This window comes from Glycine soja, chromosome 11 (genome assembly GCF_004193775.1).
Source record: "Glycine soja cultivar W05 chromosome 11, ASM419377v2, whole genome shotgun sequence".
NCBI classification, from domain to species: domain Eukaryota; kingdom Viridiplantae; phylum Streptophyta; class Magnoliopsida; order Fabales; family Fabaceae; genus Glycine; species Glycine soja.
The window spans coordinates 27,889,195-27,961,283 of record NC_041012.1 but is presented as its reverse complement, the minus strand read 5'-3'; the positions used below and the strand labels follow the sequence as shown (position 1 = coordinate 27,961,283).

The 72,089-nt window shown below is 36.5% G+C and overlaps 2 protein-coding genes and 1 non-coding gene across 3 annotated transcripts; 2 read left to right on the top strand and 1 right to left on the bottom strand.

The window, feature by feature from the left end:
• The first annotated feature begins 4,461 nt into the window (after positions 1-4,461).
• LOC114374425 (histone H4) lies at positions 4,462-5,000 on the top strand. Its single transcript, XM_028332060.1, has one exon. The coding sequence runs from the start codon at positions 4,511-4,513 to the stop codon at positions 4,820-4,822; it is 312 nt and encodes a 103-aa protein (XP_028187861.1). The 5' UTR covers positions 4,462-4,510; the 3' UTR covers positions 4,823-5,000.
• Positions 5,001-27,112: 22,112 nt separating this feature from the next.
• On the top strand, positions 27,113-31,464 carry LOC114377235 (calmodulin-binding receptor-like cytoplasmic kinase 2). The gene is made up of 6 exons (XM_028335666.1): positions 27,113-27,491; positions 27,659-27,900; positions 28,078-28,243; positions 28,401-28,490; positions 29,050-29,348; positions 30,906-31,464. Exons 1-6 carry the CDS (start codon positions 27,245-27,247, stop codon positions 31,218-31,220), a joined length of 1,359 nt encoding a protein of 452 aa, XP_028191467.1. The 5' UTR covers positions 27,113-27,244; the 3' UTR covers positions 31,221-31,464.
• A 26,220-nt stretch (positions 31,465-57,684) lies between these two features.
• LOC114377757 lies at positions 57,685-57,791 on the bottom strand. Its single transcript, XR_003659193.1, has one exon. It is a non-coding gene; the product is annotated as a small nucleolar RNA R71 (small nucleolar RNA).
• Positions 57,792-72,089: the final 14,298 nt, after the last annotated feature.

Genomic DNA, 72,089 nt, shown 5'->3' with positions numbered 1-72,089 from the left:
AATTAAATACCTGATTGTAAAGCTCCTAGAGAGCTGGCCTTGACCAAAGGTGGTCATGAGGTCGACGTAGCCTCTGGTCTCTACTCTTTCTCTTGTGAAGGCAAGGAGTGGAAAAGTGTGAGGTTGGATGGTGTCAGATGTAACTTCAAGTCTTTGGAATGTCTTCTAGTATAAGACGTCGGTGGAACTGCCCTGGTCGATGAGGACCTTAGACACCATGAAGTTGGCGATTACGATGGAGACAACCATGGGGTCATCTTGGTTGATGAGGTCGATACCCTTGAAGTCTCTATTAAAGAAAGTGATAGGAGGGAGACCTCATGGTGATGGTGCATTGACATAGTTGATGTCGATGTCCCGGATGGCATGAAGGTGACATTTGCCAGACTGGATGGATTGCCCTCTGTAGGAGAATCTATTCGAAATGATGTTGATTACACCTCTTATGTGTTGGGCGGGGTCCTATTCTTGTGGAGGTTATCGATCGCGTCTCTCCTAGTGGTGTCTCTATCTTACTCATTCTTTTGTTCTATCTCTTCTTCTGTCTGTGTTGTGATTCCTATGTTGATCCTCTTGGTGTCCTCCGGGTCTCGCTCCTACTTGGTGGTTGTCCGACCTTTCAATAAATTGGACTAGGTACCAAGTTTATATGAGCTCTTCTACTTTGTCCTTCAAGGTTCAACAATCTTCTGTGTTGTGACCGATACTATGATGGTACTTGCAGTTTTTGGTCGTGTCTAACCAATGATGCAATCCTAACCCCCAAGGGCATTGGATAGAAGACTCCAAGAAGATTGGGCCAGAGATGCAAGAGAAGGCCCTAGGGTTCTCATGAGCCTTAGGGTAGATTTCGGGCCCATGGGCTAAGTATGAACCCACTTATCTTTGTACATATTAGATTAATGTTTCATTATTTTTGGGCTTTGTATTTAGGGCTCCATAATATAGGTAGGATACCCTAGAAATGTAGGATTTTTCAGCCCTTGTATTTTAGGGCACATAGACTAGTTTTTGTATTAAGGGTAGTTTTGTAATTTCACATGCATTAAGTGAATATTTGATGTGTGTGTTCGGAAATAAATTTAATTGAATTGGGAGAAGCCTAATCTAATAAAATTTTAGAGGGGGAGGTGAGCATTTGCTTGTTACACCCCATTGTCACATCATATAGTCACACTTTGTACATGTCCTTCATGCTTTACATGCCTCATGACACCTAAGCACACTTAGTGGAGAATCTTGGACTTGATCTTGGATTAGTCAGCTGAATCATAGCTAAAATTCATTAATCATAATTAGTGAAAATTTGACTCCACAAATTCAATTTCAAATTCAAGTGAAATTTGAATAGAAATTCAAATTTCTCTCCAACTTTGTGTGACACTTAGGCTTATATAAAGGCCATGTGTGTGTATTTTTTCAACTTTCATCATTTGAGAATTATACTTCAAAGTTCAGATCTCATTTGAGGCATAAAATTTCATGCTCCTTCTCTCCTTCTCCCTCCACTCATCTTCTCTTATCTTCAAGCTCTTATCCATGGCTTCCTATGGTGGTGAGCTTGTTCTTGATTCATCTTCTTCTTGAAGTGGTGTCTATATATATGTGTGTTTGACTTCGAAAAGCAAGAGAGAGATATTATAAGAGAACTTCATTGCCAAATTTTCTCTCAACAACTCTTGGAAAAACACTTGTAAATCTATTGAGAGTTCATCCAGGAATTTCAAATTGTATTATCATCTCTAAAAGAGAGAAATTCCTTTAGGAACTTTAACTTGTATCATCCACTCTAAAGGAGAGAAATCTTTATGTTCATCTCAGAAAGTCAGTTGTAATCAAGAGACTGGTTGTCTCTTGAATTGTGAGTTTCCTAAACACAAGGGAAAGAGATTCCTCGGGTGTTCAGAAGTTGTAAAAAGGATTTTTTTACAAAGTTAGTAAAAGTCTCAAGTGGGTTGCTTGAGGACTGGACGTAGGCACAAAAAGTGGCTGAACCAGTATAAATTGAGTTTGCATTTCTCTCTTCCCTTATCTTATTTATGTTATTGCAATCAATTTTGTCTTGCATGTTTAAAGAACATTATTAAATTAATTGATGTTTCTTCTTTTGCATTATGAGCCTATCATTTAGAAGGGGGTTAAAAGTTTGTTAGTGAAAATTTGTGAAACTTAATTCACCTCCCTCTTAAGTTATTGAGGCCTCTTGTTTAACAACAACTCGTCCATGCTACTAGGGTTTTTTTTTTTTTTTTGCATAAACTATCCGCAAACTTACTAGGCCTTGGAGCGAGGAGGATGGAGTGTAATGCTACCTCTGGGTTGAGATTATGGATTTGGACAACAATGCATCCAAACTTATCCATGAATTTTTGGAGAGATTCATCATCTGTTTGTCACAGGCTGGCCAGTGCGACATATTTCATATGATGTGACCGGTTGGTTGCATATTGCTCACAGAAGTGCTTGACAAGAGTGTCGAAGCTATTGATGGACCTTGGAGGGAGTCTACTGTACCAGGTCAATGCCGCCCTTTTGAGGGACATGGGGAAGACATGACATAGGATTGCATCGTCATTGGTGTACATATTTTTCCTAGGTCAAGAAAGTATCCAAATGATCATCTGGATTGGTGGTCCCATCATACCACTTCAGGTTGAGTGGCTTCCAACCTAAGGGTATGTCAGCTTCCATGATGCGGTCGTCAAAGGGTTGTCGACGAGTAGTCCGTCCTGTAGGTTGGTGCATGTGGGAGAGACTTGGATCTTCTTAACTATTGATTGTGCGTTCAGGGTGTAATTCCCTTTGAGTGCGCTCAGGCAATGTATGAGCAGAGTGCTCGTCACCCTAGGGGCGTCAGAAATGAGCCTCCCGCTGATCGTGGTCAGCCTTTAGCTTTCTTAGCTCCTCCTCATGGCGTCACTCCGCCTCCATAATGAGGTTTTGGAGTTGTTGGAGGGTGTCAGTATTTGGCATGGTTGTTGGAGGAGGATTCGAGCCTTCGAAAAGGATCTCGCGCCTGAGACTAGATCGAGTGCTAACCATGGGTGAAAGAGAGAGAGGTCGTAGGGTATGTTTCACCACGACCCCATGATGGGCACCAAATGTACTTACCAAAATCCAGAGCTGGCACACGTCTGAGTGGACGTGGCTAAGGTGGACTCTTGTACTTCACACGTTGCACTAAAAGTTCCCTTTGTTAAAAGGACAAAAGGGGGGAACTTGCAAAACAAAAAACTCTAACGCTCAAGTAAGTATGTGAGTTAGGAGAGTAAGTGAGAAAGTATGCGTATGTAAGTAGGTGTGTGTTCATCTCAAGTGAGTATGAATGAATGTGTGTCAAAAGGATGAGGGAGCCTAGTACTTATAGTGTAGAGTGGGAGCTGCGGGTCCTTGTTGATATAGGTTGTTACGATGACGTAACAACCCTTGTAGATAATCACCGACTTGTAGATAATAGCCAGTAGATAAAGGTAGCTTATAGATAATGTTACAGATAAAGAGATAATTGCTAGTAGATAATTGTACTTTACAGATAATGTGTAGTTTTGTAGATAATTGAATACTTGCCAAGCGATAAAGAGATGACAATATATTCAAATAATAAAAGATTAGAGATAACCTGACGGTTGAGAGCCCAATTGCTAAGGGCTGGACGTCCATGCTCTTGTGTCAGGGTTGACGTGGATGGTTCACGGTGTCTCGAAATGCCACATAGCATGACATGTATATTTTGTAGACCCTGAACAATACATAATTTATCGTAATAAACACAATTTCATTAAAAAGTTTCATTTTTACTTTTTAATTAATGACAATTGCGAAATAATTTTATGAATTACAAACAATTAAGTAATAATAATTGTTTAAAAAGATGTTAAAAAAGTATCTATAAAATAAAGATTTAGAATATGTTTTTGATTCATATAAGTTAACATTTTTTCACTTTTGATTTCTTTAAGCTCATTTTCCTAATTTTATTCTTTGTAAATTTATGTCTTTTTAATTTTGATTTCTGTAAAATATTTTACTTATTTTTAATTCTGTAAGTTTGTGTTTTTTTAATTTTGATTCCTATAAGTATAGTGTGAGCTTACATAAGCTATAAATAAAAAAATAGTTTATAAGGATTAAAATTGAAAAAATACCAACTTAAAAGAACTAAAATTAAAAAATATACACTTAACTTACGTGTACAAAAATGTATGTAAGAAAAAAAATATTAAAAAAGTGCAGCCACAAAGGCTCCAAAGCCGGAAAAAGTAGCCAAAGTCCCAATCCGCAGATGCGCAACAAAACGATATCTGGCCGTTAAAACTTTCTTATCGACGTTCCTTAATTGTCCAATTACAAATCCACGGATCGCGAAGATAGGCCGTCGATTAATCGAAAGCCCAACGGCAGAGATCAAACTTCAAAACCCGGAAGCTTCCTCTTCCCGCTCTAATAAATACCCCAATCTTCTTCGCCGCAATTATCCAAATTCAAGTTCGCACCAAATTTTCCTCCCAAAATGTCAGGCCGTGGAAAAGGTGGGAAGGGTTTGGGAAAGGGAGGAGCTAAGAGGCACAGAAAGGTTCTTCGTGACAACATTCAAGGAATCACGAAACCTGCGATTCGTAGGTTAGCGAGAAGAGGTGGCGTGAAGAGGATCAGTGGTTTGATTTACGAGGAAACCAGAGGAGTTCTGAAGATATTCTTGGAGAACGTGATTCGCGATGCTGTAACCTACACTGAGCACGCTAGGAGGAAAACTGTTACTGCTATGGATGTCGTTTATGCTCTCAAGAGACAGGGAAGGACCCTCTATGGCTTTGGAGGCTAAAGAATAGAATCTTTAGGTTTAATGACTGTGTTGCAGGATAAAACATTGGTTCTTTTGAATTTGCGTGAAGTTTAGTTTAGGTTTGGTTTGTTCTGTAACATACGAAGCTATGTTTGCTCAGAAAATGTAAAACTTCAATTGAAATCTAAATGAAGGAGTGTTGTTTTCGTGGCGCATATTTTCTCACGATGATTTGTTCTATTCATTGTTAATATGTCGTCAAGGTTTTTGCATTTGAATATTTTCCTAAGGAAATCGCTCTATTAAGTTAGAATTGATTTTTTTGTTTTTGGGTACGGTTGTTTCTTGTAACAGCCAATTCTTCTTAGTTGTAGATGATATGTGGCAATTTAAATTGAGGGATTGAATTAAGTGTTTTTTTTTTCGACGGTGGGTAAGCTGGACCACCTCTTACAAGTGTTTTAAGATGGTCAAGTAAAGTAGATATTATTAGTTAGATTTAATCAATCATGTTGTATAGCCTTTTTATTTAATCATGTTGAAGTCTATTTTGTTGTATCTTGTTTTCGGCATTTGTTGATCTAGTTGCTAAAGGAATATGTTTCAAATAAGCCACGGACGAATATAAGTTATACAATCTACTAAAGAGTTTATTTTTTCTGAGGTCCTTGTGCTTTTGAATTCTATCATCAGAAAACAAGTATTATTATGTGATTTCCGTAAATATTGAAAAATGTTCTTCGTGGGTCCAAATGGGGAAAACCACGTGCTTTGTGGTAGAAAAGTGCAATGGTGGTCATGGACATTTCAACAATAGTAGGCATTCAAGTGCAAGGATTTGGTTGTTTTAGGCTGCTATAAGTTTGCGTCTCAATCCAATTAATTAGAAGTGAACTGAGTATCAGAATTCTCAGATGAAATGATTTGAGAAGATATGCAATTTACAAGAGTAAAGTGCTCTATATGTATAGAGCTTTATTTTTAACGAATTACTTTTTTCGGTCTTGTTTATAAGAAAAAATATTAAAAATTAGTTAATTTTATTAAATTATATCATATCATTTTCAATAAAAAAATAAACATTTTTTAAACTATCATTTATTGAAATATGATATTAAACATAAAAGTCTTTGACCTTAATCGAAAAATATTTTGAAAGAAATCTCATTAATTAAGATATAAGTAATTTGAGATTTATTTATATTTTTATTTCTTATATTTGAGTTTAGAGAGAATAATATTGCTCTTAACATTGAACCAAGTTTTAAATATTGGTTGTGATTTTGTTGCATTTGTTGATATTGTGATAAATCATGGACAATTGTGATTGATGTTGTCCTAATTGTAGTTATGAATAGTTAGAAAACCCCTTGATGTTGTTACCTAAACCATGGTCGCATACCATTTTTATAAAACTTTGCACGGGCTTAACTAGACTAAACAAAGCTCATTAACATGGTGTGATATAGTTGGTAAATAATCTTATTTCTTAAGCATGTGGTTAGGACTTCAATTCATGACTTATGCATATGAAAAAATATATATTAAGAAATATTAACTTTTTAAATGAATCTCAGTAATTCAAAGAATTAGTCCTTAACTTTCAGCAAAGAAATTCCATTGTTCACCCAAAAAAATTAAACGAAGCTCAAGCTTGGTTCATATAGAAAAGTGCTTTGGGTCAAATTGAAGAAAAAATATATCAACAATGTGTCAATTTGTTTAAATAAATGCTTATTTTAATAAAAATATGCAAATTTTTGTTTTTTTAGTGTGTTTATTTAAATTGCTTATGCTTAAAAATAATAATTTTCTACTTATTTTAAAAACTAAATGCTATATGCTTATTAAAAACACTTAGTTTAAAATTATTTTTTTTAAGTTTAAACAAACTCACCCAATATCTTTTAGAGAAAGCTAAAAACAAGTAGTTAGTATTCAATATAAATGAAAATAAAAAAGATTAAGTTAAGAATGAAGAAAAAAAATTAGAAACACTTGTAGAAAAATACCCAATTAAAATTCTTAGTTATACAAGATTTTGTTATGTACAAAAATCCAGAAAAAAAAATCTTATTATAGCTTTTGTTTAAACCACAATAATTATTAGGATTTTTGGCTTCTCAATAGGATTCCAAATATCCTCAAAAGCTTTGGTCTTTTAGACCAGTTATGAAACTAATAATTAGTTTGAAATTTAGTTACCTTTAAAACTCGTTTTCCCTCTCCAAGGATGTATTTTATGAGAATTAAACTCATTCTCTTTTACAAACTCAACGTGTATTATCAAGTAAGTTATGTCCATTGTGAATGCCATAATCAGTTTTTGTTTTGTTTTTTAACTTTAGAAAGATAAAAACGAAAAACAACCTTAAGGAACAAAGTGCCTACTGCCTACAACATCTGCTAAGCGGAGCTGGGCAAAAATCATAAATGAGGGGTTGTTGAGAAGAAGCCCCTAGCTTTGCAAGCCAGTCAACACATGCATTGCCTTGTCTTAAGGTGTGTTGAAGTCTCAGTTGCCATTGCTTGTTAATGAGAATGCATATGCTGTTTATGCTTTGACAGACTCCTTTGAAACTAAATTTGAATTCTACAAGTCTTTACACCAACAACTTCTCCGCTAGAATGCCCAAATGATTGGCCATTAGTCCCTTTTATTCATGTAACTTGCATTGGTCCAAAAAAATAAAAAATTGAGAGATTTTTTTACTTTTAAAAAAAGAGTGACATGTGAGATCTTTTAATTAACGTGTGATCTTTTTTATTTTATTAAACTAGAGAGAAAGAGGTAGAAATGAATCTTATTTTCTGATTTTATGAATTGAAAACTATGACAATGGGTTGGTTATATAACTAATCACTCAGTTAGTTACATGACAATTAAGAATCTAACTAACTAATAGCTAAGCAATTACTTTAACAAACTAACAACTAATGGAGGGTTCTAATACCCCTCAAGTTGGAAGATATATATATATATATATATATATATATATATATATATATATATATATATATATTTATTTATTTGGAGGTGAGGCTTACAAATAAGGACTTAGGAAATGCCTTTGTCAAAAGGTTTGCTAGTTGATGCTTGGAAGGAACATGGAAAAGATTGATGAATTTGTTGCTGACATATTCTCTGATGAAGTGAACATCAATGTCAATGTGTTTTGATCTTTCATTCATAGTAGGATTGCTTGCTAATTGAATAGCAGATTTACTGTCACAGAAAACTTTGCATGAGGGAACCTAGACCTGAAAGGTTCTTAATAATTGCCTTATTTGAATGCATGGTGTAGAGACCATTGTTTAGGTCACCCTTGCCAATCTCCCTCGATTGTCGGGTTCCTTGGATGAAAAAATTGTTGGCAAAAAAGGTTAGTGACATTTTAGTATTTTGTAATAGTTGACTTACAGAAACTAAATTGACACTATAAGAAGGTATATATAAGACATTATAGCTTGAGTGTTGGTGACAAGGTAATTGAACCTATTGCACTAAGAAAAACTTGCGTCTTATTTGGAAATGTAACATGCTTATCATGTAAGTATGTGAAAGAATTGAACATGGATAGATCACAACAAATGTGTGAAGAAGCACCAGAATCAAATATCCAAGTGCTGCGATTGGATGACTAGAAAGTGGAAAAAACCATACCTAGGCAAAAGTTACTTGATTGATCAGAATCTACTGAGGCAACCTTAGCCATTTGAGCTTGAATAAATTGCATCATCATTTGATATTGTTGACTGGATAATGAAGAAGAACCATTTGCATCATGTGCACCAGTATTTTGTTGATCGACAACATGATTTACAACAACAACATGCTTAGTTCTTGGACCTTTCTTGCTATATGATGGTGGATAACTATGAATCTTGTAACATTTCTCCTTAATGTGACCTAAAACTCCACAGTGTGAGCAAGTAGGTATTTCCTTCTTAGTGAACTTCCCTTTGGCAGCTTGAACCGCACAAGCCATTTGAGATTCAGTAGGCAATGAAGAATTATCTACTTGCCTGTTCTACTCATCTTGAAAAACAAGAGCAAAAACCTGATTAATGGATGGCAATGGACCCATTAATAGGATTTGGCCTCTCACATTTAGGAAATTCTCATTAAGCCCCATCAAGAACGTATAGACACCTTCACTTTGAAGGTGATCCAATATAGGTTGTACTCCACCACAAGCACTGGTGAAACGGGCGATATTCACCAAGTTGCTCCCATATAGCCTTGAATTTGGTGTAGTATGAACCAATTGGAGATGAACCTTGTACAAGGTACCAACAACATATGGATTCTGTCAAGTGGTATGGTACCAACAACATATCTAGATAACTCAGATGCTCATGGAAGACCGTAAGTAGTTCTCATGACACATCCACAATGAGAAGGGCTTTTGCCAGCATAATGTACACGCTCAAACTTAGCAACAATTTGATTTAAAGCATACCTTGATACCATGCCAAGTAGTCTCTTGTATCAGGTAACTTTAAAAACATGTGCAACCACATGTGTACTTGTCTCAAAAGATGCCTTAATTTCAGTGTGTTGCAACATGATCATGTTGTTCATGGCTTCCCAAACACTACATAGGTCTGCAAGGCTATTTTGTAGTAGTCTTTTTAAGACCCAATGAGCAGACTCAACTCTGCATATGAAATACACAACCAAGTAAACAAACACAATTTTTTTAATCCATTAAATTGTAAACCCTGACAACAAAAATTTAGAATTTTCGCACCTGTTAGTTGTTGTGTTTCCTAAGTGCATCACCTTATTTGTCTAGGCTTTAACAAATCTTTCTTTACGAGGAATCAACTATGTTTGGTTGACATAGTCAACAAACATTGGCCATGGTGAGCAAACAATTTCAAACTATTAAGGCACTCATCAAACTATTGCTCAAAAGGACAATCAACCAAACTCCCCCAGGCTTCCATGACATAATTCCATGTATTTTTTTGACCAACCAGGGTTTTACACTTTGCCTTCACATTCTTATCAATGTGAAACCGACACAACAAATTGGTTGCATCAGGGAATACAGTTTTCACTACATTCATCAATGCTAGATGTCTGTCAGTAACAATAACTCCAGGGAGCGCATCGCGTTTGAGGAAAAGACCTTGAAACCATTGTAAAGCCCAAACAATATTATTCAGACGTTCTCCCTCCAAATAGGCAAAAACAGCAGAGAATGTCATCCCTGTTAGTATCACACCAACAATATCAAGTAATGACATCCTATACCTGTTTGTTTTGTAGGTATTGTCTATCAAAAATATCAAATTACAGGCATTAGTTAATTTGGCTGCATCAGGATGACTCCAAAATATGTCACGTACAACATCTTCATCCTTCAATCTATGCCAATGAATATACTGATCCCGTTCAAGAAGCTTCATTAGTTGTTGCATTTCATTATTATTGCTTTTTATGGAAGAACGGTAACTATTTCATACATTGTATATTTGCTTGATTGTTATATAACTATTGGCATTGTGCTCTTTCAACGTTAGAAGAATATCTCTTGATTTCACCATTGACTTTGTCATATCAACAACAATGATCTTCTCATCCTTAGTAAGTCGACTAACATATGGATCTCCAACTAATGACTTTGCTAATTCATGATTGTGACTCCCACAAATCAAATTCACCATCCATCGTTCGCCTCCCACAACTAGTTTCACACGCAGCTTTAAAGGACACCCACATTTTCTACTGTGAGTACATGTTTTTACCAAATCATTCTTCTTGGCCCTATACTGACCACTTCTTTCACAACCAATTAAAACAAATGAGGTCCTTCCTCTAATACCATTATTTGTGTCTAACCTCATAATCATCGCTATAAATCCAATTTCGTAAGCAACAGATCGAGCCAAATGCAGAACATCATCACGGGTAGCAAACACTTACAATGCAATCCATACAAATTTAGTCTTCAAGGGACATTCATTTAATTACTTTAATAACAATAAATCATATTAATACCTGAGAAGTATTGAATGCATCAAAACAATCAACATGTTCTTCATTCACACTAGCTTCGCCTTCATTTTGGTCATTCATATCAACTTCTTCAGACATTACACTATCATACATCCACTGATCTTCGTCCATCCTAAGAAAACATTCAAAAATTTCAATGACAAACAAAAAATCCCTAACCACACCATAATTATACTATCATATAATTTTTGCATTTTTATAGCATTTATTAATATGATACATTAAATTAAATTAAAAATGAAAAAAAATTTATGTACAAATTATTTTCACATTAATATCACTTTCAAACTATACAAACTATAACTATCAAATGAATATTCTAACTATATTTCTTTTAAAGTTTTTTAATTATCAATTCTAATTTTTTCTAATTAAACAATAAAATAAATTTATAAAAATAACAAATAAATTTTTTAAAAAATTACAGATTGACAATCCGTAAGATTCATACGGATTACCAATCCATAAGAAGCATACGGATTGCCAATCCGAAAGTTATATAAAACTTATGGATTATCAATCCATAAATTTAATATAACTTATGGATTATCAATCCGTAAGTATTATGAAAAAAAAATTAAATCAACAACTTATCTCTGCCATTAATGTCCAAACCAACCACCGTCACAATCACTACTTGTCGATAAACCACTGTAAACAATGCACATCGACCAAAGAAGACACAAGAACGAATGTCAAACTCTCATGGAACACCTCTCACGGAACGAATGACGGCGAAGGAAAAATTAAAACAAGCTCAGAAGAAAACTAAAGAAGAAAAGCACTACTTATAACACAGGGGTATAATGGACATTTTAAAAAAATTACTGGGTGTACCCGCAAAGCTGCTGGTGCCTAAGCAAATCCCTAAAGTTAAATATCTAACTAGATTCAAATCCTCACTCATTTTCTCATTGTAAGGTAAATACAAGTTCTCAGGTGATTGAATCAAAGACTTTCCAATTTTGGATTCAAACACCATCTTTTTTCTAGCAAGTATTATGATTATAATATTAATTAAAAAAAACCTGTTAGGGGTTACTTTTGTTGAATGACATTTTTTGTATAAAAATGTTGTGATACACATTCTAATACAAATTTAATGGATAAAAACAAAAATAAATCTAAAAGTAGGAGTTTGAATTTTGATTCATTGATAAAATTATTTTTACCTTGAAATTAATTTTATAACCGGAAAAGAAACTCGGTCTATTTAATTTTGCAACTTGGCGTGTCTCATTTTTTGGAGGGAGTTGCTACGTGCACCCAGTATTATTGCTGGGGCACCCAGCAAACAGTGAAGTGGCGAAAATGCCCTTCCGCGAAGACCATTTTTGGAAGAATCTTCTTCCGGAAAAAGATTTCGTGATTCCGGAAGAACTCAGGAACACTTTCTGGAAGAACGTCATCCGGAATGTTTCTGGAAGAAGGTTCTTCCGCAAGATAACCTTCTACTTCCAGAAGATAACCTTCTACTTCCGGAAGAAGGGTCTTCCAGAAATTTGTTTTTTTTAAAAAAAATGATATTTTTTGTAATAATTTAATTTTAATGAATAAACTAAGTTATAAAATAATTCATATTATTATACATAAATAATTAGTGAACATAATTATGACTAATATTTATAATTTCTTTTTTACGCGCATGTAAATGTAAATATTAATTTGTGTGACAATTTAGTATAATTTAAACCATAAAAATTAAGTAATTCGTATATTTTATTAAAAATATAAAATATTTATTATGATAACATTTAATTTGTATTACAAAAGTTAATATATAATAAAAAATGATTATTATTTTATAACAATGTCAAGAAAAAATAATTTTCATTTTGTAATAATAAGTAAAAATAAAATAATATTTAATGCATATGTAATGACGATTTTGCCCCTGTATAATTTTCTTTAAATTTACTGCTTCACGGCTTCCATTTCACGCTTCCATTTCTTACTGTGCCTTCTTCCTTCGTTGCCTTCTTTCCTTTTCTTGCTGTTGCTTTCCACGCTGTGTAGCTTTGAAGATTTGGTGGTCCCGTGAAGTATTTGAAGTTTTGGTGGTCCCCGTGAAGCAGGTGTTTCGTATTTGAAGTTTTGTTAGTCGTTGTTCTTCCTATTTCGTCGGAGGTACGCATTTATGGTTATTTTTTGCGTTTTCTGGCTAGTTTTTAGAGAAGAAAAACAGTAAAAAGCTGTATCCGGAAGAAATTTTAAGTACTGGAGGAAGAAGTTCCGGAATGAGAATGTTGAATTTCCGGAAGAACTTCTTCCGGAAGTTACTAAGGCTCATTCTGGAAGAAGTACTTCCGGAAGTACTTCTTCCGGAATGAGCCGTAGTAACTTTCGGAAGCACTTCTTCCGGAAGTAACTATGGCCCATTCCGGAAGAAGTAGTTCCGGAAGTTTCTCCCGGAAGTACTTCTTCCGGAATGAGCCTTAGTAACTTCCGGAAGTTTACATTATTAACAAATTTTTTTATTTCTGTTTTAAAATATATATATATATATATATATATTGTGGATTATTGGTTTAATCAGGTATAATGATTTGGTATAATATTAAATGATTTAGGTAAGTTAATTGTATTTTGTTGTAGTAGAAAAATGTTTTATTAGTTGTTTATTATAGTGATAAGTTTAGTTTAAGTAAATAATGTAGTTATAAATTTAGAATATATTTGTATTAGTTGTTAGTATGTTTGTTAGTTAATAAGTAGTCAATTTGTGGATGTGGTTATATGATAATTTGAATATACTTGTGTATGATGCATATGTCCTGTTAATATGTTTGTTATTTAATGTGTAGTAAATTTTTGGATGTGGTTATATGATAATTTGAATGTACTTGTGTATGATGCATATGTCCTTAAGATGGACGAAGATCAATGGAGGTATGACTATGCGATGTCACAAGAAGTTCATATGGATTATGATTATGATAATGAAGAAGAATGTGGGGTGAATGAACCACATGTGGATTGTTCAAATGCTTTTAATACGTCTCAGGTAATCATAGATAATTTGAGTCATTTGGTTGAATTGATGTTTTGTATAAAATTTAATATGTTTGGGTTGCGTTGTAGGTATTCGGTACTCGAGATGATGTTTTGCAATGGGCTCGAACAGTTGTCCATGAAAATGGATTTGTTGCAGTGATTATGAGGTCTGACACAGAGACCGGTAGCAGAGGAAGAAGTTCATTTGTCTTAATTGGGTGTGAAAGAAGTGGTACGTACAAGTGTAGGAATAAAGAATTCGTTAGAAAAGACACTGGGAGTAGGAAATGTGGTTGTCCCTTCAGGCTTCGTGGGAAACCAGTGCATGGAGGGGAAGGTTGGATGATGAAGTTGATCTGTGGGATTCACAATCATGAATTGGCCAAGTCCTTAGTTGGACATCCATACGTCGGGAGATTGACTAAGGAAGAAAAGAAAATTATTGCTGATATGACAAAGTCGATGGTGAAACCAAAAAACATCTTGCTAACGTTGAAGGAACACAATGCCAACAGTTGCACCACGATAAAGCAAATTTACAATGCAAGAAGTGCATATCGTTCTTCAATAAGAGGAGCTGATACCGAAATGCAGCATCTGATGAAGCTTCTCGAACGTGATCAATACATTCATTGGCATAGATTGAAGGATGAAGTTGTGGTGCATGATCTGTTTTGGTGTCACTCAGATGCAGTAAAGTTATGCAATGCATGTCATCTGGTGTTTTTTATAGACAATACCTACAAAACAAACAGGTACAGACTCCCACTACTTGACTTTGTTGGAGTGACACCAACGGCGATGACATTCTCTGCTGGGTTTGCATATCTGGAGGCTGAGCGTATTAATAATATTGTATGGGCTTTAGAACGATTTCGAGGCCTATTTTTAAGAAACGATCGCCTTCCTGTTGTTATTGTCACTAATAGAGACCTAGCACTGATGAATGCAGTGAAAACTATGTTCCCCTGTGCATGTGAGCTTTCTAGGTATACTGCTGGCAGCATCCCATTGGAGTCAGTCCATCTTTTCTGGAGGAGACTTTGCTTTTCAGACCAAGGGTTATGTGAGACGGAAGTCAACATCAAGGAAGAGATAGAGATCATATCTAAAAGGTTTGATGAACTGGATGTGTCTGGCAAAGTAACTCTGAAGAGTAAACTTCGAGAAATTGCATACCCTGATCATAACTCTATGTGCCCTCCTCCGTCAAAGGTCAACACTAAAGGTGCACCGAAGAAACCGATGAAAAGAACTCAAAGATCCACAAAGCGTGATCTGTCTTACTAGGAGTATGTTGATGCTTTTCATTCTGTTCAAAGCAGCAACTCTCCCGTCAAACGAAGTGCATCATGTTCTGAACTACCTCAGCCAACAAGGATCATCCCGATGTTGGATCAATTTGCGTCATTCATTCAAGGTTTCATTCGTGACGTTGTGGATGTGAAAGCGGACGGTAACTGTGGATATTGGTCCATTGCCGCTTTATTAGGTATGGGGGAAGATTCGTGGCCGTTAGTGCGTAATGAATTGATTAAAGAACTTGACAGGTGGTTGCATGAGTACATGAACCTCTTCGGTGGCATAGAGAGATTTGAACAATTAAAATTGTCCCTACTTGTTGATGGGTTTTCGAAGGTATGTTTTTAGGTTAATTTTTTTAATAACAATCTTTAAATTACTTACATGTGTATGTTTGGTTCATTCAGGTTAGCGTGGACAAGTGGATAAATATAACGGAGATGGGATATGTGATTGCATCACGGTATAACGTAATCCTTGTATCGTTGTCTTGACAACAAAGCATGCCATTTTTTCCTCTTAGAAGTCAACCACCACCTGATTCTTCTGGGCACCGCATGATATGTGTCGGTCACGTGTTTGGGAATCATTTTGTTCAGGTACATTGAATATAGTTAGTATAACAATTATGCAATGACTTCGCTGGTTCATTTAACACAGTCACCGCATGATATAATCTTTGTTCATGTACAACAGGTTTATTTGAAAGACCATTTTCCCTTACCGCCTCCAGCGTTGTTGTGGTCAAGCAATTGTTATTCTCAGGCAAAGCAGTGGACAATTCCATATATTAGTAGAATGCAGCAATACACAAGCTTGATGTCATTCAAAACACACTATGTCGACCTAAATGAAGACTAAACATGCATTGTTTATGTAATTGTATTCATTATGCGATATAATTTGTTGTAACCCATTACTAACCAATTAATATTATTAAGTACTCGTTTGGTTAAGCAAGAAAATTGTTGGTCCAACAAAAATCATTTACGCGTGCAACATACATCATTGTCATAACTGAAAACACATAATGACATGCATGCGTATTAAAGTTTGAGCGCGACAACACATTGGCTGACTTGACTACACATTCTGAAGGAAACAAAAACACGAAACATGTTCACGCGTGTCTATTTTATTGTAAACAAACTTAAGCAATCGCTCAGTCACAACCATCTATATATATGGCAGACACGGCTAATAAATCACACATTATCTTGCTTTCAAATAGTCTCCCAATTGATACACAAAGTATGACATTTTTAGGAGAAACTAGCAGTCAGACGATTGTCAACTCAAGGTTGGCTTTCATTTTTCCAAATGGATCAATTATTCACAATGATACTGGCGTTTACTTCCAAACTTCAACTCCGGTGCCCATTCGAGTACCAAATAACTGTGATTTTGCAAGCCTAAAAACCAGAATACACAATACCCTTCAGCTATCCGACAAACAATTTTTGGATGAAATTCACTACCGGAAGCCATTCATCGATACAGGTAACCAAATTCGATTTCAGTGTATGAAATTGATAAATAATGACGATGTCAACACAATGTTAATGTGTAATGATCAATTTTCTTGTGTTGGTCCGATTGAGTTATTATGCACCGTTGGAAGAACACCAGATGGAATAATAAACTTACTTGAACGCACTATGCCCCGTACTCATGACGTGATCCTGTATTACAACGGGAAATGGAACATGCCACCGCAGAACAAATTTGTTGGATGCGCGTTCACAGGAAAAAATCCTAAGAAATTTCAAATTCCTTCAACATGTACCATTGATGAACTGAAGAATTTAATAAAGCAAGTTGCACCTAAAGGGATTCCCCCTCTTGGAATTCACGAATCACAAATGGTAAGACGATTGTTTTTCCGCCAACCAGCTCGCTTTGAGTATTCAGATACGCTTATAAAATATGAAATAAATGAGCTGAGGGCCAACGAAGAACTGCTGAAGGTGTTAGTACAATCTAACTACTGGAAAAAATATGGACCAATAGAAATTTTAGCTGTCTTTACTAAATATGTTGTGAAAATCGAAGACGAGGTCACTGGGACATCGCCAAACAACTGAATGTGATGTTTATTTTTTTGCTTTTTCGTTGATGTAACCTTTATCTGTTTACGGCGTGTTTAATTCCCATAATAAAGTTGAATGTGTTGTTTCAATGGTTCAAAAAATTAATTGTTAGAAGGGTCGAATTCCTATTTTTTAGGATTTTCTGGCTTTGTTTTTAGGTGTTATTTGACGGAATCGGGGTACATGACTAATTTTTTTGGGTTCTTTGACGTCCAAACATGAGAAATGGCCGCCCTCCATTGTCTCACGGCACTGGCACACCCACGGAAAAAAATCCCAAACATGGGTACTTGAACATGAAAAAGGGTCCATTTCCTATTTTTGTGGATTTTCCGGCTTTGTTTTTAGGTGTTATTTGACGGAACCGGGGAACGAGACTAATTTTTTTGGGTTCTTTGACGTCCAAACATGAGAAATAGCCACCCTCCATTGTCTCACGGCACTGGCACACCCACGGAAAAAAATCCCAAACATGGGTACTTGAACATGAAAAAAGGCCCATTTCCTATTTTTTTGGATTTTCTGGCTTTGTTTTTAGGTGTTATTTGACGGAACCGGGAAACGAGACTAATGTTTTTGGGTTCTTTGACGTCCAACATGAGAAATGGCTGCCCTCCATTGTCTCACGGCACTGGCACACCCACGAAAAAAAATCCCAAACATGGGTACTTGAATATGAAAAAGGGCCCATTTTCTATTTTTTTTGGATTTTTTGGCTTTGTTTTTAGGTGTTATTTAATGGAACCGGGGAACGAGACTAATTTTTTTGGGTTCTTTGACGTCCAAACATGAGAAATGGCTGCCCTCCATTGTCTCACAGCACTGGCACACCCACGGAAAAAAATCCCAAACATGGGTACTTGAACATGAAAAAGGGCCCATTTCCTATTTTTTTTGGATTTTCTGGCTTTGTTTTTAGGTGTTATTTGACGGAACCGAGGAACGAGACTAATTTTTTTGGGTTCTTTGATGTCCAAACATGAGAAATGGCCACCCTCCATTGTCTCACGGCACTGGCACACCCACGGAAAAAAATCCCAAACATGGGTACTTGAACATGAAAAAGGGCCCATTTCCTATTTTTTTTGGATTTTCTGGCTTTGTTTTTAGGTGTTATTTGACGGAACCGAGGAACGAGACTAATTTTTTTTGGGTTCTTTGACGTCCAAACATGAGAAATGGCCGCCCTCCATTGTCTCACGGCACTGAGACACCCACGGAAAATAATCCCAAAAATGGGTACTTAAACATGAATTTTTTTTAAAGTGATCTTTGTATTATCTTATATGGCGATTTCATTGTCATGTAATTTTTTTTTAATATTTTTTTTTGGTACGAGCTTATATATTAATAGTGTAAATTATGATCGAATCATAATTTATTATATATGATAATTACTTTAAAAATCTTACTAACACATAATTATGAATTATGAATTATGAATGATTTTGAAAACATTTATTTTTTATGTAATTCTTACAAACAAAACTCATGATTTTCGGTTCACTTTTTTTAAAAATAAATTTAAAACACTCGCAAACTTCACTTAAGGACCACAATCGGAATAATAAACTATATTATAAAATAATAAACTGTGCAAAACAAGTCAACTATATTAAACAAAAAACTGTAATAATTACAAATATTCATGTCAACTACAAGACAAAAAATAAGTACAATGATCAATGGTCCGTGCGGCGTCTCTGACGAGCCCTGACAATTTCATCAGCACTGGGTCCCCTCTCACGATCGTCAGACAATCTTGCATAATGTCATATAACTATGTGCCTGCAGTGACTATCCTAAGGTTGAGCACACGCTCCAACCTCTGTGCAATCGCCTCATATCCATCGTAATCATCCTGTCAAAGTCATTAAAAACATTTATTATGAAATTTAAAATAAATAACAACTCATGAAACATTAAACGTGCAAAGAATCTTACCACATGTGGAGGGGGGTCAAATGCCACTGGAACCTAGGGGCTGGGCGGCTGTATGTAGTCCTTAGGGTCTGCAGCTGGTGCATCTCTTGGCTGGTCACTTGCCTGGGTCGGTATCATGAATGAGTGAGATATGCGGAAAAACCACTCCACGTAATCCGCAGATACCTGCCCAGGCACTAGACAAAGCTGACCCGTAGGTAGTAAGTGATCCGCAAACTGCATCCACCTGTCATCTATCTCATCGTGTGACAATCGAGCACTAACAGGCGGTGGAGGGATGCTCTGGATGTAACCAAACTAGCGTACCACCCTCTCCGGTCGAGCTGTGACCACCATAGGACCCCATCTAAGCTGACCCTGGAATGATGAAATCTCCTGAAAGGCCCTAACCCCCCGATTCTCCATGTACGGCAACCAGGACACATCTGTGATGGTCAAACCATCACAACGTGCCCTGTAAGGTGCTCCTGTGATTCCCTTCATGTGCGCCTTCGACGTCAACCACCGGGAAGCACGTGGGGACGTCTCCTGGTATGTATCATCTGTCACGCACTGGTGCACACTAGGGAAGTGCTCATAGATCCAGCACTACACAATAAATGAGGTTAACATAACATAAAAACATGTTTAAATGATAATTGAACGTAACATATTAAAAAACACAAAATTTACCTGTAGTAGCATCAAGTACCCCGCAAGCTGTCGGGTAGTGGTCCTACAAGCATCATCTAACTGGTCATACATATGAACCAGCGCGACAACTCCACAAGCATAACCACCACTCTGAGCGAGGTCTCGGAAAGCGTCAAGGTGAACCACATGTGTGACACCCTCTACCCCTCATATATATTAATAAAGGAATAAAAATTTAAATATTAATTAAAAGTATTTTTTAAACATTTTTAAATACAAGCCTTTCAAATGGGTAAAAGGCTCACATTCACTTTCTTCTACATCATATTCAAACTTGTCCAAATAAATAATAAAGTCATTTTGGCTCAAAGAAGGCCATCTAAGTTTCATACAATTAATATAGAACCTATATCCTAATGTCACATCCTATCAGAGCGTGGTGTTCCCGTGTCCTCTAGCATGAGGTTCTTCATAGTCATCCACCTATTCATCTGCTCCCCCGAACACAAAGTTCAAGATCATCACAGGATCCAAACACAAACAACAAACCGGGAGTGAGTTATCACATTTCTAACTACTAGAGAGAAACAACACAACATATAGTAGCCAAATACAATTTACTTAGCATATCTCACACTATTTCATCACTTTGTCATTCATCAATCACACTTTTCAATCATCAATCACAATACACAGGAATCACACACTCCGATCAAGACATAATAACACATCAATTTCATAATAAACAATTAGCAAGCGTATGCAACAGTTATGCTAAGACTCAAGCCTATATGCAATGTGGTACCATGTCAGTGAAAAACCTCGTCGGGCGCCTAGGAGTACATGACAAGACAAACCACGCAACAGTAAGTCAAGTCACTCTCACTAGGTAATATCTTAGGGAGACCAGACAGGGTCACAGTGTTTTGCGAGAATGCTCCAACCATATGGGATCAACATAGGCTTAAAGGAGCACTCAAACTGTGTGACCCCCAAGGCCTACACTCTGAAGAGTCCGTCAGGGCCTCTCCCTCCTGATTCAGGTCCAACCCAGAAAATATTTTAGCACACAGACTCTATCTATGAACTGTACAAAACACACGACTCCTCAATTGTTCTCAAAATAATTTTAACTCGTCGCCCTTTAAGGGTCTTATCATTAACTCGTCGCCCTTAAAGGGACTTAACATTAACTCGCCGCCCAAAAAGGGACTTAGCATCAACTCGTCGCCCTAAAAGGGACTTAACATCAACTCGTCGCCCTAAAAGGGACTTAGCATTAACTCGTCGCCCTTGAAGGGACTTATGATTGTGTGATTGTACAATTCATAATTCACAACTCAATGCACATATATATCTCAATCATATACATACTCAATTTATCACGTACACTTAATCCCAATCACAATGGTATAATCTCAATTTAACATGTTATCACGCCTCATGAATCATATCATTTTACCTATGAACTATGTAATACACACATCTACTCAATTGTTTTCAAAATCATTTTAACTCGTCGGGTTCCCACAGTGGATCCCATCACAATACTCGTCGCCCTTAAAGGGTCTTACAATTGTGTGATTGCATAGTTCATAGTTCACAACTCAATACACACATCTCATCTCAATACACATGTATTTCATCATCCGTCACATGTTCAATTTATCACATACTCACAGTTTGAATCATCATTTCATAACCTCAACATAACAATTTATACAAAAGATTTTATTACAACATGGAATGTAAAACCTTTGAAATAGTTCCTCACACTTGTATCAAAATCAATTAATCAAAATCATGAGTTAACACAAAGACATCAAGAGCACTCAAGTTTATCAATCAATTCTCATAAGGACATCAATTGGTACATAGAACACAATAATATTGTATTCATAATCATAAAGAAAAATTATAATTCAATAAACATCCCAAAATAAACCCAAATTTAGTTCTCTAAGGATCCCTACACATGTTCATTCAAACCCCCAATTGCGATAAACTCATCCCTTACCTCTGAGCGGACTCACGAGTCTTCAGCTAGCGATAGTAACATCTCTAGCGGTTCCCTGAGATTCCTTCAGTTATTCCTCCGACTACTCCGATAGAATTCCCAAACGTCAGAGAGACGGAGAAGAGATTGAAACCTCCACTTGTACTGTCTTCATGCGATTCCTTTTTCTCTCTCCAAGAATATTATCTCAAAAATCCCAACGGTGAAAGTGTGCGCAATTGAATTTCGAACAACATATCCAAATTTCATGAAAATTCAACGGTTAACGAAACCGGGATCGTAGTTTTACCGGGACAGTTTTGGGTTTCTGCGGGAAAATAAAAGGCTACAATGCGAAGGGTTTTCCTCTAAGCTCAAACATAATATCCAAATTCCCAACGGTGAGAATGCTCAGAATTGGGTTGCGAACGTGGTACTCAAATTTCATGACGATCCAACGGTGAATGAGCCCGAGATCATCATTTTTCTGAGATAGGTTTGGTGGGCTGCGGGAAAAAAGAAAGGGTTTTGAGAGGAGAAGGGGAAAAACGAAAATGAGGCTAAAAAGAAACACTTGACTTAACATAACTATTTATACCTAGGGTACTCAGCCTATTATTTGCTCTATATTTATTTATTTATTTATTTTATAAAAACAAACTCTATTTTATTTTCTATCAAACAAATAAATGAAATACCCTTTTTATTTTCTCTCAAATCATTATTTTAATTAATAATTATATCTCCTTATTTATTTATTTATAAAATCTCATCATTTTTCTAAAACTTTATTTATTTATAAATAACAATCCTTTTTAATCTAGATTACAAAAATTGGGATGTTACAACATGCACGTATGTTGCACTCTTATTAGCAAAAAGAGTGCAACCGACAAGGTGCAGCAGATAAGCGCGAGCTGCGACAATCCACCGCCGGGCCTGACATCTTGTCTCATAAATGTCTTGAACCCATCCTAGTCGTACATATGCCCCACGTGTCAGTGCTATCTCGACTCTGGCCTCCTCGGCAGACACCTCGAGCAACTCTGTCAGCAAAAATCTAGCCTCCTCCGTAGAAAGAGCATGGAAACTGTGCAAGGCGCCAGTGATGGGCAAATGAAGGAGTGATGACACATCATCCAATGTGATTGTCAGCTCTCCTACCGAAAGGTGGAAGGTGCTGGTCTCACCGTGCCACCTCTCCACGAATGTGGATATCAGTCCAAGATCGCCAGTAATAACTGAACAATCGATCAGTGGACTTAATCCTATGGCAGCCACCAGGTCTTCAATCTCAGGCACTAGCATCCCAATCAGTGTCACCTTCCTCCCATGTGACACTAACTTCAAATCAGGACGTTCCTGATTCGAAGTACAAATTATACAAGTATTAAAAAAAATTAATGACAAACAAATAAATCAACAATGATAAATAATTAACAAATTAAAATACCTGTCCACTCCAAACAGCATGTACAACATGCTCGGCAAATGATGTCAGCACTGACGGGTCACGTGGCCCACCAAGGAATCCCTCAGCAGCATCATCAACATCTGACCCCTCAGCACCATCAACACCCTCTACATCCGCACGCATCTTAGGTGCCTCCGCAGCCAGCTCAGGGACATCGTCAGTCATGTCAGCAACGCCCTCAGCCATATCACATCCCTCCGCAGTCATTTGATGAACCTGTAGCCTACGGGCTGAGGCAGTAGGCCTACGCCTCTCGGGAACATCAGCTACATCATGGTCATCATGTCTATCTTTGCCTACAAGTCTACCTATGGCACGACCTAAACCTCGTGTTCTAGCCATGATCTACAAATCATGTCGAACACGTATTTTTTTCGGTCAAAATATACACAACTTTCTTTATAAAAATAAAACAAGTTTATTTGTAAACAAATAAAACTAATATAAATCAAATTATTTGAAAACATACACAGCATAATTTTTTTTAAAAATTAAACAACTTCATTTATAAAAAAAACACAACTAATGTAAAAAAAATTAATTAGTAAACATGCACAACTTAATTTAATTTTTTTTTTAAAAAAACTTCATTTATAAAAAAAACACAACTAAATTATTTAGTAAAGAGAAAGCAACTTATTTTTTTTAAAAATAAACAACTTCATTTATAAAAAAAAACACAACTAATATAAAAATAATTAATTACTAAACATCCACAACTTAATTTAAAAAAAACTTCATTTATAAAAAACCACAACTAATGTAAAAAAAATTAATTAGTAAACATCCACAACTTAATTTAAAAAAAAATTTAAAAAAATTCATTTATAAAAAAAACACAACTCAATTATTTAGTAAACACCCACAACTTAATTTTTTAAAAAATAAACAACTTCATTTATAAAAAAAACACAACTAATATAAAAATAATTAATGACTAAACATCCACAACTTAATTTAAAAAAAAATAAACAACTTCAATTATAAAAAAAACATAACTAATATAAACATAATTAATTACTAAACATCCACAACTTAATTTTTTTAAAAAATAAACAACTTCATTTATAAAAAAAACACAACTAATATAAAAATAATTAATTACTAAACATCCACAACTTAATTTTTTAAAAAAATAAACAACTTCATTTATAAAAAAAAACACAACTAATATAAAAATAATTAATTACTAAACATCCACAACTTAATTTAAAAAAAAAAACTTCATTTCTAAAAAACCACAACTAATATACAAATAATTAATTATTAAACATACACAACTTAATTTTAAAAAAAATTAAACAACTTCATTTATAAAAAAAATACTTCATTTATAATAAAATAAACAACTTTATTTATAATAAAATAAAAAAGTTTATTTATAGACAAAAAAAACACAACTAATTTCAAAATATATAATTAGTAAACATACACAACTTTAATTATATATAACAATAAAACAAAAATGGGAAATTTTTTTTCCAAACATACACAACTTTATTTATAAAAATTAACTACTTCATTTATAAAAAAAATACATAAGTAATTTAAAATTAAATAATTAGTAAAATACTCAACTAAAATGATATAAAAAATAAACTAAAAAAATTAACAAAAATAACCAACCTATTTAACAAAAACAATATTTTAAAAAAAATCTAAATTCCGGAAGAAGTAGTTCTTTCGGAAACTTTCCGGAAGAAGGGGTCTTCTGGAAAGTGCTTCCGGAACCGCTGAAAGGTCATCCGGAAGAACCCTTCTTCCGAAATGTTTTCGGAAAAACTACTTCTTCCGGAAACTTTCCGGAAGAGGTGTTCCGGGAGTTTTCCGGAAGACCAGTTCTTTCGGAATACGTTTTATTACTTCCGGAAGAACCCTTCTTCCAGAAATCTTTCGGAAGACCTTCTTCCGGAATTTCCGGAAGAACCCCAAACGGGTCTTCCGGAAGGCGCCACCGTAAGCTCCCCTTCCCCATTTTTTCCGGCGTCTTCTATCCTAAGGTTCCGCTAACCTAAGGTTCTTCTAACCTACCATAAATGCTACAACTATGGTGCATAATAAAAGCAAAGGGAAGGTTAGGGACACCTACCTCGAACGGAAATGGAATCCAAGCGAAACAAGCAGCAGCCCGAGGAGGAGAAAACGCAGCTCGCGGAAGAGGGAAGCAAAGGAACAAAAGCAGAAGCAAGAAGGAGACGCGTGAGTGATTCCGGGAGAGGAGAGTTTTAAATGTTTTAAATTTTTTTAATGAAGGGCAAAATGATCCATTCAATAAATTGCTGGGTGCAATATTGCTGGATGCACCTAGCATTTCCCTTTTTTGGATCGTCTTAATAATTTCCGTGAATATCTCTTCTCCTTCTGTTTGCACCTCGAAATTGTGTGACAACTGACAATTTCCTGGAATCGTCAAGCATGTCTTTCTGCCATTACAAGACAGAAGAAATCAAGGAGTGTTCAAATTGCCTTTCAAAGAAAAGGTAGTGTTCAAATTGCCTTTCAAAAAAAAAAAAAAACGGTAGTGTTCTAATTGCCTGATTGTGGCGGACAGCTAGCAAACTCCTTTTGTGGTCCATCTATATTTTCTTGGGTCGCGCAATTTCGTTTTAAATACAGATTGCTTTTTGAAAGAATAAATCGTAGTCAACACCAATCTTTTCATTAAAGTAATTATCAAATAACAACAATAACAATAACACAAACAAACCCAAAAAGTTGTTGTAAGGAAAATCAACAACTACAAGCGAATTAATCTTTGAGGCAGTTGAGAGATATCCATAATTTATGACCCAAAGAGAAAAAAAAAACAATAACACCCAAACACGAATAATGGCATTCCATAATGGTATTCCTTCACATGACACGCCAGGCACTAAATATAATTATTCAGGACCATTAAATTGTATTCCTTATGTACTTTCCATTCATAAATTAAAATATTTAATTAATAATTTTCGCTGACTAGACCATTTATATAAGCTGTATCTGACTTTTCTGTATTCTATTTTGCCCATAAGAGGGGCACCATTTTAGCTCTCTTTAAACAAAAAAGGACGTGTTAATTTAGTGAATCATCCAGGGCTTGCAACAAAGACATTAATGATTTTCTTGTAGTAACTGCCAATTTTTTTAACATTTATTATTATTATTATTATTATTATTATTATTATTATTATTAATTATTATTTGTTTTTGTTTTTGAAAGTGAAGGACTAATTTCTTTAAGTTCAACGATTCATGTAAAGGGTTAATCATTTTTAAGAGATGATCTTCCATATATAAGGACATGTGAATTAATTCCCTAATCATATTATTAAGGAATATAATTATCTGTCAAGGCTCAAGCATATCCTATTATGTTGGTTTTTTTATCTCGTGTTTAAAATTATAAGTAACATTTTAATTTATTTTAAAATATTATTCAGTTGAAAATATAAAGAAAACATACCAACATGATGTGTTATGATTATGATTGATAAATAATTTTGTTCATTAAATATGTGATCATCAATTTGATTCTTTATTTAAAGATTAACCTTTAAAAAATTATTCTTGATTTTTTTTAACAATATTCTTTCATTAATATCTGGTCAAAATACTTATATGGATATACAAGTACACCATTAAAATAATTTTATCATAATAAATTATAATTAAGTTGAATATTAAAAGACAAACAATATATGACGGAAACATCACAATATTAAAATGTTAATAGTTTGTAACATTTTGTCTCTAAAGTTTTTCTCATCTCAAAAACAAAGTCTAGGAAACCGCGTGTGACTAAGACTAACACATTGTGGTCCAACTCCAGCTAGCCATGGACTTGTAATATAACGAATATGACTTTTATTTACTTATAAAAAAAACTTGTAGTTCAAGAAGACAAATTATCATTAATTGAAGAACAAAATACATGAAAATGGAAGCAACTGAGATCATATTCCTTTTGTTTTTTGGTCAAAAGAGAAGATATATGGAATAGCATTAGCTTCTTCAAATGAAGAAAACACCAGCCCCCAGTTTGCATAAATCTAACCAAAGAAAAAAGAATGTTGGATTCCAAGATAGAGGTGCAGCCAATGGTACACAGAGTCACCATGTTGAGAGCCATTCTGCTCTGGCATATTTCAAGTCTTCCTTCAAGAAATTTTTTACATTGTTTCTCTCTGGGAAGCGAAAAACAGACTCAGAAGCTGCTGAAAGTGATGACAGAAAGAATACACACAAAGTTAGAGGGGTATCATGTAAGTTTAATGAATAATGATGTTTTTTTTTCTCCTGCCAATTGATTATGTTAAATGATTTGATCGTGTTTGTTAATGTTTATGATAGCCTTTATGTATAATATAAATGCTTTTGTGGCTATTCATCTTGGTGCACAATAATGTATAAAATTTATTGGAATTTGCAGCTTCCACGGATGTATCATCTGATAGTTCCAAGAGTTCATCAAAAAGGGTGTTTTCTCATTGCTCTGCATCATCTGGCACTGCAAGTAGTAAGCTTGGAATGGGAAACTTCACCTTTGAGGAGATTTACAAGGCAACAGCAAAGTTCTCTCTAGAGAATAAGATTGGGGAAGGCGCGTTTGGAACAGTGTATAAGGGAAAGCTTAATGATGGAACCCTTGTGGCTGTAAAGCGTGCCAAGAAGGTATGGTAGTATAATGTTCATGTTTTGATTATTTCACATCTCTAGAATTGTTCAATTGAGGTTGAAGTTGATGTAAGAGAAGCAGGTTCATCATATATAAGCCTGATCATGTATGACTTTTTTTTAGTTTTATTACTTTTTAATCGATGAGCCTGATCTAGTGAAGTTTCTTGGCAGGATTTACTAAACAAGAACTTAGCTGAGTTCAAGAATGAAATAAACACCTTGTCGAAAATTGAGCACATTAACCTTGTAAGGTGGTATGGATATTTGGAGCATGGACATGAAAAGATTATTGTTGTTGAATATATTAGTAATGGAACTCTTCGGGAACATTTAGATGGTAAGTCTAGGTTTATAATAGAACTCTGTCTAATGGTCGTAGCAATCTCTCATAGTCTACACGTTGGTCTATAATGCAGTTATCAAATACATCAACTTTATAGTCAATTTCTATAGCTTATATTGACATACACAGAAATTGTCACTTGTTAATGCAGGTATTCGGGGAGATGGACTAGAAATTGGTGAGCGTCTAGACATAGCAATTGACATAGCTCATGCAATTACTTACCTTCATATGTACACAGGTATGTGTCCTTAGAATTAGATTACTAAATAAAGAAATATGTAACAACAAATTTGGATTGCTTAATTATTGCATTGTGTTTACATCTATTCATGCATGCTATTTACAAAGTGATAAAGTAATTTTACAAGAATCATTTATGTCATGTTCGACAAGATATTTTAATTAGTTTTTAATTTTTTTTATTAGTTGAAAAACTCATTTGACTGTTTGGTAATAATAGTTTTTCAATAATTTTTATTATTTTTTGAAATGCCACTTGGAGTAATGTTTTTTAAAATATAAACTCTTAACTTTTTATATTTTTTTTTACTTTTATCCTTAATATATTTATTCATTTTTTTCATTATCTTTTTTAAATAAATTATAATTTTATTATTTTTTTGTCGTTTGTACTTTTGAGATGCTTCGACAACTCATTTTATTAAACACTTCTAATTTAATAAGTTAGGTTTTGAGATATCAATTATCAACTAGCTTTTTCAGGTAATTTTGCCAAGAATAACCTTAGTCTTCTTTGTGCTCTTAATGACTGAATGTATGTGTTGTTTGATTGACAGATCATCCAATTATTCATAGAGACGTCAAAGCATCAAATATCTTAATCACCGATAAACTAAGGGCCAAAGTTGCAGACTTCGGTTTTGCTCGGTTGGGACCAGAAGACCCTGGTGCAACCCATATTTCAACTCAAATTAAAGGAACAGCTGGTTACATGGATCCTGATTACATGCGAACGCGACATCTCTCCGAAAAGAGTGATGTTTATTCCTTCGGCGTGCTGCTTGTTGAAATGATGACAGGAAGATATCCAGTTGAACCACAGAGACCTCCCAATGAGAGAGTTACAATTAAATGGGTAAGTAGGTCCAATCTATCAAATAGAACTTCATCAATTTTGAATTAATTGTGATTGGTTCAATTATATTCCAGACAAGGTGTAGAAAACATAAAGAAATTTTTGCTGCATCCTAATTATTCTAAGCATGCACATTGTGGTTAGTGGATTATTCAAGCAATAGATGTTAGATTTTCTGATTGTTATTCAGTTTTCTTGTCTGGAAGTATGTAGCAAGTAGGTAAACTGTCCCAGGAATCATTTTGAACCATTAAAAGCATTGTTGCCTCTGTTTGTAAGTGTACAGTTAATTAATTAATAGGTCATCGGGGTAAATATAATCTAATCTAATGCCAAAGAAGTTTAATCTATCTCTGTTCACAGCAGATTTCTTATCAGACAATAAGGAAATTAGTGATAGCAAGAAGTTGCTAGCATTACCTTAGTAGATGTTGTTTGATAATTATTCTCTTCAAGAAAGTTTAAGTCACAAGTTTAGTTATACATAACTTATTTAGTTTTAAGTCCTATATTGGAGTCATTGACTATACAATCATTCTATTGGACACTGGCCATGACCGAATATATCTTTCTCTTCATATACCTTTCTCTCATAAGTCATAACACTTGTAAGTCGTCAAGGCAATTAAAAGAAGTTTAGCAATTAAAAGCTTATTATGGACAGTAATAGGCTTATACGATATATAATAATAGATTTAGGAAAACAAGGAAATGGAGGAAGAATAATTAACGATTCTTTGCTTAATTTCCAACTTCTTGGTTCATTAACTTCATAATATTTTTAATAAAAAAATTTAATGGATTAATTCTAGTTAACATACTAATGTCAATTTAGTAATCTTGGAAAAAAAATGAACTCAAACTTATAACATTAAGGTCTCTTATAAATTCTAGTTTTGACTCAATAATTAAGTTTAATTTTATGTTCAACTTGAACCCGAATCGTTCTGGTAAAACTTCCAATATTCTTAAAGACAAAGTCATCATCATTGAGGCGATGGAAAGAAATAATGGTTGAGCAATGTTTGTTAAACAAAGTCATTATCATTGACAAAGTCATCTTACATCTTACCTCTTGTTTCTATTAAGCTATGATATAAATTATTGGCTTAAATATGTTTAAAGTCCCTCATAAATGATCAGATTTTGTTCTGGATCTCTAATAAATTATTTTGTTGTTTTGAATCTCTGACATATTGAAACTTTTATTTTGAGTCCTTATTATAAGTTAAGTGATGCTGTGTTGTAAACTGATCTTTCCAACATTATCAACGGTTGTGATGATGTTACATCATCACTTAAATGAAGACATGAACTCAACAAAAATTTCAATATATCGATGACTCAAAATAATGGCAAGGTTTATTAGGGACCTATAACAAAATTCAGTCATTTATTAGAGACCTTAAACATATTTAAGCCTAAAATATTTTAGCAAATCAAATTACATGCACAAATAACATACTACTTCCTTAGTATCTTATAATGATCATGACAATGGAATAGGGTGAGAACCCTTCAATGAAACCAAGTTGATATAATTTGCATGGAATACAGGCAATGCAGTTGTTGAGACAAAAAGAAGTTGTGATTGCCATGGATCCAAGATTGAGTAGAAATCCAACCTCCAACAAGGCAGTGCAAAAGGTTCTCAAGCTAGCTTTCCAATGCCTTGCACCGGTGAGACGATCACGACCATCTATGAAGAGTTGTGCAGAGGTTCTATGGGAGATCCGTAAAGATTTTAAAGAAAAAGCATTTTCTCATCCTCCTCACCATTCTGCAGATTTCCCTCAAAGAGATGCTAGGAAGAATAGACATAAGACATATGGTATTGAAGACAGTAAAGGCTATAAATTTGTATTTGCATAAAAAATTTCACATTTGAAGTTTGTTCATTGATTGTTCTTATAGTCAAAACATGTCTAATTTAGATCTTGTTTGTATTAATGTTCATTACTTGAAGCTGTTAGTTTCTTGAGATTTTACCCTCTTCCATTTTGAAATTCTCAAGTTTTTAAAATATTGAGACTGGAAGGTATGGTTTGTTTGTGGCCTAAATGGGTGACATTAGAAAATAAAGGAAAAAAATCAGCAGCTTGGATTTCAGTGTATACTAGTTTTGTCTTTTGTTATCCATTTGTCAATAACATACTTTATATGGTAGCTTGGGGTGTCTTATAAAGTCTACTGTAAACATTAAGCATTGAGAATTTTTTTTTTATAATTAAAGTGAAAATCTATTGATTGGCTTCAATAATATGATTGTAATTTGGGAGAAGTTATGTGCAATCCTACCCCCCAAGGGCATTGGATAGAAGACTCCAGGAAGATTGAGCCAGAGGTGTAGGAGAAGGCCCTAAGGTTCTTTGAGCCTTAGGGTAGATTTTGTGATGCAATCCTACCCCCCAAGGGCATTGGATAGAAGACTCCAAAAAGATTGAGCCAAAGATGCAACAGAAGGCCCTAGGGTTCTCATGAGCCTTAGGATAGATTTTGGGTCCATGGGCTAAGTATGAGCCCACTTATCTTTGTACATATTAGATTAAGGTTTCATTATATTTGGGTCTTGTATTTAGGGCTCCATAGTGTAGGGAGGGTACCCTAGTAATGTAGGATTTTCAGCCCCTGTATTTTAGGGCACCTAGACTAATTTTTGTATTAGAGGTAGTTTTGTAATTTCACATGCATTAAGTGCACTATTTGATATGTGTGTTGGGAGATAAATTTAATCGAATTGGGAGAAGCCCAATCCAATTAAATTGTGGACCATCTTAAGGGGGAGGTGAGCGTTTGCTTGCTACACCCCATTGCCACATCATATAGTCATACTTTGTGCATGTCCTTCATGCTTTACATGCCTCATGACACCTAAGCACACTTAGTGGAGAATCTTGGACTTGATCTTGGATTAGTGGGCTGAACCATAGCTAAAATTCACTAATCATAATTAGTGAAATTTTGGCTCCAAATTTGGCTCCAAAAATTCAAATTCAAATTTAAGTGAAATTAGAATACAAATTCAAATTTCCCTCTAATTTTTGGTGACACTTAGGCTATAAATAGAGGTCTTGTGTGGACATTTTTTCAAATTTGATCATTTAACAATTACACTTCAAATTTCAGACCTCATTTGAGGCATAAAATTTCGTGCTCCTTCCCTCCTTCTCCCTTTATTCATCTTCTCCTACCTTCAAGCTCTTATCTATGGCTTCCTATGGGGGTGAGCTTCTTCTTGACTCATCTTCTCTTTGAAGTGTCATCTCCAATCATCTTTCTTCCTTCTCCATTACACTTCCATTGATCTTCAAGAAGCAAAGAAGTCCATTAATGAAGAAGATCCAAGGTCTACAAGCTCTGCATGAAGCTACATCATGTGGTATCAGAGCATCTTCATCTAGGTGATGTTCTTTTGCTTCCTTTATCTTTTGTTCGGTCAATTCAATGTAATTCCTTGTTCTTCATCTTCTGCTCAATGTATCTCCTCCATTGTCTTGTGGTTTGGTTCTTTTTAGAGTAAATTCAAAAAAATAAATCGATTAAATCTTAGATCTACATTTGTTCTTGCATTTTTATGGTTCAAATTTTAAAGATCTACTCTTGAATCATGTTTTTGTGTTGATCTTAGGTTCTATCATTTTTTAGTCATTAGCTTCTTGTGCTGAACTTTTAGATATTAATTTTCTTGCAAAATATTGATTAGAAAAGAAAACACAAAAATCTAAGTGTAAATCACTTCATTCATGTTGTCTTAGAGTCATGTTTAGTCATAATAATTGTCACATTATGTTCTAAGTTTGTGTTCAATTTTGATTTTGTTGATTGAATTCTAGATACATTTGTTCATGTATTCTTGAAATTCTTATCCTATCATTTTAATTTTGAGTCTAATTCATGCATGTTATTTAGTTCATAACATGTTCTAAATCAATTCCTAGAACTTGTCTTATTGTTGAACTTTTTTTTTTGTTTTCTAAGTTTCCTATATGATGCCTATGAAGAAATTGAGTTGTGGTGCTGAGTTGTGGCTGGATTTGTGAATCAAAATAAGTCTTAAGCACTCTTGAATTGTGTTATTCAAGACAATTGAGCATAAGCAAACACAAATTGTAACTATCCATGCCTTAAGCAACATAAACACTACTCTTGATTTCTAGGTTGAAATTCTGGTTGCTGTCAATTTTGGCACACTATCTTCTTAACTCCACCATGGTTTGAATACTTTGATTCTTGAGCTGAAATTTTAACGGAATAAAATAGACATCTGGACGAAAACAATGGAAAAAGAATGAATAAAAACGAAAAAGAAATGAGCAAGAAAAGGTGATGAAGATTAACATCAAAATACACATCCAGAACAACAATAAAAAATGTGTATGCTTAATTAGCTTGAAAATTGTTCATTATTTTGAGCTTTATTACAAGCCTATTTGACACCTTGGAGTTCATCTTTTAGATGTGTTGCTAAATTGACATAACTAGAATTTTTCTTTGAGTTTTGTTTTTAATTTGTCAATCTAATCTAGTGCCATTCTAGGACTTCCTTTGTGTTTCACCTTGGCTTGTGGTGCTGTCCTTTTGCTTTATTTTTTCTTGAATCTCATTGAATTAATGTCACGTTAAATTTCCTTTTGCTTTAGCTTTCATTTCATCTTTTGGTTTCTTGCTTGTCTTTCTTTTTGTGTGTGTTTAAGTGTTGCCTACAACAAGGATTGGAAGAGAAAATTTGTGTGTTGCTTGAAGGAATATTTTTGAGTCTTGGAGGTTAACCATCCTAGGAGCACCATTGGATTTGAAGAAACCAAAGCCTCACCAAATTTGGAGTGAAACACTTGAGAAAACAGACAAGCATTGTAGACAAATTTGAAGACCTTAATTGCCTTGTTAAATTTGTTGTAATAGAACAATTGAGTGCTGATTTTTTTTTCTATTGCAGTTCCTTGTATTTGGACATTCTTCAGGGATGTATGGGGAGTCTCCAAGAGGCCACCAAAACCTCTATTTGTGTGTAATAACTTAGTGTAAACTGTGTAGACTAAGTGAAGAGCTAGTTGGGACCTCCAAAGGGTCATCCAAGCCTTCACATAGGAAATTGTCTAGCTTGCTTTAAATTTCCTTTACCTAATCTTTCACACCTCTTTTAGTGTTTATTTTGGCTAGTTTCAACCATAGTTTCTTTTACCTTTTGTTTTCAAACCCCCAACAAGAAAGAACCACAACTTAGGAACCAACATGAGTGTTTATTCTTCATTTAGTGTTAATGGTGAGGGTTCTATTCCTAAGGACACCTTGTATAGGATATTAGATGAGTTGAGATCCCTTAAATTGTGGAAAGAAAAACAAGAGAGAAAACAAAAAGGAAAAAAAAGAGTGGAAGAAATAAGTCAAGATGAAAGAGAGAAAATAAGAGAGGAGGAAAGAAGAAAAATAATGAAAGAAATGGAAAAAGAAAAACATGCCTCCTATAGTAGTCATGACTCTTGCAAGAGCCTAAGTGAAGAACTTAGTGACTATTATAGAGGAAGGCAAAGGTCATATCCTAGACCTCACTCCCATAGGAGAGAAAAGGAAACAAAACCTTAAGAGGCTAACATTAACCTCCCATACTTCCATGGGAAGGACAATGTAGAGGCATATTTTGATTGAGAAACGAAGGTTGAGCAACTCTTTGCTTGCCATCATACAAGTGAGGAAAGGAAGGTTCCTTTGGCTATCCTTAGCTTCCAAGGGTATGCACTCTATTGGTGGACTTCCCTTGTTAGGGAAAGAAGGATTCATGGGGATCCTCTTATAGAGTATTGGAATGACTTGAAAAGTGCCCTTAGGAAGAGACACATCCCCTCCTACTATGAAAGGGAGCTTATGGACAAGCTCCAAAGGCTTAGACAAGGGAGTATGAGTGTTGAAGAGTGTAGGAAACAAATGGAACTACTCCTTTTGAGAACTGGGCTTAGGGAGGAGGAAAAGACAAGTATTACTAGGTTCCTTAGTGGGCTTAATATGGAGGTGAGGGACAAGGTTGAGTTCCTTCCATATAGGGACCTAGATGAACTAGTCCAACTTTACATAAGGGTAGAAAAATAACTTAAAAGGAAGCTTACTTCAAAATCTTATGACTCTCCCTCTTATCCAAAGAAAGACCAAGGTCAAGGCATCTTAGGGGCTGCACTTTCTAAGCCCAAAGATGATAAGGGGAAGACAATAGAAAAGTAACCCCCTAAGGCTAGTGTGCAAGAGAAAACTAGCTCTATAAAGTGCTTTAAATGTCTTGGAAGAGGACACATTACTTCTCAATGCCCACCAAGAAAACCAAGATTATGAGAGGCCAAGACATTTATAGTAGCCAAGATGAGGTTACTACTTCACCTTCCTCTAGTGAAAGTGAAGAAGCAAAAGGGGAAGAATCTAGTGAAGAAATCTATCCCCAAGAAGAAGGGGACCTTTTAATGGTCAGAAGGCTTCTAGGAGGCCAATCTTTAGACTTGACCTAATCTCAAAGAGAGAATATTTTTCATAGAAGGTGTAAAATTTTTGATAACATATGCTCTCTCATTGTAGATAGTGGTTCATGTTGCAATTGTTGCAGCACAAGATTAGTCTTTAAGTTAAGCCTTGCTATCACTCCCCATCCAAAGCCTTACAAACTTCAATGGCTCAATGAGCAAGGGGAGATGATAGTCAATCAACAAGTGAAAGAACCCTTCTCCATTGGAACATATAAGGATGAAGCGATTTGTGATGTAGTTCTTATGGAGGAAGGACACCTTCTCTTAGGTAGGCCATGACAATATGATAGGAAAATCATCTATAATGACCTAACTAATGAGATAACCCTCACCCACCTTGGAAAAAAGTTTGTGTTGCATCCTCAAACACCTTCACGGGTGGCCAAAGATCAACTAACTATGAAAGATAAGAGGGATGAGTAAGAAAAATGAGAAAAACAAAAGAAAAAGAAGGATAGTAAGGCCTTGTCTTCAAAGGCCAAGGGGAAGGAAAAAGAGTAAAAAGATTCCTCCAAGAAGATTGTTAAGAAGGAAAACCATTTTGCATCAAAAGGTGATATCAAAAGAGCACTCCTTAAAATATCCTTCTTACCTTCTATTATCAAAGGAAACATCCCTTAGCACTGCCATACCTCTTAAGCTTGAGGTTATTCCTAAAGTAAAGGAGTTGTTGGATGAGGGTTTGGTTCGTAAGAGCTTAAGTTCTTGTGCTTTTTTGGTGCCCAAAATAGGTATTATGAGGCACCAAATCCCTATGATAGGTGGTTTGATGAATGTGTTAAGTGGTGTAACCCTCTTTTGTAAAATCACCCATGCATCCAACATCTTCATGATTTACATACATATGAACTCATTAGGTAGGTTTGTTCTTATTTTTAGTTTCAATAAAAACTTAGGTGGTCTTATGGGACACCTTAGGTTTGTCGTACTTTTTGGTAGGAATAATCAACATGAAAATACAGAAAAATGTATGTTTTATTGCATTAATTTTCTTAATTTTTTAAATAAAGATCAAATGGTTCTCATGGACCCTAAGAGAATAAAGGTCATTCCTGAGTGGCCCATTGCACCAAGTATAAGGAAAATTTGGAGCTTCCATGACTTAACAAAATTTTACAAAAGGTTTATCCCATATTTTTCTATACTTGTAGCACCACTTGTTGGATCAAGTGGCCTCGAAATAATTAAGAAGGGAGGGGGGTTGAATTAATTATTACTGAAACTTTACTAATTAAAAAACTACCCTTATTAGGCTTTTACTATGTTGTTAAGAAAGTAAAGAATAGAAATAAAAACTTAACCAAAAGTAAAAGCGATAATTAAAGTGCACAACGGAAAATAAAGAGTGTAGGGAAGAAGAAGACAAACACAAGAGTTTTATATTGGTTCGACAACAACCCGTGCCTACATCCAGTTCCCAAGCGACCTGCGATCCTTGAGATTTCTTTTCAACCTTGTAAAAGCCTTTACAAGCAAAGATCCATAAGGGATGTACCCTCCCTTGTTCTGTTCTCTTTGAACAACCTAGTGGATGTACCCTCCACTAGAACTGATCCACAAGAGATGTACCCTCTCTTGTTCTCAATCATAACAAACCAAGTAGATGTACCCTCTACTTGTACCACAAAGGATGTACCCTCCAATGTGTTAAGACAAAGTTCTTAGGCGGTTAGTCCTTCGAAACTTTGTGAAGGGGGAAACAAAAGAATTCTCAGGCGGTTAGTCCTTTGAAATATTTTATTTATGGGAAAGGGAAGAATCAAAAGAATTCTCACACTGTGTCGTTTTGAATTCTTTGACAAGGGAGAAGGGAGACACAAAAGAATTTAGGCGGTTAGTCCTTTGTTCTTTTAGAAAAGGGAGAAGAGAGACACAAAAAGAATTCAAGCGGTTAGTCCTTGGCGAATTCTTTTTGGCAAAGGGAGAAGAGAATAAAAAAGATGAATAGCACAAGTTTTTGAACAAAGAACTTTTCTTGGAAGAGAAATTTTTGAACATAAACTTTTAGAAAGATGAAGAGAAAAAGAATTAGAAAAATTATGTAGAAAGAAATGAAAGAAGATGTTGAAAGATAGATTGAAAGATAGAAATACTGAAAAAGATGATTGATCATCTTTAAATTCATGCCATGGTCACATATTTATAATCTCTTGATGACTCAAGTCAAAGTTTATGACTCTTGGCAATTTCTTTTAAAACTAGTCACTTAGAAAAGTTGTGACTTTTGAAAGAATCTTCAGAAATAAGTCACTTGAAGAATTGTGACTTTTGGAAATGAATTTTTCGAAAACAGTCACTGGTAATAGATTACCATTAAGGTGTAATCCATTACACATCAACATATGTGACTCTTCATTTTGAATTTTGAAAATCTTAACGTTTTAAAACACTGGTAATCGATTACATGATTATGGTAATCAATTACAGCTTTGTAAATCAGTTTGAAAAACAATGTTGGCTACTGGTAATCGATTAATACCTTATGGTAATCGATTACCAGAGAGTAAAACTCTTTGGTAAAAGATTTTGTGAAAACTTCATGTGCTACTCAATGTTTTGAAATTTTTTTAGTACTTATCTTGATTGAGTCTTCTCTTGATTCTTGAATCTTGAGTCTTGAATCTTGATCTTGATTATTCTTGATTCTTGAAACTTGAAACTTGATTCTTGAATCTTTGCTTGAAACTTTGCTTAACTCTTGATTCTTTGGCATCATCAAAATAACCTTGGAAAACATTGCTTCCACACCACTCATTAAGTTGGTGAGGAACCATGTTCCCTCAGGGGAAGATGCCTAGGAAAGGGATTTTCAGACCTTAACCTACTCCAACATACCAAACATCACTAATATATATGTTTTTATTCTTTTTACAGGTGTTGAGGGAAGAAGCCCAAAACTTTAAGAACCTCTAGATTTGAGGTCAACTCCTTTTCAAGGGGGAGGGAATGATTGAATCCTATCCCCCAAGGGCATTGGATAGAAAACTCCAAGAAGATTGGGCTAGAGATGCAAGAGAAGGTCCTAGGGTAGATTTTGAGCCCATGGGCTATGTATGAGTCAACTTATCTTTGTACATATTAGATTAATGTTTCATTATTTTTGGACCTTGTATATAGGGCTCCATAGTGTAGGGAGGGTACCCTAGTAATGTAGGAATTTTCAGCCTCTATATTTTTGGGCACCTAGATTAGTTTTTTTATTAGGGATGGTTTTGTAATTTCACATGCATTAAGTGCACTATTTGATGATTGTGTTGGGAGATAAATTTAATTAAATTTTGGACATCTTAAGGGGGAGGTGAGCATTTGCTTGCTACACCCCATTGCCTCATCATATAGTCACACTTTGTGTATGTCCTTCATGCTTTACATGCCTCATGACACCTAAGCACACTTAGTGGAGAATCTTGGACTTGATCTTGGATTAGTGTGCTGAACCGTAGCTAAATTCACTAATCATAATTAGTGAAATTTTGGTTTCAAATTTGGCTCCACAAATTCAAATTCAAATTCAAGTGAAATTTGAATAGAAATTCAAATTTCCCTCCAATTTCGTGTGACACTTAGGCTACAAATAGAGGCCTTGTGTGTGCATTTTTTCAACTTTGATCATTTGAGAATTACACTTCAAAGTTCAGACCTCATTTGAGGCATAAAATTTCGTGCTCCTTCTCTCCTTCTCCCTCCATTCATCTTCTCCTACCTTTAAGCTCTTATCCATGGCTTCCTATGGTGGTGAACTTGTTCTTGACTCATCTTTTCCTTGAAGTGGTGTCTCCAATCATCTTTCTTCCTTCTCCATTCCGCTACCATTAATCTTCAAGAAGCAAAGGACTCCAATGATGAGGAAGATCCAAGGCCTACAAGCTCCACATGGAGCTACATCATTTTGGGCCCATGAGATAAGTATGAGCCTACTTATCTTTGTACATATTAGATTAGGGTTTCATTATTTTTCGGCCTTGTATTTGGGCTCCATAGTGTAGGGAGGGTACCCTAGTAATGTAGGATTTTTCAGCCCTTGTATTTTAGGGCACCTAGACTAGTTTTTGTATTCGGGATAATTTTGTAATTTCACATGCATTAAGTGTACTGTTTGATGTGTGTTGGGAGAAAAATTTAATTGTATTGGGAGAAGCCCAATCCAATTAAATTTCGGACCAACATCAGGGGGAGGTGAGCATTTGCATGCTGCACCCCATTGCCACATCATATTGTCAAACTTTGTGCATGTCCTTCATCTTTTACATGCCTCATGACACCTAAGCACACTTAGTAGAGAATCTTGGACTTGATCTTGGATTTGTGGGCTCAACCATAGCTAAAATTCACTAATCATAATTAGTGAAATTTTGGCTCCAATATGACTCCTCAAATTCAAATTCAAGTGAAATTTGAATGGAAATTCAAATTTCCCTCCAATTTTTTCTGACACTTAGGCTATAAATAGAGACATTGTGTGTGCATTTTGTAACTTTAATCATTTGAGAAATTAGACTTCAAAGTTCAGACATCATTCTCCATTTTCTCTCTCTCCAAATTTCATTCCCCTATGATGCAATCCTCCCTAGGAAGGGACCAGTCACCAAAGCCATGAGCAAGAGGCAGCAAGAGGATTGGTATCAAGAGCATCTACATGGAGAAGAAGATCCAAGGCTTACAAGCTCTACATGGAGCTATGACATGTGGTATCAAGAGCATCTTCGTCTAGGTGATGTTCTTTTTCTTCCTCTATCTTTTTGTTTGGTCAATTCACTTTAATTCCTTGTTCGTCATCTTATTCTCCATGTATATCCTCCATTGTCTTGTGGTTTGGTGCTGTTTTGAGTAGATTCAAAAAAATAAACCGATTAAATCTTAGATCTACACTTGTTCTTGCATTTCTATGGTTCAAATTTTATAGATCTACTCTTGAATCATGTTTTTGTGTTGATTTTAGGTTCTATCATTTTTCAGTCATAATCTACTTGTTCTGAAACTTTAGATCTAAATTTTCTTCCAAAATATTGATTATAAAATAAAACACAAAAATCTAAGTGTAAATCACTTATTCCATGTTGTCTTAGAGTCATGTTTAGTCATAATAATTGTCACATTATGTTCTAAGTTTGTGTTCAATTTTGATTTTGTTGATTGAATTCTAGATACATTTGTTCATGTATTCTTATCATTCTTAGCCTATCTTTTGAATTTTGAGTCTAATTCATGCATGTCATTTAGTTCATAACATGTTCTAAATCAATTCCTAGAAGTAGTCTTGTTGTTGAACTTTGTTTTGTTTTCTAAGTTTCCTATATGATGCATATGAAGAAATTGAGTTGTGGTGCTGAGTTGTGGATTGATTTGTGAATCAAAATAAGTATTAATCTCTCTTTAATTGTGTTATTCAAGAAATTTGAGCATAAGCAAACACAAATTGTAATTATCCAATCCTCAAGCAACATAAACACTACTCTTAATTTCTAGGTTGAAATTGCTGGTGCTGTCAGCTTGAACATACGTACTTGTAAAAATTACTGGGAATTGGCCATTGCGAATTTTGAGCTGAAATGTTTACTGAATTTTCTAGACATCTGGAAAAAAATTACAAAAAAAGAACCAAGTGATTTGGATAAAAGGAAAAGATACGAAAAATCAGACAAGTTGGTAGGAAAATTAGTGTCGAGGAAAAAAAATGAATAGGAAGTGTGCTTGTTGTTTTGGCTGGAAATTTGTTCTATAATTGGTGCATATGTTATAACAATCTTAGTTCTGAAATTTCAATTGGAAATTAGTGTGAAAACAAGTGCCAAAAATATAGGTTTCTTGAGTCTTTTTTTTTTTTTTGTTTTTTTACTCTATTCTAGATCCATTCTAGGTTTCTCTTTGAGTCCTAGCTTGCTTTTATGTGTTTTTCATTGCTTTAATTGTTGAATAATCCAAGAAAATTTGTCTTGTTAAAACTATATTGGTTTAGCTTTCATTTCATTTTTTTTGGTCTTTGTTTATTGCTTGTCTCTTTGTTTCCTTGTTTGTGAGTTGCTATATAGGGAATTGGAAAGGAGGATTGGTGCCATCCCTTGAAGAATCTGAGTCAAGAAGAAAGGGGCCAACCACCTTAAGAGCTATTGGACTAAGAAGCATTCCAAATTGAGTGAATCACCAAAGGGAGAACAACCACCAAAATTGAGGACCGTTTTGTAATTTTGTAATTGGCAATTTACTTACCTTCATTGCTTTCAAGTTTTTGTAAAAAAAGGCCTTTCATTGGAAGTGTGTTGTGAGCCTCCAATAGGTTTCCAAACTTCTATTTATGTGTAATAATTTTAGGCAATTTTTCCTTAGGATAGTGAGTGTTTTGTTGGGAACCTTAAATGTGGTCATCCAAACACTCTTAGGATTCTCCTAGTTTTCATTTCTTACACTTTAATTTCTTGCTTACTTTCATAGCTTATTTCCTTTGCCTTCCATTGTCAAACCGCCTAGATAGCTTGCCTTTTACCAAATAGTTTTTACCTTATCTTTCACACCTCTTTTAGTGTTTATTTTGGCTAGTTTCAACCATAGTTTCTTTTACCTTTTTTTTTCAAACCCCCAACAAGAAAGAACCACAACTTAGGAACCAACATCAGTCTTTATTCTTCATCTAGTGTTAATGGTGAGGGTTCTACTCCTAAGGATCCCTTGTATAAGATATTAGATGAGTTGAGATCCCTTAAGTTGTGGAAAGAAGATCAAGAGAGAAAAGAAAAAGGAAAAAAAAGAGTGGAAGAAATAAGTCAAGATGAAAGACAAAAAATAAGAGAGGAAGAAAGAAGAAAAATAATGAAAGAAATGGAAAAAGAAAAACATGCCTCGTATAGTAGTCATGACTTTTGCAAGACCCTAAGTGAAGAACTTAGTGACTATTATAGAGGAAGACATAGGTCACATCCTAGACCTCACTCCCATAGGAGAGAAAAGGAAAGAAAACCTGAAGAGGCTAACATTAACCTCCCATACTTCCATGGGAAGGACAATGTAGAGGCTTATTTAGATTGAGAAATGAAGGTTGAGCAACTCTTTGCTTACCATCATACAAGTGAGGAAAGGAAGGTTCCTTTGGCTACCCTTAGCTTCCAAGTGTATGCACTCTATTGGTGGACTTCCCTTGTTAGGGAAAGAAGGATTCATGGGGATCCTCCAGTAGAGTATTGGAATGATTTGAAAAGGGCCCTTAGGAAGAGGCACATCCCCTCCTACTATGGAATGGAGCCTATGGACAAGCTCCAAAGGCTTAAACAAGGGAGTATAAGTGTTGAAGAGTATAGGAAAAAAATGGAACTACTCCTTTTGTGATGAAGACATGACCAAGAGCAAGGGCAAGGATCCACTTGAAGGACTTGGAGGACCTATGACAAGGTCTAGAGCAAGGAAAGCCAAGGAAGCTCTTCAACAAGTGCTGTCCATACTATTTGAATACAAGTCCAAGTTTCAAGGAGAAAAGTCCAAGGTTGTGAGTTGTATCATGGCCCAAATGGAGGAGGACTAAATGGCACTACTTTGTCTCAATTTTAGGGTGTTTAGTTTGTCTAAATAATGGCCCAATCCTTGTAAAGTTGGCTGACCAAAAATATGTTTTGGGTTAATCAACTAAAAGGGCTTTAGTTAGGTTTAGTTTAAGTTGTAATAAGGGCCCAATTGGCAACCTAGGCATCAACCTTTTGGTAGACCAAATGGTGGCTGACTTGATGGCTGTTGGGGGTGACTTTTGGTTGCCACAATTTCAGTTACACTCAGCCATTAAGTTCTTTTAGTTCACTAGGTTAATGGCATTAAGTTCTTTTAATTCTAGGTTAGTGGATCATTACTAAAATTTGATGTAAAGCTTCTATATAAGCTGAACCATTTTATCAATAAACACAAGTTGAGTTTTATTTAGAAAAATTAGAGTTTATCTCTTTTATCTTAGTGAGAGTGATTCTCCTAAGTTCTTGAGTGATTCAAGAACACCCTGGCTATATCAAAGGTCTTTCACATCCTTTGTGTGTTGCCCTCGCTGGAAAGAGTGATTCTTTCCTTCCACCATTTCATCTTCAACCTTGTTCCTTCAAACCACAATTTCCAGAAAATCCAATTCTGCCCAGAATTATCTCGTGACCATAACTCTCGTTTTACTCGTTCAAATTAAGTGATTCTTGAGCCTAAATTGAAACTCAAAATGAGACCTTTCACCTCGTTTTGGAATCACCTCATTTGGAGCCTTGTAGCTTGAGTTATAACCATTTCTATATTTCTATTTAGCCACCACTTAACCTACGTTTTTACCATCCCATTCATCCATTTTATGCCAACATTCACCTTATAAAGACCCAGGAAACTAGCCACCGCCCAACCCTTGAATCTTGCCAATTTCCCATCAAGGTTTAATCCTATACGATCCTAAGTTAGCCTTTGTGCAATGACGATTCATATCATTTGGTTATCAGAGCTCTGGTTCAAGGATCATCACTTCCTTTGCTAGAAATATTGGGTAACATCCTTCTTTATTTTTTCTTTGCCATTTATATTACCTTCTTGTTCATGTTCTTTTTTTCTTTTAGGCTAAACCATTGCAAAAGTTAAGCCTTTTGATCTCTTTGTTATATATATATATATATAAAACAGAAATTCGTATAAGCAAAAAAAAAAAAAATTGGGCTGAATGGTTCATGCTTGAAGAACTTTTAAAAAAAAATCTCTTTAAGGTAATATATTGGTTGTATGAAGGATTGTTTCTTGAATTCCTAAATTCTGAATTATATTTCCTTCAATTGTGCCTAAAAACATTGTTAGCCTTTTTCTTGGTTAACCTTTTCCTTGTCTTTCTAGCCTTACCTTACACATATTGGTGAATTGTTCTTTGCTGTGGCCATAATCTCTTGAATTACCTAAGAACTCAAGGGGAATTAGAGTGGTAAAAGGAAAGAGTGTTTTCATTAGAGAAAAGCCATAATTGTGTGATACACTTGAGTGGGTGAGGTATTCAAACAACAACTATAACTGTCTTGTTACGTTTGATTTGTTTGTTTGAGATGGCAGGTACTAATCCTAATGATGGAGTGGGGCTTTCGCAATTCCAAATGCAAGCTTTGATGCATCATTTGGAGAGGTTAATGAAACAATGAGATGATGCGCTCCATGAGAGGTTGGATCAAATGGAGAATAGAGATCATAATGAAGAAGAAAGGAGGAGAAGAGGGAACGATGGTGTTCCTAGACCAAACCGAATTGATGGTATTAAACTCAGCATTCCTCCCTTTAAAGGAAAGAATGATCCGGAGGCCTACTTGGAGTGGGAGATGAAAATAGAGTGATCGAGGCCGTACCCGAATCAAATAAACATGAAAATGCAGTAACTAGGAAGTGATCCTAGGTCGTTTCTCAACGAGCAATGATAAACCAAATGATCATAATATACTTGCAGTAATAGTAACGATTGGGGGGGGGGTTGTTTGTTTAGTGAAATAAAGAACAAATGAGCTAGAATACGAAATTAATAGTATTAAAAATGGGATGTTTCCTCTGATTCAGAAGCCACTCTCTTGTCCTAGGTTATGGAGAATTCGTCCCTAACAGTTAACCACTTAATCCAACCCTATTTCAATTTACTAAGCGAAAACCAACTTAGGGCTGTCAATACGTGATTAGGCAACACATACACCAATTAACCCTTCATCCATTAAGCATGAACGCAAGTTAGGCTCAGAGGCAATTAATCGAACACGAAGCATGCACAAATTAATATTAACGAATGTGGGTTAATTGGTGAAGGGAAAACTGCCAGGAAGCTACATTATAAACAGAACCTCGAAGAGAGTTTAGCTTCATCCTCAGAAGGAAACAACACAAGAAAACTTAGCCTTCCATAGATTCAATAAAAGCAGAAAACGTAAATGAAAATAAAAGCAGAAACGTAAATGAAGCAGAAACGTAAATTAAAGCAGCAGAAGAAACAAGAACGAAATTGTAATTAGAAGCAGAAAATAGAAAATTGCATTACGTGAAGAGTAGCATTCGAACAGAAAAACCTAAAACATAAACCCTATGCCCTGATTAATAGTCTAACATAATAGCCTTGCACGAATCCCAAGGCTACTATCTAAAAGAGTCACTCAAAGTAACTGGGCCCTATTACATTATTCTGGCCCAAAACGAAATAAACACTGAACTACATAAAATAAAATTACAATCTCCTAATTAGAAATTAACTAAGGTAAGCGCTGCTTTATTTTCCCTCTTCAAGTCCACAACCAAAATCCGGATTAAGCCCAATGCATCATTAATTCCTGAAATTAGATTAAAAACATCAAATTAGCTAAATGAGCCCAAATAATAAAACTGCCTAATTAATTTGACAATTAAGACTAATCAATAATTAAAATGGTGCAAAAAGGGTTTAAGAAATAGAAGAAAATGATGGCACATCATAGAGCATGTTTTCTCATGCAACAACTATAAGGAGGACCAAAAGGTGAAGCTTGCCGCCACAGAGTTTTCCGACTATGCTCTTGTGTGGTGGAACAAGCTACAAAAGGAGAGAGCAAGAAATGAAGAGCCAATGGTAGATACATGGGAGGAGATGAAAAGGATCATGAGGAAGCGTTATGTGTCGGCTAGTTACTCAAGGGATTTGAAATTCAAGCTCCAAAAACTAACCCAAGGCAACAAGGGGGTTGAAGAGTATTTGAAGGAAATGGATGTGCTCATGATTCAAGAAAAGATTGAAGAAGATGAGGAGGTAACTATGGCTCGATTTCTTAATGGTTTGACTAATGATATCCGTGATATTGTCGAGTTGCAGGAGTTTGTTGAAATGAATGATTTTCTTCACAAAGCAATCCAAGTAGAGCAACAATTAAAAAGGAAAGGAGTTTGTTGAAATGGATGATTTGGCTAAGAGGAGTTTTACCAACTTTGTTTCTTCTAGTTGGAAAGACAAAGGTAAGAAAGATGGGACTGCTACTTCTAGTAGTTCCACACCCACCCCATCAAAAACTCGCTCAAAGTCCCAAGAGGAACCCTCTAAAAGGAGTAGAGATGTGAAGTGTTTCAAGTGCCAAGGCCTAGGACACTATGCTTATGAGTGCCCTAACAAAAGGTCCATGGTTCTTAGAGATGGAGAATATATAAGTGAATCCGATGTTGAAGAGGAAGAGGAGAGTGAGTACGCAGAGGAAGAAGAGACTCCGGAGGGAGATTTTTTGATGATTAGACAGTTACTTGGTGGTCAATTGAAGCAAGAGGAGGAGAGCCAAAGAGAAAACATCTTTCACACTAGATGTTTAATCAATGGCAAGGTGTGCATGGTGATCATTGATGGAGGTAGTTGCACCAATGTGGCTAGTGCTAGATTAGTGTCAAAGCTAAATTTAGCTACTAAGCCACATCCTAGGCCATACAAACTTCAATGGCTTAGTAAGGATGGAGAGGTGCAAGTGAGGCAGCAAGTTGAAGTGGACATTTCCATTGGGAAATACAATGATAAGGTACTTTGTGATGTTGTTCCTATGGAGGTCAGTCACTTACTTTTGGGGAGACCATGGTAATTTGATAAAAGAGCCAATCATGACGGTTACACCAACAAAATCTCTTTCATGCACCAAGACAAAAAGATTGTGCTCAAACCATTGAGTCCACAAGAAGTGTGTGAGGATCAAGAGAAAATGAGAGAAAAACTTCTTCAAGAGAAAAGAGAAAAAGAAAAAGTGAGCAAAACACTTGAGAGTGAGAAAAAGAGGGAAACACTTGAGAGGAAAAAGAGTGAACAAAAGAAGAGTGAAACACTTGAAGTGAGGGAGAGCTATTTAGCCACAAAAAGTGAGGTCAAGAGGTTGTTTCGTGCTAAACAGTCACTATACATCTTGTTTTGCAAAAATCAGATTTTGACCACTAACACTTTTGATGATTTTGAAGTGCCTTCTAGTGTTAAAACTCTTTTGCAGGATTTTCAAGACATGTTTCCATCAAATGTGCCAAGTGGACTACCACCTTTGAGGGGAATTGAGCATCAAATTGATCTCATTCCAGGAGCTTCTTTGCCCAATAGGCCAGCCTATAGAAGTAATCCACAAGAAACCAAAGAGATTCAAAGACAAGTGGATGAACTCATTAGCAAAGGTTGGGTAAGAGATAGTATGAGTCCTTGTGCTGTCCCGGTGATTTTGGTCTCTAAAAAGGATGGGACATGGTGCATGTGTTCCGATTGTAGAGCCCTTAATAACATCACCACTAAATATAGGCATCCTATACCTAGGCTTGATGAATTGCATGGTGCATGTTACTTCTCTAAAATCAATTTAAAAAGTGGATACAATCAAATTAGGATTAGAGAAGGGGATGAATGGAAAACTATTTTTAAAACAAAATATGGTTTGTATGAATGGTTGGTTATGCCTTTTGGCCTAACTAACGCTCCTAGCACTTTCATGAGATTACTGAACCATATCTTGAGAGAGTTCATAGGAAAGTTCGTTGTGGTGTACTTTGATGATATTCTTATCTATAGCACTTCACTTGATTTGCATACTGATCATTTAAAATCTGTCTTGTGTGTGCTTAGAGAAGAACAATTGTATGCCAATCTTGAAAAATGCATATTTTGTACTAACCATGTTGTGTTTCTTGGATTTGTTGTAAGTTCAAAAGGAGTGCAAGTTGATAAGGAGAAGGTTAGGGCTATTCAAGAATGGCCTACACCTAAGTCCGTGACCGAGGTGAGGAGTTTTCATGCCTTAGCAAGTTTTTATAGACGATTTGTGAAGGATTTTAGCACATTGGCAGCACCTCTCAATGAAGTGCTCAAGAAAAATGTTGGTTTCAAATGGGGAGAGAAACAAGAAGAAGCTTTCAATATTCTTAAGCAAAAGCTAACTAATGCTCCCATACTTGCATTGCCAAACTTTCAAAAATCTTTTGAAATTGAGTGTGATGCTTCAAATGTTGGGATTGGGGCTGTGTTGATGCAAGAAGGTCATCCAATTGCTTATTTTAGTGAAAAGTTAAGTAGTCCTACCCTTAACTATTCAACTTATGATAAGGAGTTGTATGCCTTAGTACGGGCTTTGAAAACATGGCAACACTACCTTTATCCCAAGGAATTTGTCATTCATAGTGACCATGAGTCCCTCAAATATATCAAGGGGCAAGGCAAGCTTAACAAAAGGCATGCGAAGTGGGTGGAATTCCTAGAGCAATTCCCTTATATTATCAAACATAAAAAGGGAAAAGGTAATATTGTAGCTGATGCTCTTTCTCGACGTCATGCATTACTTTCTATGCTTGAAACAAAATTGATTGGTCTTGAATGTTTGAAAAGCATGTATGAAAATGATGAAACTTTTTGAGAAATTTTCAAAAATTGTGAAAATTTTTAAGAAAATGGTTTCTTTAGACATGAAGGATTTCTTTTCAAAGAAAACAAATTGTGTGTGCCTAAATGTTCTACAAGAAACTTGCTTGTTTGTGAAACACATGAAGGAGGTTTAATGGGGCATTTTGGGGTCCAAAAGACTCTAGAAACATTGCAAGAACATTTTTATTGGTCTCATATGAAAAAGGATGTGCAGAAATTTTGTGAACATTGCATTGTATGTAAGAAGGCAAAGTCAAAGGTAAAGCCTCATGGATTGTATACTCCATTGCCAATTCTGGAGTATCCTTGGATTGATTTATCCATGGATTTTGTTTTGGGGCTGCCAAAAACAAGCAGTGGTAGAGATTCCATTTTTGTGGTCGTTGATATGTTTTCTAAAATGGCTCATTTTATTCCATGTAAAAAAGTTGATGATGCTTCCCATGTGACTGATTTGTTTTTCAAGGAGATTGTGAGACTCCATGGTTTGCCAAGGAGCATTGTTAGTGATAGGGACTCTAAGTTCCTAAGCCATATTTGGAGGACTTTGTGGGGTAAGTTGGGCACTAAATTGTTATTTTCAACCACTTGTCACCCATAAACCGATGGGCAAATGGAAGTTGTTAATAGGACATTGGGAACTTTGCTTAGGACAGTTTTGAGGAAAAACTTAAAAACTTGGGAAGCTTGTTTACCCCATGTTGAGTTTGCTTACAATAGAGCTGTTCATAGCACTACTAATTGTTGTCCTTTTGAAGTTGTTTATGGTTTTAACCCACTAACTCCTCTTGATCTTTTGCCTATGCCTAATGTTTCTGTTTTTAAGCATAAAGAAGGTCAAGCAAAGGCAGACTATGTGAAGAAGCTTCATGAGAGAGTCAAAGATCAAATTGAGAGGAAAAATAAAAGTTATGCTAAACAAGCCAACAAAGGGAGAAAGAAGGTTGTCTTCGAACCCGGAGATTGGGTTTGGGTGCACATGAGAAAGAAAGGTTTCCGGAACAAAGGAAATCAAAGCTTCAACCAAGGGGAGATGGACCATTTCAAGTGCTTGAAAGAATTAATGACAATGCTTACAAAGTTAAGCTACCCGGTGAGTATAATGTTAGTTCCACTTTCAATGTCTCTGGCTTATCTCTTTTTGATGCAGATGAAGAATTTGATTTGAGGACAAATCCTTCTCAAGAGGGAGAGAATGATGAGGACATGACCAAGAGCAAAAGCAAGGATCCACTTGAAGGACTTGGAGGACCTATGACAAGGGCTAGAGCAAGGAAAGCCAAGGAAGATATTCAACAAGTGTTGTCCATACTATTTGAATACAAGCCCAAGTTTCAAGGAGAAAAGTCCAAGGTTGTGAGTTGTATCATGGCCCAAATGGAGGAGGACTAAATGGCACCACTTTGTCTCAATTTTAGAGTGTTTAGTTTGTCTAAATAATGGCCCAATCCTTGTAAAGTTGGCTGACCAAAATGTGGAAGGAAAGCTTTATGATGAATCAACAATGATTAAAAGGTGTTTTGATGATAACAATGATGACAACAAAAGATTATGAACAAAAAGCTCAAGTGAATCAAAGAACATCTCAAGAGAATCAAGATCAAGATCAAGATTCAAGAATCAAGAATTCAAGACTCAAGAAGAAAGCCTACAAAGAAGTATCAAGATTCAAGATTCAAGATCTCAAGAATCAAAGATCAAGATTCAAGAATCAAGAATCAAGAATCAAGATCTCAAGAATCAAGATCAAGATTCAAGACTCAAGATTCGAGAATGAAGAAAAGACTCAATCAAGATAAGTACTAAAAAGTTTTTTCAAAACTTTGAATAGCACATGAGTTTTTGACAAAACCTTTACCAAAGAGTTTTTACTCTCTGGTAATCAATTACCATATTGTTGTAATCAATTACCAGTAGCAAACTAAGTTTGAAAATGTTTTCAAACTGAATTTACAACGTTCCAAATATTTTCAAAAGGCTGTAATCGATTACAATGTTTTGGTAATCGATTACCAGTGTCCTTGAACATTGAAATTCAAATTTAAATGTGAAGAGTCACATTGTTTCACTCAAAAGCTTTGTGTAATCGATTACACATATTTGGTAATCGATTACCAGTGTTTGTTTCTGAAAAATCTAAAGATGTAACTCTTCAAAAAGGTTTTGACTTTTTCAAATGGGTTTTAAGTTTTTCTAAAAGTTATAACTCTTCTAAATGGTCTTCTTGACCAGACATGAAGAGTCTATAAAAGCAAGGCTTTGTTTTGCATTTTAGAATCAATCATTTCCAATCTTGAACACTTTTCCAATTCATTCAAACAATCCTTTACAAGCCTTGAATCTCTTTGAGCTTCTTCTTCTTCTTTGTACCAAAAGCTTTATGAAGTTTTCTGGTTTTCCAAACCTTGAAAACTTGTGCCATTCATCCTTTTCATTCTCTTCTCCCTTTGCCAAAAAGAATTCGCCAAGGACTAACCGCCTGAATTCTTTTTGTGTCTCTTTTCTCTCTTTTCCAAAAGAAGGAAGGACTAACCGCCTGAATTCTTTTCTGTCTCCCTTCTCCCATGTCAAAGAATTCAACACGACACAGTCTGGGAATTCTTTTGATTCTTCCCATTCCCTAATACAAAAGCGTTCAAAGGTTTAACCGCCTGAGAATTCTTTTGTATCCCCATTCACAGAGTATCAAAGGTGTAACAGCCTGAGATCTTTGTCTTAACACATTGGAGGGTACATCCTTTGTGGTACAAGTAGAGGGTACATATACTTGGGTTTGACTGAGAACAAGAGAGGGTACATCTCTTGTGGATTTAATTTCCGCTTTTACTTTCTGTTAAGTTTCTCTTCTACTCCATATTCTCTTAACAACATAAGTAAAAGCCTTAAAAGAGTATTTTTTTAATTGGTAAGGTTTTAGGAATAATTAATTCAACCCCCCCCCCTTCTTAATTATTCTGAGGCCACTCGATCCAACACAAAAATATGTTTTGGGTTAATCAACTAAAAGGGCTTTAGTTAGGTTTAGTTCAAGTTGTAATAAGGGCCCAATTGGCAACCTAGGCATCAGCCTTTTGGGAGACCAAATGGTGGCTGACTTGATGGCTATTGGGGGTGACTTTTGGTTGCCACAATTTCAGTTACACTCAGCCATTAAGTTCCTTTAATTTCCTAGGTTAATGGCATTAAGTTCTTTTAATTCTAGGTTAGTGGATCATTACTAAAATTTGATGTAAAGCTTCTGTATAAGCTGAACCATTTTATCAAGGCCATCCAAGAATGGCCCACCCTAAAAAGTGTACCTTTTGTGTAGATAATATTGTTTTCTTAGGGTTTGTAGTTGGTAGAAATGGGGTCCAAGTGGACCCTAAGAAAATCAAGGCCATCCAAGAATGGCCCACCTTAAAAAGTGTGGGAGATATTAGGAGCTTCCATGGGTTAGTAAGCTTCTATAGAAGGTTTGTTCCTAATTTCTCTACAATTGCCTCACCTCTCAATGGGATGGTGAAGAAGAATGTGGCATTTACTTGGGGTGAAAGACAAGAGCAAGCCTTTGCTTTTCTCAAAGAAAAGCTTACTAAGGCACCTGTTCTAGCTCTTCTTGACTTTTCTAAAAATTTTGAGCTAGAATGTGATGCCTTTTGAGTGGGAGTTGGAGTTGTATTGTTACAAGGTGGGCACCCTATTGCTTATTTTAGTGAAAAACTTCATGGTGCCACCCTCAACTACCCCACCTATGCTAAAGAGTTTTATGCCTTAATAAGAGCCCTCCAAACTTGGTAACATTACCTTGTTTCCAAGGAATTTGTCATTCATAGTGATCATGAATCACTTAAGTACATTAGAGGGCAAAACAAGTTAAACAAAATGCATGCAAAATGGGTAGAGTACCTAGAGCAATTTCCATATGTTATCAAATACAAAAAAGGAAAAAGAAATGTGGTAATTGATGCCCTCTCTAGGAGGCACACATTGTTTTGCTCCCCAGGAGCTTAAATTTTAGGATTTGATAACATTAGGGAATTGTATGCTTCAGATGAACATTTCTCTCCCATTTATGAGAGTTGTGGGAAAAAGGCCCAAGATGGATTTTATTTGGTTAAGGGGTATTTGTTCAAAGAGGGAAAGCTTTGCATACCCCAAGGATCCATCAGGAAATTACTTGTGAAAGAGAGCTATGAGGGTGGGCTCATGGGCCACTTTGGGATAGACAAGACCCTTGTCTTACGCAAAGAAAAGTTTTATTGGCCCCATATGAAGAAAGATGTCCATAAGCATTGCACTAGGTGTGTGGCTTGTTTACAAACCAAGTCTAGGGTGATGCCTCATGGGCTATATACACCCTTACCCATCCCATCTGCACCTTGGGTAGACATTAGTATGGACTTTGTCCTTGGGCTTCCTAGAACCCAAAGAGGTGTAGAGGGAAATCTAGGTCAGAGTTTGTAAAGAAGTTGCATGAGAGGGTTAAGAACCAAATAGAGAACAAAATAAAGGTGTATTCAACTAAAGGTAATAGAGAAAGAAAGGAGCTAGTTCTTAATAAGGGGGACTAGGTTTGGCTCCATCTTAGGAAGGATAGATTCCCTACTAAAAAGAAATCCAAGCTTAGCCCTAGATCGGATGGACCTTTTCAGGTCTCGGAGAGGATCAATAACAATTCCTATAGGTCAGACCTCCTAGGGGGAGGGGATGATGCAATCCTCCCTAGGAAGGGCCAGTCACTAGAGTCATGAGCAAAAGGCTCCAAGAGGATTGGGCTAGAGTTGCTAAAGAAGACCCTAGGGTTCTCATGAACCTCAGGATAGATTTTTGAGCCCATGGGCCAAGGTTGGGTCCACTTATCTTTGTACATATTAGACTAGGATTTCATTATTTTTGGGCCTTGTATTTAGGGCTCCATAATGTAGGTAGGGTACTGGCGCTTCATGACTTAGCCTCTTTTTCACCTGAAATTGCACAGATTTCATCATTAAATCCAATGGAAATATTCTAGAGACAACTTTAACAATAAAACAAGATTTATTTACAAAATCACTACAAAATAACCATAAATTGGGGGAACTATACAAGTTTTGGAAAATGTTTTCTATACAAAAGTTAGTCATATAAGACGACTAACAGGTACCCTAGAAATGTAGAATTTTTTAGCCCATGTATTTTAGGGCACTTAGACTAGTTTTTGTATTAGGGGTAGTTTGTAATTTCACACGTATTTAAGTTAATATTTGATGTGTGTGTTGGGAAATAAATTTAATTGAATTAGGAAAAGCCCAATCCAATTAAATTTTAGAGGGGTAGCTGAGCATTTGCTTGCTACACCCATTGCCACATTATATAGTCACACTTTGTGCATGTCCTTCTTGCTTTACATGCCTCATGACACCTAAGCACACTTAGTGGAGAATCTTGGACTTGATCTTGGATTAGTGGACTGAACCATAACTAAAATTCACTAATCATAATTAGTGAAATTTTGGCTCCACAAATTGAATTTCAAATTCAAATGAAATGTGAATAGAAATTCAAATTTCCCTCCAATTTTGTGTGACACTTAGGCTATAAATAGAGGCTATGTGTGTTCATCTTTTCAACTTTTATCATTTGAGAATTACAATTCAAAGTTTAGAGCTCTTATGAGGCACAAAATTTCGTGCTCCTTCTCTCCTTATCCCTCCACTCATCTTCTCCTACCTTCAAGCTCTTATCCATGGTTTCCTATGGTGGTGAGCTTCTTCTTGACTCATCTTCTCGTAAAAGTGGTGTCTCCAATCATCTTTCTTCCTTCTTCATTCCGCTGCCATTAATCTTCAAGAAGCAAAGGACTCCATTGATGAAGATGATCCAAGGCCTACAAGCTCCATATGGAGCTTCATCACCCTCTCTCCCTCTCTCTCCACTCATCTTCTCCTACCTTCAAGCTCTTATCCATGGCCTCCTATGGTGGTGAGCTTGTTCTTGACTCATCTTCTTCTTGAAGTGGCGTCTCTAATCACTTTTCCTCTTTTTGTATTTCGTTGCCATTGATCTTCAAGAAGAAAATGACTCCATTGATGAAGAAGATCCAAGGCCTACAAGCTCTATATGGAGCTACATCAGTTAACATGGAATTTGTTTATTTATTTGGTTCATAACATGGCCTTTGAATTTATGACTATGTGAAGTTGCCACAAATAATGAAAGGAACTAAATAGCAGCCTTGGGATTCGTGCAAGGCATTCTGTTATGCCATTCATTATTCAGAGCTTTGTTTAGGGTTTTAAGTTCTTTCTGTTCTAATGCTACTGTTTTCGTTCTTAATGCAATTTCCCATTTCCTGCTTCTAATTACAATTTCGTTCTTGTTTCTTCTTCTACTTTCATTTACGTTTCTGTTTTCATTTTCGTTTCTGTCTCATTTACGTTTTTTTTATTCACGTTTCTGCTTCATGTTTCATTTACGTTTTCTGTTTGAATCTATGGAAGGCTAATTATTCTGGTGTTGTTTCCTTCTGAGGAAGAAGCCCAACTCTCTTTGAGGTTTCGTTTATAATGTGGTTCCCTGACAGTTTTCCCTTCACCAGTTAACCCAAATTCGTGAACATTAATCAGTGCACGCTTCGTGTTCGATTAATTGCCTCTGAGCCTAACTTGCGTTCATGCTTAATGGACGAAGGGCTAACTGGTGTATGTGGTGCCTAATCACGTATTGACAACCCTAGGTTGATTTTCGCTTAGTAAATTGAAATAGGGTTGGATTAAGTGGTTACTGTTAGGGACGAATTCTCCATAACCCAGGATAAGAGAATGGCTTCTGAATCAGAGGAAACAACCCATTTTTAATATTATTAGTTTCGTATTCCAGTTTACTTGCTCTGCTCCTTAAATCACAAAACAAACAACCCCCCCCCCAAATCGTCACTATTATTGCAAGTATATTATGAACATTTGGTTTATCATTGCTCGTTGGGAAACGACCTAGGATCACTTCCTAGTTACTGCATTATCATGTTTATTTGATTCGGGTACGACCTCGATCAAATTTGGCGCCTTTGCCGGGGAGCAGTGTCCAAAGATTCATAATAGCTAGCTAGTGTTGTGTGTTTAATTCCTTCGTGTTTTATGTTTAATTGTTAGTATTGTGTTAGTATGTGTGTTAGTGTTGTTTAGTGTCTTGGTATTTTGTTTAGTGTGTGTTCTGTTTCAGTTTTCCTATTAAGCGCTTCCCCTGTTTCAGTTTGGGTGTTTTGTTGTGAATAGTCTTTTGCGACGGACTTAGCGACCACTTTTGCTTGCGGCAAAACAGAGTAGTAGTAGAAATCAAGTAGAGACGGATTTTAGCGACCACCCATGCTGAATTATTTGAGATTTTTTGTTTTAGTAGCTAGAGTTGTTATTTTTGGCTGAATTTTTTTGTGGTAACTTCTTTTAATCTATATTTTGTGGGAAAAATAGCTAGAGCCTTTAGTTTGGTCAGATTTGAAAGTTCCAAAAAAGTAGCAAATTTTGTGTTTGTCGAAACTTCAAACGGCCATAACTTTTGCTCCGGTTATCAGAATCGCAATTATTATATATGTATTTGGGGTAGAAAAAAATTTCCTACGTCATGGCAGCCTGCCATAGGCTGGTTGAGGTCTCCATCATCCAAAAATAGTGATTCTGTCAAAAGTTTTTTTATTTTTCAAGTTTTATTCACTTATTTTTCTTAATCTACCATTTATAGCTTCCATAGTTAGACTTTGAATTTTTGCCTGAAATTTTTTGTGCTATCTTCTCATCATTTTATAAGGTTTCTCACAAAATTTCAAGTCATTTGGATATCATTTGAGGGTAGTTGTAGTTCAAACCTGCACCTTTATTTACATGACAAAGTAACTAGTTGTGCATGCTGAATGTAGTGTATGACTAGAGGCAATCCATCTGACTTACAACCCTTTGATCCTGAGATAGATAGGAAATTTCATAGATTAGTTAGGCATCATTTTATACCTTTTGATCATCCTGAGCATTCCATTACTGGTGAATCTGTGCATTATGTTATTGGTGATTTTGAACATCCTGATTTTGAGCATTACAATTTTGAGCATTCTGATTCTGAGCATTCTGATTTTGAACATTCTGAGAACATGGCACAACCTCCACCCCGTGAGAGGACTCTAAGGGAAATTGCTGCACCTGATTTCACCTACGAAAGCTTGTGCATCCAATACCCTGATGAGGATGTCCCATATGTTCTTAAAACTGGACTAATTCATTTGCTTCCAAAGTTTCATGGCCTTGCAGGTGAAGACCCGCACAAACATTTGAAGGAATTTCATATTGTCTGCTCCACCATGAAACCCCCAGATGTCCAAGAGGATCATATATTTCTGAAGGCTTTTCCTCATTCTTTAGAGGGAGTGGCAAAGGACTGGCTGTATTACCTTGCTCCAAGGTCCATCACGAGCTGGGATGACCTGAAGAGAGTATTCTTAGAAAAAAATTTCCCTGCTTCCAGGACCACAACCATTAGGAAGGATATCTCAGGTATTAGACAACTCAGTGGAGAGAGTCTGTATGAATACTGGGAGAGATTTAAAAAACTATGTGCCAGTTGCCCTCACCATCAGATTTCAGAGCAGCTGCTTCTCCAATATTTTTATGAAGGACTCAGTAATATGGAGAGAAGTATGATAGATGCTGCCAGTGGTGGAGCCCTTGGAGACATAACTCCTGCTGAAGCCAGAAATTTAATTGAGAAGATGGCTTCCAACTCCCAGCAGTTTAGCGCCAGAAATGATGCTATAGTCATTAGAGGAGTGCATGAGGTAGCTACAAACTCAGTTGCATCATCTGAAACTAAGAAGCTTGAAGGCAAATTGGATGCATTGGTTAACTTGGTAACCCAGTTGGCCTTGAACCAGAAATCTGTACCTGTTGCAAGGGTCTATGGTTTGTGCTCCTCTGCTGACCACCATACAGACCTTGGCCCTTCCATGCAGCAACCTGGAGCAATTGAGCAGCCCGAAGCTTATGCTGCTAATATTTACAATAGACCTCCTCAACCTCAGTAGCAAAATCAACCACAGCAGAACAATTATGACCTCTCCAACAACAGATACAACCCTGGATGGAGGAATCACCCTAATCTCAGATGGTCTAGCCCTCAGCAACAACAACAGCAGCCTGCTCCTTCCTTCCAAAATGCTGCTGGCCCAAGCACACCATACATTCCTCCACCAATCCAACAACAGCAACAGCCCCAGAAACAGCCAACAGTTGAGACTCATCCACAACCTTCCCTCGAAGAACTTGTGAGGCAAATGACTATGCAGAACATGCAGTTTCAACAAGAGACCAGAACCTCCATTCAGAGCTTAACCAATCAGATGGGACAATTGGCTACACAATTGAATCAACAACAATCCCAGAATTCTGACAAGCTACCTTCCCAAGCTGTCCAAAATCCCAAAAATGTCAGTGCCATTTCATTGAGGTCGGGAAATCAGTGTCAAGGACCTCAACCCGTAACACCTTCCTCATCTGCAAATGAACCTGCCAAACTTCACTCTACTCCAGAAAAAGGTAACGACAAAAATTTACCTAACAATTTCTGTGCAGGTGAATCTTCCACTGGTAATTCTGATTTGCAGAAGCAACACATTCCTCCTCTTCCATTCCCTCCAAGAGCAGTTTCCAACAAAAAAATGGAAGAGGCAGAGAAAGAAATCTTGGAAACATTCAGAAAAGTAGAGGTAAACATACCTCTGCTGGATGCAATAAAGCAAATTCCAAGATATGCCAAATTCTTGAAGGAGCTGTGCACTAATAAGAGGAATCTTAAAGGAAGTGAACGAATTAGCATGGGCAGAAATGTCTCTGCACTGATCGGTAAATCTGTTCCCCAAATTCCTAAAAAATGTAAAGATCCAGGTACATTCAGCATACCTTGTATTATAGGGAATAGTAAGTTTGACAATGCCATGCTAGATTTAGGAGCTTCTGTTAGTGTTATGCCTCTGTCTATTTTTAATTCTCTATCTCTAGGTCCCTTGCAGTCAACTGATGTGGTAATTCATTTAGCTAATAGAAGTGTTGCCTACCCTGTTGGTTTCATAGAAGATGTCTTAGTTAGAGTTGGTGAACTAATTTTCCCTGTTGATTTTTATATTTTGAATATGGAAGATGGATTTTCTCAAGGATCAGTTCCCATCATTCTAGGCAGACCCTTTATGAAAACTGCTAGAACTAAGATAAATGTTTATGCAGGCACACTATCCATGGAGTTTGGTGATATAACTGTTCATTTTAATATTCTGGATGCTATGAAATACCTATCTAAAGATCTTTTTGTATTTCGTGCTGAAATAATTGACCATGTTGTTGATGAATACATGACTGATCTTTACTCTAATCTGCATACCTCTCACTCTTCATGCATTGAGTCTGAAATTGTACTTGATCATATGTCTGAATTTGATGCTGAAAGTGAATCTGAAAGTGATATTGATTGCATGTCTGGTGGTGGTGTTTTACCTCTTGAGATTGATTTTATAGAGTCAGATAGGACTAACCATGTTTTAGGAAGTACACATACCTCTGACTTTCTTTATGAGGTACAAGCTGAGAAACCATCTCCTTCTACCACTACCTAGCCAACCACACCAGAATTGAAGCCTCTGCCATCAAATTTAAAATATGCTTACTTGGATGATAGCAAAAGTTTTCCAGTGATTATATCTGCCTCCCTTACTGATGAGCAAGAGGAGAAGTTGTTGTCTGTTCTCAAGAAGCATAAGAAAGCTATAGGATGGACCCTGGCAGACATTCCTGGTATTAGCCCATCCACATGTATGCATCAAATAAATTTAGATGATGGAGCTAAACCAGTAAGAAAGCCACAGAGAAGACTCAACCCAATGATTCTTAATGTAGTGAAGAAGGAGATAACCAAGCTTTTGCAAGCTGGAATCATTTATCCTATCTCCGACAGCCAATGGGTGAGTCCCGTCCAGGTAGTCCCGAAGAAGACCGGCCTCACAGTGATCAAAAATGAGAACGAGGAGCTGATTTCTACTCTGGTGCAGCACAGTTGGAGAGTCTGCATTGACTATAGGAGGCTGAACCAAGTTACCAAAAAAGACCATTTTCCCCTGCCATTCATTGACCAGATGCTTGAGCGCCTGGCAGGTAAATCTCACTACTGTTTCCTTGATGGTTTTCTGGTTATATGCAAATTACTATTGCTCCTGAGGATCAGGAAAATACCACATTCACCTGCCCCTTCGGCACTTTTGCCTATAGGAGGATGCCTTTCGGCCTGTGCAATGCCCCTGGTACCTTCCAGCGGTGCATGATTAGTATTTTCAGTGACTTCTTAGAAAATTGCATAGAGGTATTCATGGATGATTTCACTGTGTATGGATCCTCTTTTGATGGTTGTCTGGATAGTTTGGAAAAAGTTTTGAATAGATGCATTGAAACTAACCTTGTTGTAAATTTTGAAAAATGTCATTTTATGGTTGAGCAAGGTATAGTTTTAGGCCACATTATTTCCAATAAGGGTATTGAAGTAGATCCTGCAAAAATTTCTGTTATTTCACAATTGCCTTACCCCTCTTGTGTTCGAGAGGTGCGATCTTTTCTTGGTCATGCAGGATTCTACAGGCGCTTTATAAGGGATTTTAGCAAAGTAGCCCTTCCACTGTCCAACTTGTTGCAAAAGGAGGTGGAGTTTGACTTTAATGACAGATGCAAAGAGGCTTTTGATTGCCTCAAAAGAGCGCTGACTACCACCCCCATCATCCAGGCACCCGATTGGACAGCCCCTTTTGAGCTTATGTGTGATGCATCAAATTATGCGTTGGGGGCTGTCCTTGCTCAGAAAATTGATAAATTGCCCAGGGTGATATATTATGCTTCTAGGACTTTAGATGCTGCCCAAGCGAATTATACTACTACTGAGAAGGAGCTTCTAGCCATAGTTTTTGCTCTTGAAAAATTTCGATCTTATTTGCTTGGTACCCGCATCATTGTTTATACTGACCATGCAGCTCTAAAGTACTTGTTGAAGAAGGCTGATTCTAAGCCTAGGTTGATCCGATGGATGCTCTGGCTTCAAGAGTTTGACTTGGAGATTCGTGATAGGAGCGGAGCACAAAATTTAGTTGCTGATCATTTGAGTCGGATCGAACGTGTATCGGATGCGAATTCACCCATTCGGGATGATTTCCCGGATGATCATTTGTATATACTGTATAGTATTTCTGACTCTCTTTCTACTCCCTGGTTTGCTAACATTGTCAATTATTTGGTTGCTTCTGTTTTTCCTCCCTTAGCATCTAAGGCCCAAAAAGATAAAATTAAAAGTGATGCTAAGCATTTTATTTGGGATGACCCCTACTTGTGGAAATTGTGCAGTGATCAGGTCATTAGACGATGCATTCCAGATCATGAGACTGACTGAGTCCTGCAGTTCTGTCATTCTTCCGCACCGGGAGGTCATCTGGGTGTTCGAAGGACAGCTCGCAAAGTGCTTGATTGTGGTTTTTATTGGCCCACCATCTTTAAAGATGCGTGGAAGATCTGCAGCACTTGTGAGCAGTGTCAGAGAGCAGGAAATACACTTACATGGCGACAATAAATGCCTCAGCAACCTATGCTATTCTGTGAGGTGTTTGATGTCTGGGGTATAGATTTCATGGGCCCTTTTCCTGTCTCTTTTGGTTATGTTTACATTCTCCTTGCAGTTGACTATGTTTCAAAATGGGTGGAAGCCAAGCCCACTAGAACTAATGATGCTAAGGTTGTTGCAGATTTTGTCAGGTCTAATCTGTTTTGCAGGTTTGGAGTACCTAAAGCAATTGTTAGTGATCAAGGAACCCATTTTTGCAACAGAACAATGCATGCCCTGCTTAAAAAGTACGGGGTGGTACACAGGGTATCCACACCATACCACCTCCAGACCAATGGACAGGCAGAAATTTCTAACAGGGAGATCAAGAGAATTTTAGAGAAGATTGTGCAGCCATGCAGGAAAGATTGGAGTACCAGGCTTGATGATGCTCTCTGGGCACATCGGACTGCCTACAAAGCACCCATAGGAATGTCACCTTATCGGGTTATCTTTGGAAAGGCATGTCATCTTCCAGTGGAAATTAAGTACAAAGCATACTGGGCAGTGAAGACTTGCAACTTCTCTATGGATCAAGCTGGTGAGGAAAGAAAGTTGCAACTGAGTGAGTTAGATGAAATCCGCCTAGAAGCCTATGAGAATGCCAAGTTCTACAAAGAAAAGACCAAGAAGTTCCATGATAGCATGATAGTTAAGAAGGACTTCATGGTTGGGCAAAAAGTGTTATTGTATAATTCTAGGCTTGGACTCATGAGTGGTAAGTTGAGGTCTAAGTGGATTGGTCCTTTTGTTGTTACTAATGTTTTTCCTTATGGTACAATTGAGATCAAAAGCGACTCCACAAACAAGAGCTTCAAGGTCAACGGACATCGACTTAAGCCATTCCTCACGAACCCTTCTTTAGTGGACGTAGTGGTGGAAGAGACTTCCTTACTCCACCCTACTCTTCCTCCACCATGACTTAGGGAGTTCTTCTTTTCCTATCTCCTTCTTTGCTTTTATTACACTTGTCCAATTCTATTTGATGGTTTAATTGTTTTAATCTGTTAATTGTGCTACATTGAGGACAATGTGTTGTTTAAGTATGGGGGGGGGGAGTGTTCTTTGGTTTTTGTTAGTTTTGTTGGTTTTGTTAATTTGTTAGTTGTGTTAATTTGTTAATGTTGATTAGTTTCGTCGGATTTTTAGTTTAATATTTTGGGTCAATTCTGTGTGCATGTACGACTTTGCATGTTTTTCTTTGAATCATAGGATATGTTCAAGAAATGGGTAATTTTTTTGAAAATAAAAGTTCTTGACTCATCTTCTCGTAAAAGTGGTGTCTCCAATCATCTTTCTTCCTTCTTCATTCCGCTGCCATTAATCTTCAAGAAGCAAAGGACTCCATTGATGAAGAAGATCCAAGGCCTACAAGCTCCATATGGAGCTTCATCACCCTCTCTCCCTCTCTCTCCACTCATCTTCTCCTACCTTCAAGCTCTTATCCATGGCCTCCTATGGTGGTGAGCTTGTTCTTGACTCATCTTCTTCTTGAAGTGGCGTCTCTAATCACTTTTCCTCTTTCTGTATTTCGTTGCCATTGATCTTCAAGAAGAAAATGCCTCCATTGATGAAGAAGATCCAAGGCCTACAAGCTCTATATGGAGCTACATCAGTTAACATGGAATTTGTTTATTTATTTGGTTCATAACATGGCCTTTGAATTTATGACTATGTGAAGTTGCCACAAATAATGAAAGGAACTAAAAGTAGCTTTTAAAAAATTTGAGGGACTAATAAAAATATTTTTTTGAGGACTAAAAAAATAATTATCCAAATTTAAAAGACTAAAAATGTATTTAAGCCTCAAAGACTAGAGAAAACAACAAAGAAAATAATACGAAAACAATGTAAATTTCATTTATTTCTGATGTGCCATCATTTTCTTCTATTTTCTAAACCCTTTTTGCACCATTTTAATTACTGATTGGTCTTAATTGTCAATTAAGTAGGCAGTTTTATTATTTGGTCTCATTTAGCTAATTTGATGTTTTTAATCTAATTTCAGGAATTAATGAAACATTGGGCTTAATCCGTATTTTGGTTGTGGACTTGAAGAGGGCAAATAAAGCAGCGCTTACCTTAGTTAATTTTTAATTAGGAAATTTCGCAATTTTATTTTATGTGGTTTAGTGTTTATTTCGTTTTGGGCCAGAGTATTGTAATAGGGCCCAGTGACCTTGAGTGACTCTTTTTAAATAGCAGCCTTGGGATTCGTGCAAGGCATTCTGTTATGCCATTCATTATTCAGAGCTTTGTTTAGGGTTTTAAGTTCTTTCTATTCTAATGCTACTGTTTTCGTTCTTAATGCAATTTCCCATTTCCTGCTTCTAATTACAATTTCGTTCTTGTTTCTTCTTCTACTTTCATTTACGTTTCTGTTTTCATTTTCGTTTCTGTCTCATTTACGTTTTTGTTATTCACGTTTCTGCTTCATGTTTCATTTACGTTTTCTGTTTGGATCTATGGAAGGCTAATTATTCTGGTGTTGTTTCCTTCTGAGGAAGAAGCCCAACTCTCTTTGAGGTTTCGTTTATAATGTGGTTCCCTGGCAGTTTTCCCTTCACCAGTTAACCCAAATTCGTGAACATTAATCAGTGCACGCTTCATGTTCGATTAATTGCCTCTAAGCCTAACTTGCGTTCATGCTTAATGGACGAAGGGCTAACTGGTGTATGTGGTGCCTAATCACGTATTGACAACCCTAGGTTGATTTTCGCTTAGTAAATTGAAATAGGGTTGGATTAAGTGGTTACTGTTAGGGACGAATTCTCCATAACCCAGGATAAGAGAATGGCTTCTGAATCAGAGGAAACAACCCATTTTAAATATTATTAGTTTCGTATTCCAGTTTACTTGCTCTGCTCCTTAAATCACAAAACAAACAACCCCCCCCAATCGTCACTGTTACTGCAAGTATATTATGAACATTTGGTTTATCATTGCTCGTTGGGAAACGACCTAGGATCACTTCCTAGTTACTGCATTATCATGTTTATTTGATTCGGGTACGACCTCGATCAATTTCTCATTCATTCATTTCTTAAAGAAGAATACATTTATATAGACCTAATTGATGTTAATCAATGGATACTATCTATCGACGTGTCTAACATCTAATTATTTATATTAAAAATAATAATATAGATATCAACTCCAACCTATATAATCTTTTAATCACTTTAATCTTTTATTATATAAAGTAGTATACACAAGTGAAGTTTTTTTCCCCAAAACTTTAAAAGGACACAATGGTAATTTCCTTTTGCCCCAAAAGTTTAAAAGATACAATGGTAATTTTAGATGTGAACATCAAAATACCTAGAAATTAATCTTAATTATAGGTTAAATAGTAATTTTGGTCTTCCAAGTTTCTCAAATTCATGATTTTGGTCCCCTAATTTTATAAATTAGTGATTTTGGTCCTCGTGATAGATTATTAACAAATAATTCAATTAATTAAATCATTAGTTTAATTCCAAATTAATTAAAACCATTAATTATAAAAAAATTAATAATCTTATTAGGATTAATAATAGTCTTGTATTAAAGTTTTTTAATGATCAATAATTTTTATTTAATTTACAATTAATTTAATATCTCTAATTATCATAGTTATTAGTTAATAACCTACTATGGGACCAAAATCGGCAATTTATAAAATTAGGAGGAATACAAAGTGGGAGTAAAATTGATATCTAAACTTATGATTTACACAAATAATTATTTATTTATTTATTTTTCTTATTTTTAAATTATTGAAAAATACCTTTTATCTATGTAAATTAAAATTTCATTTTATAAATTGATATCTATGCGTAGATTTTCATTATAAATTTTTTCTAAAATAGAACTTATGAGAATGATTTTTTTATGAAAACAAGTAAGGGGTTTACGCTTAACTCATGGTGATTGTCGCAACCTACCCTTCGGCGGGAGGGCGACGCGTGACTTGCGGGATGCGTGTTCCACGAAAGGAATACGCGCGGAGTCGCCACCAACGTTTATTTGAGGAAAACGTCGGAAAAACCGGAAAAGACGCGATCTACGAACTTTTAAGTGAAAGGTTCGGGAGTTGTATTTACGCGCGGGGAAGGTATTAGCACCCCACACGTCCGTCACAAGGGACGACAGCCTTTAATCGAATGTGCAAACATGACTTTGATTTTTACGTTCCCTTTTATGTCCTTATATCCTTTATACCCTTTTTATATTTTTTCTCTTTTTGTGGTCGACAAGGGTGTTTCCCTTTGCTCCTACGTATTCCTCAATTGGGATGAGAAAATCAGACCTACGTAGTTCTTTCGGAACAAAGTGTTTGGTTAAGTTGTTTTTGTCTTTTTTTGCAAAATATGTTTTTATTGAACAAAAGGTCATTTAAGGTGTTGGACCATTAAACGGTCTTTTGATTTTGAAAGGAGAGAAACGTTAAGGCGTTGGACCATTAACGATCTCTTGGGGTGGTCGACAAAAGCGGGGCTTTTGCTCCTACGTATCCTCAATTGCGATGAGGAAATCAGACCTACGTAGTTCTTGCTTTCGCGTGAATCAAGTGATTCTTTTTACTTGAAAGGTGATCATTTTAAGGCGTTGGACCTTAAAAATGACCCATTTTACTTAATAAGAAATTGAAGCGATAAACTTTCAAAAACCTATTTTTGTGGACGAGCTTGACTAGGCGAGTTGATTTTAGCCTTAGTTTCACCTTTGTTATTAGTCAATTCGATTAAGAATGAGAAATCCCAAAGAGAAAACGTCCGATTGATTTTTCGCTTTATTTTACTAAAAAAATATTTTTTTGATTATTATATTATTATTTTACCTCTTTTTTTTATTTCCAACGTGGTTACGGCATGACCGAACGGTCGGAATTCATTTTAAACGAAATTAACGGATGATACAATTCAAACGATCGGTGGAAATTTATTTTATTTTTAGATTAAGCGAGAAATGACTTAAATAAATGGCTTAAGCACGTCAAAAGGGAAGAAAAGAAAACTGAAAGTAAACGAAATTAAAGTGAAAGTACACAAAACAAGAAATGAATTGAAAGTCTCGGATTCGAAAACTTACCCGTTGAAGAACGAAGAACGAACGAAGAACGGATGAAGAACGGTGAAGAACGACGAAGAACGATGAAGAATTTCCACAGAATCGCTTACGGAAGCGTTACAGAAGCACTTCGACTCGATTTTTCTTCACGAAAATGTGTTTTTGCCCAAAATAGCCGAAATGCATAGCCAAAGGGGTCTTGAACATTTTGAAACAGCTCCCCCCTCCCCTATTTATAGAAAAAAAGGAGGTGCTTGCCGCCCAAAGACTTAATGGAGAAGATTTCTAAGCGCACCCGAATTACTAAGTTCACCCCCCTTTTCGTATTTTACGGAAAAGTTACGGAAGCCTTACGGAACTGTTTTCGAATTTGATTTTCATCTTTTTTCTTTTCCCTTTTACCAATGTTAAGTGGAATATGCTTACCCAAGGTTTTCGGAAATTTTACGGAAGTATTACGGAAGCCGCGGAAGCCCCGAAAACCATTTTTCAAAAACGTGGAGGAGCTTGCCGCCCAGTTGCTTCCTCCTTAAGCAACCCAATTTCCAAAATGTTCTGGAAGGGCCTAGATTTGAATTGCTATTTACACCCCTATCTTGATAAGTTCACCTCCTTACCTTTTTTGGTGATTCTTTTTTCGTAAAGTTATGGAAACTTACGAATCTCGTAACGATACTTGTTTTCTTTCCGTAATGTTACGGAACCTTGCGGATTACATAATCATCCCCTTTTTGACTTACGGAATGTTACGGAATCTCACTTAATTATGCAACGATGCTTCCATTTGATTTCCGGTGTGTCACGGAAACTTACGGATTGTGCATCAATATTTTTTGGTTTTCCGGCATGTCCTGGAAATTCACAAATTGCCTAATGATGGGTGCCAAGCACCTCACAAGGACCAAAGAAAGGTCGCATTTCATCAAGCAAAGGTCCCCGGACGAAATTAGGGTATGACAGTTGCCCCTCTTTACTTGTCTTTTATTGGAGATAAAAGGAAAGTAAAGATAAAACACTAATTTCGTTCCTCTCGATTTGACGAGAGTCGCGGGTGACCGTAAAATCTCCACATGCAAATGACTTGTTGTTCCCGGATTTTCACAAATTGCCTAATGATGGGTGCCAAGCACCTCACAAGGACCAAAGAAAGGTCGCATGTCATCAAGCAAAGGTCCCCGAACGAAAATTGGTGTATGACACTAATTTCGCTCCTCTCGGTTGACGAGAGTCGCGGGTGACGATGACTTGTCGTTCCCGGAATTTCACAAATCGCCTAATGATGGGTGCCAAGCACCTCACAAGGACCAAAGAAAGGTCGCATGTCATCAAGCAAAGGTCCCCGGACGAAAATTAGGGTATGACACTAATTTCGCTCCTCTCGGTTGACGAGAGTCGCGGGTGACCATGACTTGTCGTTCCTGGAATTTCACAAATCGCCTAATGATGGGTGCCAAGCACCTCACAAGGACCAAAGAAAGGTCGCATGTCATCAAGCAAAGGTCCCCGGACGAAAATTAGTGTATGACACTAATTTCGCTCCTCTCGGTTGACGAGAGTCGCGGGTGACCATGACTTGTCGTTCCTGGATTTTCACAAATTGCCTAATGATGGGTGCCAAGCACCTCACAAGGACCAAAGAAAGGTCGCATGTCATCAAGCAAAGGTCCCCGGACGAAAATTAGGGTATGACACTAATTTCGCTCCTCTCGGTTGACGAGAGTCGCGGGTGACCATAAAATTTCCGCATGTAAATAACTTGTTGTTCCCGGAGAAACAAAAGGTGCAGAAGACTATGTCAGTCTCTGCATGCTATCAAGCGTTCTGTCTTACAGATAGCAAAAGAATGTTTATACGGATAACCACTCGGGTATTTCCGCGTATCATCGGGCCCGCCGCCTCTGGATGACAAAAGGGTGCGGATAACCGTAAGGTATCTCCGCGTATCATCGGGCCCGCCGCCTCTGGATGACACAAGGGTGCAGAATGACCAAATTTTGTCTCTGCTTGTCATCGGGCCCGCCGCCTCTGGATGACACAAGGGTGCAGAATGACCAAATTTTGTCTCTGCTTGTCATCGGGCCCGCCGCCTCTGGATGACAAAAGGGTGCGGATAACCGTAAGGTATCTCCGCGTATCATCGGGCCCGCCGCCTCTGGATGATACTAGGGTGCAGAATGACCAAATTTTGTCTCTGCTTGTCATCAGGCCCGCCGCCTCTGGATGACAAAAGGGTGCGGATAACCGTAAGGTATCTCCGCGTATCATCGGGCCCGCCGCCTCTGGATGATACAAGGGTGCAGAATGACCAAATTTTGTCTCTGCGTGTCATCGGGCCCGCCGCCTTTGGATGACAAAAGGGTGCGGATAACCGTAAGGTATCTCCGCGTATCATCGGGCCCGCCGCCTCTGGATGATACAAGGGTGCAAAATGACCAAATTTTGTCTCTGCGTGTCATCGGGCCCGCCGCCTTTGGATGACACAAGGGTACGGATAACCGTAAGGTATCTCCGCGTGTCATCGGGCCCGCCGCCTCTGGATGACACAAGGGTGCATGTCACATGACCTCAGGGTCAGTATGACAAAGATTATGGGGCGGCCGACAAAAGCAAGGCTCTTGCTCCTACGTATCCTCCAATGAGGAACTCAGACCTACGTAGTTCTAGATAACTTGTGAGACTTGAAAAAGTCTCCACCAGAAGATGCCTACATCTTCGGAAAGGGTGCAGATGACCATATTGGCCTCCGCTTATCAATCACACTCGAGGTGCAGATAACCGTAAGGTGTCTCCGCAGGCTACCAGCTCTTGGGTCATGGTAACAGAAAGCAGTGTGGTCGACAAAAGCGAGGCTTTTGCTCCTACGTATCCTCCAATGAGGAACTCAGACCTACGTAGTTCTGGATAACTTGTGAGACTTGAAAAAGTCTCGGTGTTTTCTTTACTAAAATGCAAACATGCTTTAGTAAAGAGATAAATATTCCAACTGATTAGAGCAGCATACGCTTTTTTGTGTGAAAAACAATGCGTTTACCGGGGAAGGAGAGTCTGCTGATGAAATCCCCCCATAACCTTATATGAGATTTTGGATGTTAGCATTTTTTTTCTAAATGACCATTTAGAGGAAACACTGGGTTTGACAAAAATAGAAGAAATCCACTCAAAGTGTATCAATCTCGCACAGGTAAGTGTTTTATCCTAATTCCGAACCATAGATATGTCATGACTTAACTTTGCAAATTATTTCCTATCAAATCAAAAATTACATGTGTGATCATGGATCAATAGGACTTCCCTTGGGAATGGGTTCTTTTGTGGAGTTTTTCGGCTTTTGATTATTTTTTTGCCTTTTCCTTTTCTGTTTTGGTTTTGCGCGAGGCGAACAAGTCACCGACGCACAAGATTTTGGTTGGTAATCAAAGGGAGAAGACCACTTTAGGTCATGGTTTCCTTTTCTTTCTTTTGTTCATTTGGTGACAATTCTGTATCGTTCAGATATTGTCTGGTCAAAAGACCTTTCTGCACATTTCTACTAGTTTCTTTGATCAAGAACTTTCTTTCCTTCCTTTTTTTACTTTCTCCCATTCTTTGGTTGGGAATTTTCTTTCTTTTCTTTTTGCTTTCTCCCACTCTTTGATTGGGAATTTCCTTTCTTTTCTTTTTGCTTTCTCCCACTCTTTGATTGGGAATTTCCTTTCTTTTCTTTTTGCTTTCTCTTTGATTCGAAATTTTCCTTCTTTCCTTTTTTGCTTCTGAGGGTAAGGATTATAGTGAGTCATGATTTTGGCTCAAGGTTTGTAGAATGGCTAGACATGATACATGTCGGGGTTTGGTTTGGCTCAGGGATAAAAGGGGTGCCCCACATTATTCCCATGACACAAATGCAAAAATGATGATTTGGAAACTTTATGCAAAACTGGTCATGCATGCACCTATGCGGACACTCAAGTGTCAAATTTTTATGGTCATGTGATGCTAGGGCTCAGGATTCATTTCCTCTATTTTAGTCAACCCAATGTTTCCAAAATATGTTCTTTTATCCATTTATGCATTCATCCAAGTCCATTTCGGGCGTCCGGGAAAATTTCACAGCATTCACCCTTCAGGTGTACACACATTTTTTTTTCAAAAACTAGCTATGATCAGCGAATTTTTCTTCAAAGAAAAGTTGGAAGTCATCTCTTTTCGAAAGCATGTTGGTTTTTCAGCTAGACAACTTATTTTTCTTTTTTCTCTCTTTTTTTTCTTCTTTTTTTTTATTTGTTTATTTCTTTTTCTCGTTTGTTTTTGTTTTTTTTCCCCTTTTTTTTCATGAAGTATTTTGCTACCTAAACATGTGTATATTTTTGTGAGGTATTTTTGCTATATACATGCATATCCAAGGTATCTTGCTACCTAAACATACATATATATATTTTGTGAGGTATCCTTTTGCTACATACATGCATATCTAAGGTATCTTGCTACCTAAACATACATATATATATTTTGTGAGGTAGTTGTTTGCTACCTAAATTACATACATGCATATCTAAGGTATTTTTCACTACCTAAACACGCATACATATATTTTGTGAGGTATGACTACCTTCCGAGCTTGTGCTCGTTTTATTTAAATTCTTAGGATCATGAGCAACTAGGTGTGTCCCAATAAGACTTGAGAAACAAAAGGTGATAAAATAGTAAGCAGAAATTTAAAAGTTACTAGGTTGCCTCCTAGTAGCGCTTCTTTAACGTCTTGAGCTGGACGCATGATGGCTTGTAGGTCACGGACCTAGTACTTTGCTTACCTTTGGCTTTGGACTTGGTCGCCTGCTGGTCGGCCATGTGTCGTAGGCAACGCTCTAACCTTTTTGCGGATGAGCTGAGGTGAACTCTAGAGGTGGTGGCGGTGTGTCTATTGCCCGCTACCGGCCATCCCAATGCTGCTGTGGTGTTTCGCCCTGCGCCTGCCTGGGGGCGCAGTACTTCTTGATGAAAGCTCGATTAGTAGGGGGCCTGATGCCCTTGCTGGAGGTGACAGGTACTCCGTAGAACTGACAGAGACCCGTAATTAGAGCTTGACAACTCCAAGACCCTGTTGGACTTCTTCGGGTCCACTGGGTGTCTTGCAGGCGCGATCCCTGCAAACAATAGATGAAATCAGAAATCAGTTGAGCGATGTGCATACTTACCTATGATGACGTGACCTTGCCGGGGGGGTACGGG

Coding starts and splice junctions, on each gene's coding strand:
- LOC114374425 (XM_028332060.1), top strand. CDS start 4,511: ATGTCAGGCCGTGGAAAAGGTGGGAAGGGTTTGGGAAAGGGAGGAGCT.
- LOC114377235 (XM_028335666.1), top strand. CDS start 27,245: ATGAAGAAAACACCAGCCCCCAGTTTGCATAAATCTAACCAAAGAAAA. Junction 28,244..28,400: donor TCTTCGGGAACATTTAGATG/GTAAGTCTAGGT, acceptor TTGTTAATGCAG/GTATTCGGGGAGATGGACTA. Junction 28,491..29,049: donor TTACCTTCATATGTACACAG/GTATGTGTCCTT, acceptor TTTGATTGACAG/ATCATCCAATTATTCATAGA.